Source organism: Natrix helvetica, assembly GCF_964273705.1.
Source record: "Natrix helvetica genome assembly, chromosome: 2".
In the NCBI taxonomy this organism is placed as follows: Eukaryota; Metazoa; Chordata; class Lepidosauria; order Squamata; family Natricidae; genus Natrix; species Natrix helvetica.
Genome location: NC_138552.1, coordinates 118,405,518 through 118,477,606, shown reverse-complemented (window position 1 = coordinate 118,477,606; position 72,089 = coordinate 118,405,518). Strand labels below are relative to the sequence as shown.

General features: G+C 42.5%; 1 protein-coding gene and 1 long non-coding RNA gene across 2 annotated transcripts; both read right to left on the bottom strand.

Annotated features, from left to right (window-relative positions):
- Positions 1–23,001: 23,001 nt before the first annotated feature.
- Positions 23,002–55,172, bottom strand: COPS8 (COP9 signalosome subunit 8). The gene is made up of 8 exons (XM_081945173.1): positions 54,922–55,172; positions 50,703–50,773; positions 39,380–39,428; positions 36,643–36,775; positions 32,681–32,788; positions 31,653–31,715; positions 26,441–26,482; positions 23,002–24,156 (listed from the first exon to the last, which is right to left on the bottom strand). Exons 1-8 carry the CDS (start codon positions 55,135–55,137, stop codon positions 24,077–24,079), a joined length of 762 nt encoding a protein of 253 aa, XP_081801299.1. The 5' UTR covers positions 55,138–55,172; the 3' UTR covers positions 23,002–24,076.
- LOC309388133 lies at positions 44,759–50,695 on the bottom strand. Its single transcript, XR_014174727.1, has 2 exons — positions 48,539–50,695; positions 44,759–48,429 (listed from the first exon to the last, which is right to left on the bottom strand). It is a non-coding gene; the product is annotated as an uncharacterized lncRNA (long non-coding RNA).
- Positions 55,173–72,089: the final 16,917 nt, after the last annotated feature.

The window sequence follows — 72,089 nt, the reverse complement described above, 5'->3', positions numbered from 1 at the left end:
CAACAAACAAAAGCCCGGCTGAGTTATTAATGGGTCGACGAATCAGAACAACGCTAGACAGGCTACATCCAGAGTATGCCTCATCAAAGCCTTTAGACTCACACTGTCACCTTAAGGGTTTTCCATTAAACGCCACAGTTTATGCCCGGAATTATGCCGGCCACCCACTTTGGGTCCAGGGAATAGTTAGGAAAATCACAGGCCCCTGCTCTTACCTAATAGAGGCACCATATCAATCAGCTACGAAATCGGCAAAGGGAGTCAAACATGGCAGGAGAACAACAGATCCCGGTCTACCTCCCCTGAGCAATCTCGCAATAGAGTAGAAAAACCTAGAGACTTACCTGATCTTCCCCGTGAGCTTCCAGCGGTGACAGAGTCTGATAGGGCAAGGCCCGAGTCCTTGGAAACCACGGCGACTAACTCCGGGGCAGAAGTCACTCTGCGGCGATCAGGGCGGGTCCGACGCCGCCCAGGGTATTTGAAAGACTACGCATGTGCGTTCTAAGTGTGAAGGAGTGTTATGTATCATAGGTTTTCCCTCTGGTCCGTTGCACTAGGGGGCGCTGTGCTAAACGCTGATTGGCTGACTGCTTGACAGCCGGCATATATAAAGGCTGTCAAAGCAGAGCTCAGCTGTTGCCTGTTAGCTGAAACGTGTGAAATGCGAAGTGCCACGTTGGCAACCTGTTAGCAATAAACTGTTAGCATTTGTTAAGTCCTGTCTCGCCTCCGTTTGTCCACCCATGTTCTCCCAGCTAGAACAAAATATATAAACAGCTTTGAGGAAGGGGGAAAGGAACAAGTATTAAGACATCATTCCACAGGTACCACATTGCTAAGTATAGGAGTTCCTCATGAGGATTAGGTCTGTATAAGAAAATCTTCTCATGGACATTCATTAGGGAGAGGAAAGTAGAAAAGAAGTGGTGCGTATTTTCAAAGTCAGCAGGCCTGATGCTACACTTTTTTCCAAAAGCTGTTGTTCTTCAAGGAAGAGTTCAGATGAAACAACATACAGATATGGCAGTGTAGAAAGAATAAGATGCTCTTGTTTCCTCCAATTATATTTCTGTTTCTGCAGCAAAGCAAGCAATGTTTATATACTTTTACAGTGGGAGACTGTGTTGCCCTCTCTCCCTAGACAGCTGTCTCAGAGTGCTCCACTCTGCCCAAAGACCCAAGGTAACTTTGCTCTCTGGTGGAAAAGTTAGGAAGAATCACCTTGAGCTACCCCTTTCACTTTGGATTGGCAAGAGAGTACATAGTTCTATATGATACAAACCTCTGCATAAATAAATTCAATTAAACTGAAATAAATATACACAAGATCAAAATATACAAATGAACAGGAATAGCAAAGTTCACCTAGATAGAAACATTTCATACTGCTATTTTTGGGAGGGAGAATTGCTCAGAGAAGCAGCCAGAATTCCTCAGCCTGGTTTAAGCCTGACATTTGCTGGAGGAGATTCAGGGAGCCCCTATAGCCTTTGTTGTCATTGTACAAAATAAAAACAACGAAATTGATTAGAAATTGGAAAGTGTCTGTGTGGGAAATTCTTCAGTTTGTTCTTAACCCTAAAAAAGGCAAGCACTTTTCTTTCCTGAAGTGATTCAGTCTTTCCAAATGGAAAGAGCACACTCATCATGGTTTTGGCATCAGAGCCCTCCAGCCCTGTCTTCAGATGAATTGAGCCCAAGTTTTTGCTTAACCACTTCAAGCAGCCACCATCCAGGGCTTCCAAGGTCAGGAGGAGGAGGAGGAGAACAACAAGGACTCCTATGGGTAGAAGACTAGCTGGCATGTGTAGAGAGAGGAAACGTGACTAGCAAATGCTACTAAGAAGAAACATTGATGAATTCTTTAGGCTAGAAAATGGGAGGCAAAATATGATATTTCACTGAGGTTTTCAGTCTTTTTTTAAAAAATAAAAAGACTCACTGATAGCTCAGAGAAGCATAAAAAAAAAAACTACTGAGTCCAACTCATTCCTTAATGCAAGAATTCAGCCTAAAGAATCCTGGATGGCTGTCTAGCGTCTATATAAACACATCCAGTAAAGGGGAGCTCATTGCTTTACTGGGTAATTGTTTCCACTGGTAAGTTGCTTTTGCCATTAAGAATTTCCCACTAATATTCAAAATCTGGCTTATTATCTAAATCCATTATGCTATGACCTGCACTCTGGACTAAAGCAGGTTTTAATCTTCATATTTGTAGCATTTTCCCCCAGATGTGTGAAGAGAATTCCTTTAACCACATTTTCCCAAGATTAAGCATGCCTGGCTCCTTCAGTCTGTTTTCATAACTTGGCTTCCAATCTTTTGATAATCTTGTTTATTCTTCTTTGAACCAGTTTCCGGAATCTTTCTTAAAGTGTGGTGAACAGACTTAGATGCAACACTTGTGGTCAGACAAATGTAGAATAAAGTGGAATTTCCCATATCAATAGGTCAGGCGGAGCTGCTAGCTGAAGAGGGGGGATCATGGTCAGATGGCTCTTGCCACCCCCATCAGCAGCATGGGTGCCTCGGTGGAAGCATGGATCACTCTGTCTCTCTCTCTCTCTCTCTCACACACACAGACACACACACAAACACAAGTTCGATTAGATTGCTCTCTTGCTCTCTCTCTGTCTCCTTCCAAGTGCTCTATGTGCATGCAGATGCCCCATTTGCATGCAAGCATGCAATGAGTGCTCATTAAGTAGTTAAGTGGAAAGTAGTTGGGGGGGGGATTAGACCATGGCAGGGTCCCTACAGGAGACCCCTTTTAAGGATTATGTATTAATAGAACAGCAACTGTTACCCCCAGGGACGTGCGGTCAGGGGAGGCAGGGGAGGCCTGCTGCATGAAAATTAAAAAAAGGGGGGAAAGGGAAAAGGGGCTGAGGAGCCTTCTGCACATGTGGTCGGTAATGGGAGCGCTCTGTGGTCCCCTTCATGTTGACTCAGGAGTCAGGAAGGAGGGGAATGGGACCACATGTGCAGGAGGCTCCGTGGTCCCCTTCATGTTGACTTAGGAAGGCGGGGAATGGGACGTGCGCAGGAGGGAGGCTGGAGGGATCGTGGAGGAGGGATCGTGGAGCGTGAGCCGCGGTCCCTGACTCCTGAGTCAACATGAAGGGGATCGTGGAGCATGCTCCGCGGTCCCCTTCATGTTGACTTAGGAAGGCGGGGAATGGGACGTGCGCAAGAGGGAGGCTGACGTGGTCCCATTCCCCTCCTTCCTGAGTCAACATGAAGGGGACCGCAGCTCACGCTGATGACGTCACCAGCCTCACCAGCCGTAAAGCTCACCGCACATCACTGGTTACCCCTGTTCCTAAACACTAAAGGTATTGAACATAAAAAAGAGAGGAGCTCTGATCAACTACCAGAGCCATCGTTTTGACAGTTTTGCTGTACTGTTGTCTAAGGACACCCCCATGAAATGCAAGCATGGGATAAACCGAGCTTGGCTTGTTTTAAGTGCCCACAAACTACTAGCAAAAGTGACATTTGATCACAAGGCAAGGAGGCATTGAGAAATGTTTCCCCTTTTGCATTTGAGCATCCAAGCAGGGACAGGAAAGGCAAAGAAAAAAAAAAGGAAAGCGGGTGTAATGATGTGTCTGCTTTATGTTATATCTCAAGTTCAATTGTTATGCCCAATTCTGTATGCATGTTAGGAAACAGTTAATATTTCTAGTCATGTGATCTGGGGCAGGAAGCTGTTGTAAAATGGTTGCTGCTGAGTAAAGACAAGCCTCTGGTTCAAGCTCCTTGCTGTCTGCCTTTATATTGTGTTAAATCATCAGAGGGGAAGAGAGCAAGGAAGGAAAAAAAGGAAAGGGGAAGAGAGCAAGGAAGGAAAAAGAAGGAAAGAGAGGAAGAAAGAAGAAAGAAAGGAGAATGAAGAGAGAAAGAAAAAGAAGAAAAGGGGAAAAGGAAGGAAGAAATGAAGGAGATTATAATGAGAGTGAGGGTCTGAGGTAAATCTTGCTGTCAGATCCCTATTGTGATACTACCATTTCTGGGTGGGGGTCTGGATCATTTATATACTTATTGCCTTCTTCCTATTTCCTACATATCCTGCAACCCCTTAGTTTTAACTCTAGCTCTGACACCTATCTGCCCTGTGCTTTGATTTACCTTGGGAAATGTGTAAAGGGGGAAGGCCATCTGGTTTTTTTCAGTTCTGAAGCCTCTAGAGAGAAGTGCCTGGAAAACTCCCTTGTCTCCTTCCCAGGATGACCGTCTTCACAACATCTTCGCACCTGTGGATTGGTTCATTGAACATCGGACTGAGTGGAGGGGTTTCTATCTCCTTTATCCTTATGGAATTGCCTAAGGGGATCTTAGATCCTGCTTTGCTTTTGTCTTGCAAGCACCTCCTTTCAATAAAATATTCCTTTTGAAATGCTGCTATCTCAAGAGTTCCTACTTTCTTGATTGAGATGAAGAGGCAGGACCTTACATAAAGCAGGATCTGCAAAAATGGTCAACCTAGAGAAGCAATTTCACTCTACCGAGGGACCCTGCAAATAATGTCTGAACAGAGTGGTGAGCAAGGGGAGGCAGAATGCTGAGGTGAGATCTCTACCATCACCCAGCCAGATGCTGGTTCCACCTTCCTCATTGAAGACATCAAAGCCATGCTGGAAGGCTCCAGAAAGCCCAGATGATCAGAGTGGGGAAGAAAGACAACTGGGAGGGCAGAACTAGAGTAGTCATCCTTACCCATGGCAGCCAACAACTGGGCTGGAAAAGCGAGCTGGAAGTCCTGTCAGACAATGAAGAACTGACTGAAGAACTAGCCGGGGATGATCGACTCAAAAGACATCACATGTGATATGTGATGGAAGTTTTCAGGAACCTCAGAGTCTGGGGGGAGCTGGAGCCTCACCAGAGGTGGGGGGGGAAGGCTGCAGCAGCAGCTAAGGGAGCCAATACCATCACCCCAGACCCAATGGCCATAGACCCAGCCAATGACACTGCAGGAGCAGCAGCGCCCTGCCAAACCTGCCCTGCACAGCATCGGCTCCTGCGAATGTGCCAAGGGCACCGCAACTTGAAAGGAAGACACCTCCCTGGGAGTAAAGTATGATGGTGACTTGCAACAACTGGGATTCGTCCTGGAGCATGTCCTTACATGCATGCAAGAGTATGGGTGGGATTTCTAAACCCAGGGTGCCTGAGTCCAAGTTGTCACCCTGGCCCTAAAAGGGACAGCAGCTTGATGGATGGTGATGATTTAATTGCTGCCAGCTGATGAAAGGTTGTAATCTGTAAACTGATGCAACGTGACTGATGCAATGAGGCTGTTTTGTTGCAACTATGGTGTCACTACATTATTTTGGTTTGTCTACTTGAGCCTCTATTATGAGTTATACTGTAGAGAAGTTTTTCTTATCTGATAATGATTTACTGCGCATGCCTCCTAACACGTTTCTTAATACGTCACACATTCTTGTACTTTCCTTCTGATCTTCATCTGCCTACCAAAGAAGGTGGGCAGCAATTGCTCTTGCCAAAATGTAAGATTTAGATAGATTTGTTTTATTTTATTTTTCATATTAAAGTTGTTTTTCATTAGAACATGTTATCGAGTTTTATTTCTTATCAAGAGATATGCTTCTCGGAAGGGCTGCGATCCACACCTCGTTAATTGAAGGTGGGAGGGAAACTTCCATTCCTTCACATATTGGTAGCAGACAGACGGTTCTCTTATTTAACAGCCTTCTTCTTTGTTAAGCTATCTCCAAGAGATAAAGCGTTTAGCCTAACAAGAAGAATGATTTATAGCTTCTGAGATATGCTTAAATCAACTTCCTAACCATGCCGAAGAAGAAAAAGAAAAAAGGCAAAGATGAAGCACGTTCTGAGGGGTCCCTCCCCTCCGACACAGAACTGGAAGATTTTCCAAGCTGACTTCCAAATCTCCGAATTTCTTCAACAGCCGGGCCAAAAGGAAAATCTGCTAAGGGAGAAACATCTCGTAAAGATAGAGCTGCTTTCGAAGCCGAAGGAAACAGACCGAGGTCAGTTATACTTCCTTCTGATTATGCATGCTCCCAAATATCTCCAAGAGATTATGAAATGCTCGGGGCTAAACCAAAGCGTTCCTTGCCAGAGCAAATTCACTCCCAAATATCTCTTAAAGATTATGAAACAATTGATGTTTGGCCAAAGCCCTCGCCGGCAGAAGAATTTCACTCCCAAGTAGAAAAAGAAACTTATGAATCTTCCCAGGCTTCTGAGAGAGAAATGGAAAGATATCGTAGTATAATAGATTTCTTCGGAGAGGAACTTTCTCAAGCCAGAAAAACCTATGATAGATTAGAGGCAAGTAGGAGGGGTTTCCCCATTTCCAAAATGTCTGAGGACGCCATCTTGCCTTCTTCTTCACAGCCTAAGACACACACGCTAAGAGAGATATGTACACGTCACAGAGGCCACATGATCTCCTTTGTTCTCCAGATTATGCCACGCAGGCAGGTTTGATACAGCTGAAAAGTGAAGCTGCACTGCCATCTCCTGGCGGAAATAATTTAATGCAGAGAGCAGACATGCATGTTACATTACAGCAGCAGTTAAAGGCACTACAGCAGTCTTGGTCCAATTTATCTGTAGCACGTCCAGATGTCCAAGCTGAAAAACAAATGCCTCCACAGGCTCAATCTTCAATGCCCCCTGGAGGTGTTGGAATTTTCCTAGATGGAACAAGGCAAAACTTAATGCAGCAAAGGCAAATGCCAGCCTCTCAAGCAAGCCAATTTAATTTTGCTGCTCAAGCTCCAACTGCATCTGTAACACAGAGACCACAGGTCACGTTACAGAACCCCCTGGTTCAACAACCAGCATATTTACCTGCACAGCAAGCTATTCAAATGCATATCCCTCAACAGGCACTTTCTGTCACTCCTTTAGCTGGTGAGTCAAAATTAAAGATGTCAGGACAGAATTATAAAGCCTGGACCAGTGAAGTTGCACTCTTGCTTCGCAGAAATGGGTACCATTGTATGGTGTTTAATCCTTCTGCCCAACCAGGACTCCTGCAATAAGAGACCTAGGGCTTGCACAACATTGTTGATGTCCATGGATACTGAATTGCAGGTTACTTTTCCACCTGATGCAACAGCCCAACAAATTTTGGCTACTTTGGAAGGTTGCTACAGGCCCATTTCAATTGAATCTTCATGTTTGCTCATGTCTGAGTTCCATGGTTTGAAGTTGAAACCTGGTGAACAAATTGGTGGACATATGACCAAACTGAAAGGAATGAGAAGTGACTTGAGAGAAAGAGGCCATGTTATTGATGATATCCAAATGATCAGCATCATCATTAACTCATTGAATTATGAATGGAAAGATGCCATTGCAAAGATTAACCACGTGCCTATTGCTCAACGCACTGTTAATCATGTATGCAGACATTTAATTGAGGAGGAAGCTATCAAATTAGCTACACCACATCTGCAACGACCCCCAGCGTCAAAAGCTCCACCTAGACGTCCCTTCCGAGGAAGAGGCTACGCTCCAAGGATGCCAAGATGCTACATCTACAACCGTATGGGACATGACACCCAGGATTGTCCCCAATGAGTTCCAGCTCCCATCACATACCAGCCCAGAGGAACAGACTCCAGAGGCAGAGGTGGAGGCGGAAGACAAGGTCATCGCGGTCCAAGGCGTGATCCACAAGATCCACTCGCAACATTGGCCATAACCAACGTTCCACAACCAGGTCCAGAATATGATAGACGTCTTTTGTGGACTTTAGATAGTGGAGCAGCCTTACATGTTATCTACAGAAAGGAACTTTTCACAAAGATGGGCGAGCCCAAGACTGAATATTGAGAACTGTACTAATTTTCAAACCACGCTTGTAAGGTCATGGGAAAAGGAACTGTTTACATTGAAGAGCTTGATACATTCATCCCTGATGTTTATTACATACCTTCAGCAACCAGTAATTTGCTTAGTCAAAGTCATTTGTCTAGAGAGTTAAAGTTCCAGGTTCACCACCTCGAAAAAGCAAGTTACATAGTTAAAGATGGAGATATTGTTGCTGAAACCATGCTGATTGGTGGTGTTTATTACTTAAAGCCAAAAGCACAGGCAAGTATGCAAACTCCAAAAAGGGACAGCATGGGCCCAGAGAGAGTTGCTTCAGAGAGAGAACCCGTTGCTACTCCAAAGGCTCCTAAAGCCAACAAACAGAGAAAACAGAAGCAGGTTGCTCAGAGCAAGCCTGAGTTACTCATGAAACTGTTAATGTTGAGAATTCACTAACTGGTAAACCTTTGCATTCCAGGTGTATCCACAAGTGGCATAGAAGATTGGGGCATGCCAGTTTCCGTTTTCTTAGGAAAATGCCGGGATTCGCAAAAGGTTTGGATCTAAAGGGATGTAAGGTGTTTTTGGATTGTGCAGTTTGCAGGAAAGCTAAATCCAAAGCAGCTGCCATTCCCAAACACGCTACACGCCTGTAAACATGCATTTTTGATTTGGTACACACTGACATAGTGGGTCCTTTCCCACCATCATTTGGTGGTAGAAAGTATTTTCTAACAATTGTAGATAACAGTGACGTGCGGTGAGGGTTATGGCTGGGGAGGCTGGTGACATCATCAGGAAGGCGGGGAATGGGACCACGTGTGCAGCACACATGGTCCCATTCTCCGCCTTCCTGAGTGAACATTAAGGGGACCGCGGAGTGCACTGATCCGCATAACATTGCTTCCTCCACCGGCGCCAGTCCCTTCCCCCCCCTCACCTTCAAGGTCTCCCACCAACCCAAAGCCCGATCCCCAGCTCCCTCGGGCAAGGCTTGAGTGGGGTGAATGGGAAAGCAACGAAAGGGGCTGCGCTTTCACCCCGCTCAAGCCTTGCCGCCTGCAGCCACCGCCCGCCTTCGCTGCCCCTTTCGTTGCTTTCCCGCCCACCCTCGCTGCCCCTTTTGTTGCTTTCCCGCCCGCCTCTAAGGCGCGCCAAAGCCTCCTTCGTTCCCCCAAGCGCGTGCCCTTTTTATTCCCGCAACACACACACCCCATTTCCGGAAAGCTTTCCCCATTGCCTGGGGGGTGAGGGGGGGCGGCTCCTCTCCCCCCACTCCCTCCGTCCCTGCCTCTCTCCTCAGCCCCAAAGCTCCGTCCACATGACTCACTTCCAAGGCGGCGGCTGGAGAGGCGCACAAGAAGGAAAAGTCCGCGGCGAAGCCCTTGTCGCCCCGAGCTCTTGTTTTCACTTCCGCCCCTTTTTCTTCGCTCCATCCCGCTCCGGCTCTGGAAGGGCCGGCGATGTTGGCTCCAGCCGAGATCGAGAGGGAGGAGAGGAGGGGGTAGCTGCAGGCTACCTTCCGGCCCTGGCGTGCGCGCCTCGCTCTTGTCAGAGCCTCGGCTGCCCGCAGCTTCAACTGAGAACCGCAACTCCGCCCACCTCGCCAAACCAATTTCGAAATCATTGTTTATTCCAAGTGTGCATGAAAAGCGTGCGCGATCGGTGGAAAAGAGCGCTAGGTAGCTGGAAAAGACAGTTGGGTAGATGCGTGTTTGTGTGCCTTTGTCCTCCGGCAGCGCCAACATTTCTGCCTCCGCCCTCCACAGCTCCCGGGCGCGCCCGGATGGAGGTAGCCAGAATGGATCAGGCTGCCTCGCTCACTCTTTCGTCCAGCCGGACTGCCTCGGCGCCATTCTGGCTACCTCCGTCCGGGTGCACCCGGGAGTTGCGGAGGACGGAGGCAGAAATGTCGGCACTGCCGGAGGACAAAGGCATGCAAACACGCATCTACCCAACTGACTTTTCCAGCTACCTAGCGCTCTTTTCCACCGATTGCGCACGCTTTTCGTGCGCATTTGGAATAAACAATGATTTCGAAATTGGTTTGGCGAGGCGGGCGGAGTTCGCAAACTCTGCTAAAGGTGGAAACGTCAGCCTGTTCAACTTGGTTTTAACGCCCTTCTTGAAAGTTCAGCCTGTTCAGCGTGGTTAAAGGGCACTTGAGTTAGGCAGGGCTTCCACCGAACCGCCTTCACTTTATTTCTTCGTTCAGCCTGCAATTCAGGTCTCGAGGGGGGGCAGAGGGGGGGCTCCATTGCGGTTCTCAGTCGAAGCTGCGGGCGGCCGAGGCTCCGACAAGAGTGAGGCGCGAACGCCAGGGCCGGAAGCTAGCCCACAGCTACCCCCTCCTCTCCTCCCTCTCACTCTCGGCTGGAGCCAACCTCGCCGGCCCTTCCAGAGCCGGAGCGGGAAGGAGCGAAGAAAAAGGGGCAGAAGTGCAAACAAGAGCTCGGGGCGACAAGGGCTTCGCCGTGGACTTTTCCTTCTTGCGCGCACAACGTGCGCGATCGTTGGAAAAGAGTGCTAGGTAGCTGGAAAAGACAGCTGGGTAGATGCGTGTTTGCGTCTCTTCGTCATCCGGAAGCGCCAACATTTCTGCCTCCGCAGCTCCCGGGCTCGGCCGGACGAATGTATATAATATTATAATATTATATATATATAGTATATAATATTATATACTATTATTTCATGAAGAGAGGTGAGGCCTGCCTCCCCTGCCTCCCCTGCCCGCACGTCCCTGGTAGATAATCATTCTAGATATGGATTTGTATATCCTATGAGAGAGAAATCTGAGACCTTTCAGATCTTTAAAGACTTTGCAGCTTTTGTTTCTACTCAATACCAAGTTCACATCGCCAGAATCCAGAGCGACCGTGGTGCCGAATTCATGTCTCAGTGTTTCCAGGACTGGATGCGTAAGAATGGAATTCTTCATCAGACATCCGCTCCATATACACCAGCTCATAACGGAGTCGTAGAAAGAAGACAAGGGGTTCTACAAACCATGATGCATTGTCTCCTAGAAGATGCCAATCTCGGTAGCATATACTGGGGTGATGCAATCAAATATGCAAATTACATTGTCAACCGTACTTGGAGCAGTGTAATAAATCAAACTCCTTTCTACATGATGTATGGCTACAAGCCTGATCTCAAGAACCTCCACATTTTTGGTTCATACGTAGCGTGAACATTCCCTTAGCTCAAAGAAGAAAAGGAGGTCCAGTAGCAAAGAGATTGAGATTTATGGGTATTGATGTTAATTCAAAATGGAGCAAATTTATTGATCCTAAACATGTAATTGTCATTTCACAATCTGCTAATTTTGAGGAAGATATTGACTGGTCCAGGATTCATTCCAATGATCCTGGAGTTTATTTTCCTAGAAATGATGTTGCAGATGCCACGCAGCCTGATGACAATTTACAGGCAGATATTCCTTCTACCAGTTCTTCACAACCTGATGTTCCATCTTCACAATCCCCAGATGCTGATGCTAGCGACGAACGTGAGGATGAGGACGAAGAAGAAGAATGGACTGTTGTTCCGAGATGTTCCAAGACGGTCACAAAAGGAATCCCTTCACAACGATATTCGTGGCAACTGGCAAAAACACCCTTGCCTTTGATTTGCAATGTTACTCTTCCTCCTGATACATTCACACAAATCAAGCAGTTTTCTGATTCAGAGCAAGACAAATGGTATGATGCAATGCAGGATGAAATGGACAGTTTAAAGAAACTCAATGTATTCACACCTGCAAAACCTCCAGCAAACAAGAAAGTCATTGGCACTCGATGGGTCCACAGAATCAAGAAGAAACTGAATGGTGAGTCTTTATACAAAGCCAGACTTGTAGCTCAGGGTTTCGCTCAACGTTATCCTGAGGACTACACAAACACTTACTCACCAACAGTCAGAACTGAGAGTGTAAAAATTGCTTTAACCACTGCAACTATTCTTGGTTTAGAAATTTTCCAGCTTGATGTGGACACAGCTTATCTACATGCAGACCTAGATGAAGAGATCTATGTGAGAAGCCCTCCAGGATTCTGACAGCAAGAAGGGGATACCTGGTTCCTGAACAAAAGTCTTTATGGTCTGAAACAGTCAGGTTTAATGTGGTACTTATGTCTTACTGACAAACTAAATTCAATGGGCTTTATTAAGTCTGAAACTGATGAATGCGTGTTCACAAAAAGATCTAACAATGCATATGAGATAATTCTTGTTTATGTTGATGATATTGTTTGCATTGGTCCAAATAAGAAAATGAGTGAGCTTTTTGCCAAAAGTTTGCAGAGATATTTCACATTGAAATCTTTAGGTCACATTAGCACTTATTTAGGTGTTCAGATAGAAAAAACACAGAAGGGGTTTAGTCTTTCACAAGAAGAGAAAATTGACCACATTTTGCATCATTGTAACATGAAAGATGCTAATACAACAAAGACACCCATGCAAACAGATTTTCACAACTTAACACATGAACCAAGTCCTGAGTTCGAGGACCAAACACTTTATCATTCAGTCATTGGGTCACTATTGTACATTAGTAGTTGGAACAGACCCAAATTTTTGAAATTGATGGGACCCACACAGGGCTTAAGCTCTTCCCCTCATCCCCAAATGAATGGAGGGTACAAGACAACTAAGTCAGTACTGGAACAATACCTCAGATGCTACATTAATTATCAACAATTGGACTGATCTCTTGCCATTTAATAATTCAGTGCATAGCTGCACTAGGTTTACTCCCTTTAATGTAGCCTTGGGTCAGGACTTTGTCGTAATCCCCGAGCTGCCCCCGGAAATCCCCCAATCCCCTCATTAGTAGAGTAGATACAACAACAACAAAATACGTGGCCAATAGCCCAAAGAAAGTGAGTACATCGACAAAAACCTAGCAAGAGGCTTCATCCAGCTACCAAAATCCCATGTGGCCACTCTCATTCTGTTCAAAGAGAAAAAAGACAGCATGACGAGTCTGTGCATGGACTTTTGGGGGGATAAATGGCATTTGTGTGGGAAACATTTATCCTCTCCCCCTAATGAAAGACATGCTGGTTTATCTAGCAAAAGGGAATATCTTCATTAAGCTAGACCTGAGCGAGACATACTACAGGATGAGGATCAAAAAGGGGGATGAATGGAAGACTGCTTTTAACTGCCCACTGGGCAGCTTCCAATTCAATGTAATGCCATTCGGGCTCCAAGGGCCCCCTGCGGTCTTCATGCAACTCATAAATGAAGTGCTGCATGAGCACCTCTACAAGGGGGTCCTAGTGTACTTAGATGACATTCTTATCTTAATCAAAACAATGGAGGAGTACATCAAACTGGTCCACTAGGTACTAAAGAAACTCCTGGTTGGAAATCTATATGCCAACTACCCAAATGTGAGTTCCATAAGACCCACCTCAGCTATTGAGTGTTGAGTGAGGAGTTAGAAATGGACCCAGGAAAAGTAAAAGCCATCCTGAATTGGCAGCTCCCTCACACCCGGAAGCAATTGCAGAGCTTTTGGGGGTTTGCAAACTTCTACTGACAGTTCATCCCCTCTTTCGCCAAAACAGCCCTGCCCATCACCAAACTGCTAAAAACAGAGAAAGGGGGAACCGCAACCCAGCCATCCACTAGAGTGGACACTGGAGTGGACTGTGGACTGCCAGGGAACATTTGAGAAACTCAAATGGCTATTTGCGGAGGAACCAGTCCTAAAGCACCCAAACCCCAAGGAGCCATACATCATTCAGGCAGTCATGCAGCCATAGGTGCAGTCCTCCAGAAAAACAAGGAGGCGAGCCTCTAACCATGTGCCTCCACCTCCAGAAAACTCACTGACAGTGAATGAAGATGGGTGGTGTAGGAGAAAGAGGCTTTTGTGGTCCATTGGACACTATTAATCTGGTGGCACATCCTAGAAGGGAGCCAAGTGCAGTTTGAAATATGGAGTGATCAGAAAAAGATGGAGACCCTTAGGATCCCTTGGAAACCCTCTCCCAAACAAGTTTGATTGGCACAGTATTTTAACTGATTCAACTTCACGCCGAAATACATCCCATAAGGGGAAAATTGCCTAGCAGATGCCTGGTCCTGAATGCCCCAGTACAAGAGTAAGTGTGAAGAGGTGTTCAGCACCATAATTTCCATCCCCCAGAAGGCAGCACAAGTCACTACAAGGAAACAGACTCACAGGCAATTGAGCGAGCATGCACGGCAATTTTAAAAAGATCTGGAAAATCCCCAGGATTGTTACAAGTGGCTGAACCATCATGACCCTAGGAGGAAATAGCAATGGACTTTATTGTGGAACTCTCAGAAAGTGGGGGGAAACACTGCATTTTGGACAGTGATTGATCTTTTTTCCAAACAGGCTTGCTTCATCACCTGATGTGGCCTCCTTTCAGCCCTAAACTGCCTAAGCTATTCTTGAAGCACATTTTCTGACTGCATGGAGTCCCAAAGAGAATAATATCTGACCAGGGGTCCACTTCATGGCCAAATTCTGGAGGGAGTTCGTAAAATCATTTGGGTCTTCCCAGGGGCTTAGTTCAGCTTTTCACCCAAGTACTAATGGGGTGGCAGAACATACAAACTCAATGATAGAGCAGTACTTGAGGTACTATGCAAACTATCAACAAACCAATTGGTTTTATCTGCTACCATTTGCTGAGGTGGCATACAACAACATTGCACATAGCAACATGGGCTTCAATCCTTTCAAGGTGACCACAGGGGTGAATTTGTACCAATGCCTGAGTTTCCTTAGAAGCCCCCTTGCTCAGTAAGCCTGACTGAATGGGTAGACTCCCTACAGGAGGCTTGGGGGAATGTGAAACTCGCCAAAGCCACCAAGATACGAAAAGAGTAGGTAGACAAAAGCCAATCCTCCTAGAAGCCATTTCACATAGGGAAGAAAGTTTACCTCTCCAGCAAATACCTGAAACTAAAGCTGCCATCTAGAAAATTGGGTCCTAAGTTTATAGGACCTCTTCCCATCATAAAAATCATTAACGGTGGAGCTGAAACTCCCATGCCTATTGGGAAAAATACAGCTGGTTTTCCACAGTAGTCTTTTGAAGCTGATAATAGGCTCAGAGCTAAGGCCAGTAGCTTGGGAAGCCCCAGGTCCCATCGCAGTGCAGGGGGAGACCCATTACAAAGTAAAAAGAATCCTGGATTCTAGACTGTACAATAGCAAAACATTTTAGCACAGAACTTTCATAAGTACTGATGACATATTATCAATATATAACAAATTTACTACAGTATCAGCCACTTTTATGCTTAGAACGTCTATTATTGGATAAGACAGACCAATGGATTCAGTATTGAAAAAATATTAAAGGAAATAAAGGAAATGTTATGAGTTTCATGAGATACCGTAAATGTAAGGAAATTATTAGTAAAAGCTAGAGAATGGAAATATTACATTTTAATTTACTTAATTAAAAAATATTTATTTGGCCACAACGCTCCTGAGTTTTTCAGGATTGCTGCAAACCCTGCAAATTCCAGGATTTCTTTTTTAAAAGTTTTTTTTATTAAACACACAATAAAACATTGGACAGTGTAATGTCTTTGCCATACATACTAAAATATAAATATCATAACCACCTTGTTTATTTACATTTGGTCTATTCAGTGTTCACAAATATAAAGACATCTTACTTCCATCCAAATTACTTTGATCTCGTCTTATACGTTTTCACTCTGTTATAGATACATACATAATTCTAATTTTCCATTCTATAGATCCTAGTCATTTCTTATTTTGGCTTCCTCTTTTCTGTTCCAACCATCGATAAAATTTATCCCAGATCTTGTAGTATTCTGTTTCATTTTTATTCTTCAATTCCCACGTCAGTCTATTTCAGCGCAAGTCATAATTTTTCTAATCATTTCCTCTTCTTGTAGAATTTCCCTGTTTTTCCAGTTTTGGGCAAAGACCATTCTTGCTGCCATTGTAATACATATTGTTAAGTAGATTACCCCCTTGTTATATTTGTTGTTTATAATTCCCAAAAGAAATAATTCTGGCTTAAATTCTATTTCCTCTTTGGTTAGTTCTATCAGCCACATTTGAATTTTTCGCCAATATTTTTTTTGCTTTTTTTACACGACCACCACACTTGGTAGTATGTGCCTGATTCGTGATTGCATTTCCAACAATTTGGTGATAAAATTCTAAACATTTTTGCTAATCTCGCTGGCAGAAGATCCTACCTTTAAACATTTAATATAAATTTTCTTTATACGGTATTGCCAATGTTATTTTTCTATTTCTTTCCCATAATTCTTGCCATTTTTCCAGTTGTATATTGTAACCAAACTTTATCACCCAGGCTATCACTGTTTCCTTAACCTGCTCTTCTTCCATCTTATAGTCCAATCAAAATTTATAAACCTTCTTTACCAATTTATCATTTGTCCCCAAAAATATCTTATCTATTGTCATCAACTCCCTATTAATGACTCACTTTTTCATATCTTTCAAGTAATGTGATTGGATATTTAAATAGGACCACCATTCCAATTCTACCCCTTGCTTTTTTCATTCTTGCCTCAATTTCAGTCTCCCTTCTTTGTTTATTATATCCTTATAGGTAACCTGTTTTCCCTGATTGATAAGGTGTGGGTGCACTAATGCTTCTAATGTGGATAACCAAATTGGAACCTTTCTATCGTTTTTTTTCCCTTACATTTATTCCATATCTCCAATAACTCCTGTCTTATAAAATGTCTTTGAAAATATTGATGTGCTACTTGTTTCCCGTACCACGAAAATGCGTGCCACCCTAGACGTAAATCGTGGCCCTCTTCTGGAGCGTTGGCTATTCCTGCCAGCTTGTTGTCATCTGCAAGGTTGATGAGTTCCCCATTTATTCCCTCATCCAAATCATTGATGAAGATGTTGAAGAGTACTGGGCCTAAAACAGAGCCTTGGGGTACTCTACTGCATACTTCCCTCCATGTAGATGCAGTTCCATTGAGGATTACACGTTGAGTGCGGTTGGTCAGCCAGTTACAAATCCATCTGGTGGTGATGCTGTCTAACCCACATTCTTCTACTTTATCTAGTAGTAGGTTATGGTCTACCTTATCAAAAGCCTTACTGAAGTCCAAGTAAACTATATCGATGGCTTTCCTCTGGTCCACTAATTTTGTCACATTATCAAAGAATGCAATAAGATTAGTCTGGCATGATTTGTTTTTGACAAATCCATGTTGGCTTTTGGCTATTACTTTGTTTGCTTCTAGGTGTTCGCAAATTCGTTGCTTGATTATTTTTTCCAGAATCTTTCCTGGTATTGAGGTCAGGCTGATAGGTCTGTAGTTTCCTGGATCTATTTTTTTCCCTTTTTTGAAGATGGGAACCACATCAGCTCTTTTCCAGTCCTCTGGTAGTTCCCCGGTGTTCCAAGATCTCTGAAAGATATAATTCAGTGGTTCTGAGATCTCGTCTGCTAGTTCCTTCAGAACCCTGGGGTGTAATCCATCCGGTCCTGGTGATTTGAACTCGTCTAGAGTAGACAGGTGCTCACTTACCATTTTCTTCCCTATTTCAATTTGTGTTCCTAATCTGATTTTTGTGGTGCTGCTTTTGATAGGTTGGACTGTTTTATCCCTTTGTGTAAAGACAGATGCAAAACATGATAGTTAAATAGCTCTGCTTTCTCCCTGTTGCTTGTCACCTTCTTGCCACTTTCTCCTAGCAATGGACCAATTGTTTCCTTAACCTTTTTCTTGTTTTTAACCTGTTGGAAGAAGCTTTTTTTGTTAATTTTTACTTTTGTGGCAAGCCTTTCTTCATTGTGAGCCTTAGCTTTCCTTACTTCATCTTTACAGGCTCGAGCTATTTGCTGATATTCTGCCTTAGTTATGTCCCTCTCCTTCCACTTTTTATACTTACCTTTTTTGTCTTTCAGTTTGTCAGATAGTTCTTTATGCAGCCATGCTGGTTTCTTTTGGGAGCTGTTATTTTTCTTCTTCATTAGTATTGTGCTAGACTGGGCTTTTGTAATCTCATTTTTCAAAATTTGCCAAGCTTCTTGAGTTGTTTTCCCCTTGAGGATTCTCATCCATGGAATTTTTCCCAAGCTCTCTCTAAGTTTATTGAAATTAGCTTTCTTAAAGTCCAAGACTCTAGTTTGACTTTGTTCTACTACTTGTGTTTGGATAATGTTGAATTCCAATATTGCATGGTCACTTGCCCCCAGGGTTCCTATGGTTTCAACATCTTCTATCATTTCCTCTCTGTTAGTGAGAATTAAGTCCAATATGGCTGATCCCCTTGTTCCCTTCTCTACTTTTTGGAAAACAAAGTTGTCTGCTAGGTTTGTTAAGAACCTGTTGGATCTTCCACTTGGTGCAGAGTTTGTTTCCCAGTTGATGTCAGGGTAGTTAAAATCTCCCATTACTATTGTGGTGTGCTTCCTACATACCTTAGTTAGCTGACTAGCAAAAAGTTCATCTACTTCCTCTGCTTGGTTGGGTGGCCTGTAGTATAGACCTATGGCAATGTCATTTCCCCCACAACCTTTAATATTGACCCATCTCGTAATATTCTAAGACATCTAATATTATTATCTAATCTTATGTTATTATTCATTTGTCTTTTTGTTAAAAAAACATTTTAGTCGGTGTATATAAACTCGTTTAGGAATTTTTAATGTTCAGCTATTATTTATGTGAATATCTTATAATCTGTATTTAAAAGAGATATAGTCCTATAGTTCTTAATTAGTGTCCTGTCCAAATTCTCTTTTGCAATATTTGCCTCCACCCATGATGGTGGTATCTTTGCTTCTCCCAACACTGCGTTATATTCTTCAAGTAGGGTTTGTTCTAGACTATCTTGCAATTCTTTTTATATTTCTATTGGTAAGCCGTCAGGGCCTGGTGTCTTAATAATTTTTTTGTTTTTGGATCGTATCGGTTAATTGACATCCTTATTTCTTCATTTAACATATTTTGGATTTCTTCTGGGATTTTTGGCAATTCCGCTTTCTCAAAACATTGTAGTATTTTCCCTTCTACCTGGCAATCGGTCTTTGTATAGTTTCTCATACAATTCCTGGGCTATATTTTTCTTCTCATTTTGATAACATATATTCCCCTCTTCATCTTGTAATTTGTTAATCCATCTCTTCTCTGTTTGTTTTTTCCATTTATATGCTAGTCATCTCCCCGGCTTGTTAGCATCCTCAAAAGTGTTTTGATTTATCTTTTTATCTGTTGTGCAAAATCCTTTTCCAATAGATTCAATTTGTGTCTAATTAAGCCCATTTGTTGTTTTACATTTCTCTCTTGTGGCTTATCTTGTAGTTCCTCCTCCAGTCTTTTGTATTCTTTTTCCAAAGAATTCCATATTTGCTTTTATTTTCTTTTGCCATATAACAACTCCCCTCATGTATGCCTTTGCCGTATCCCATGAATTTTGTAGAGATGTATCTTCTTTTTTTGTTTTCTTTAAAGAAGAGATGTACCGTATTTTTCAGAATATAAGACCTTTTTCCCAAAAAAAAGAGGGTGAAAGTCTGGGTGCATCTTATACTCTGAATGTAGCTGCCTGGGTCGCCTGGAAAAAAGGCAGATGAAGCGTGCACTGCGCAGGAGGCATAAGACAAGGTGGCTCGCCGCTCAGACTATCACTTCACCAAATAACCCAGTCGGGGAGTGGTCTGCTCCTGGGCTGGGAGACAGATCTGGCCAGAAGGAATGCATGTCCATTTTTGCAATCGGGGAGGAAAAAGAGCATTTCAGGCAGTGGGCGATCCCTGCAGCCTGGAACCGCCAAATGCCTGAAATGCTCTTTTTCTTTCCCAATTGCAAAAATGGGGCATGCATTCCCCCTGGCCAGATCCATCCCTCGGGCCAGGAGAAGAAGCCGACCACCCTCCAACTGGGTCGTCTGGAGAAGGGGGAGGCCAAGCTTTGAGCCACCTTGCCTTAGACCTCTCGCACAGCGCCTGCCCCTTCTCTGGCAGTTCCAGGTGGCCGTGATCGCTGCACTGCCACCCAAAAATGCTGTTACCGCAGTCTCTGCCACCTGAAATCACCTGAGAAGGGCCAGATGAAGGGGGGCTGCAGATATCATGGTAACAGCATTTTGGGTGGCTGTGCAGCAATCTCAGGAGCCAAAGCCTTTGAATCAAGCTTGATTGTCCCATTCCAGGCTTTTAACTTCCCAATATAGCATCTTGAGAAAAGCATTCATGGAGAGGAGATTGTTCCTCTTTGTCAACCCCACCCAGCATCATCGGGATCCTGGTTAGTGGAAGAAGCGTGGGATGGAAACTTTGGAATGCGGGAGCACCAGGTCAAAAGTCTCCCTGGAACCTGGCACCTGCTTTTGCCTCGAGACTAAGAAAGCGAGGTTGCCAAGAGGGCTGTGAACAAGTCCGGTTGTTCAAGGAGGCAGCCTTGCCAGGACATTTTCTTTGGGCTTCCTTTTTGCCTCTCAGGTGCTGCCGTGAGGAACCGTTAATCCAAGTGGAAGGGATCTCTTCCACTCTCGGCTGTTGCAAAACCCAATCCAATATGCAAACTGGAAATTGGTTCCTGAACTTCTGGTTTGTATGTTGGGTTGTTTTTTGCCCTCTGGAGGCTTCAGGGAAGCCTCCGGAGGGCAAAAAATGGCCGAAAATGAAAGCCGAAGTCAGCTGGCTAGTGCGTGCATGCGCACTGGAGCCAACAGGGCAACGCCTTACATGCCTGACAAATGACTCCACATTCCACCTGTGGCACGCATGCCATAGGTTCACCATCATGGCCCTAGGACGATGGCGAAACTTTTTGGCACCAATTGCTGAAAAGGAAGAGAGTGCGCGCACACTTGTCTGGGCCGCAACCTGGAAGAGGAGCTGCCCAGGGGGCATGCACATGCCAGAAAATGAACTTTCAGTTTCTGGTGCGCACATGTGCTCTGGCAAGCTAGTCTTCCTGTTTAAGGCACATATGCGCTTGCGAGTCAGCTAGCCGGTGCGTATGCTTACGCTGGGAAATGGAAGACCAGCTCTTCCTGGCCTTTGTGTGCACTGCCAGGCACACAAAGGCCAGCTGATAGTTGCAAGTGCATGCGCGCCAGACCCCGGAAGAGGAACGGGCAACGCCACACATGCCAAGCAACATCGCTCCATGTAACACTCTGGTTAATTGTTCTGTCAGGAAGTTTCTCCTTAATTTCAGGTTGCTTCTCAGTTGATTATTTTCCATCCATTGTTTCTTGTCTTGCCTTCTGGTGCTTTGCAAAATAAGTTGACCCTCTCCTCTTTGTGGTAGCCCCTCAAATACTAGAACACTGCTATCATGTCACCTCTAGTCCTTCTTTCTCTAGACTAGCCACACCCAATTCCTGCAACCATTCATGTTTTAGTTTCCAGGCCTTTAATCAACTACTTGATAGAGATTATAGGATGGTGATCTAGAGAGGGCAGAGCTTGTAAACTATTTTACTTCATTTTTCTTTCCTGGACTAATTACAGATTAACAGTTGGTAGGGACTTTGTAGGTCATCTAGTCCTCCCCCCCCCCCACCCAAGCAGGAGACCATACACCATTGAAAAATGGCAGTCCAAACTCTTCTTGAAAGAAAGAGGGCTGTGTTCACATAGACCTAGTTAGAAGAGTTGACAGCAGCAACTCTAGAGGAAGAAAAGGCTGTTGCTTCTTTTTCTGACACTGTCAACATTATTTCTCATACTCCTTTAAGGACCATGTTGGTTTTTCATCCATCATACCTAAACCAGCAGATTAGAATAAATATACCATTGCAATAATTTCAATTTCTTCCAGTTCCTCCATATAATTTAACTACTTCTACATGCACTTTTTTCTTATTTCCCCCCAGCATTTTTTAAGTTTCCTAAAAGTATTCCCAATTTTACTTTGTTTAAAGATGGATTCTTTCTACCACCTCTTCTTTGAATAACTGGGACATCCTAGTCAATTTCTTTTCTATATTGGCTACATTTAGAAAGGATGCCATTCTTCCATTCTTTTTCTTTCAACCCTCGTCCTCCCAAAATAAAACATATAGGCCTTTAGATTAGAAAACTGCTATTTTTCTAGTAGAATCACCTACAGGCACAGAAAATTAAAATTAGAAGGAACCTTAGGCATCTTCTCAAGCTCTTGCTCAGGATCCATTAGGCTATCTGACTGAACCTTTTTTGTTGTAGTTTCAATCCCCTGGTTATGGGGCAATATATAGTAGAATAAGTTCATTCCTTCTTCTATGTGAGAACACCTCCCGCCCCGCCCCCTCTGGTAGTTCTCTGAACTCATTTAATTTTTTCATTGTCTTTTCAAACTATGGAACTCACAGCTGAGTACCACACACAAAATGCAGTTGTTTCTTTGTAGTCCAGGTTTGGATCAAGTACAAACTTTTTGATTATCGGAGATACTTCATCAGTGTGTTGAATTCCAGGTAGCTCACAATATTTCTTAGAACTAGTAAGCAATTAGTAATTTTATCAGTGGAGGACTCCATTAGTTTGGCATGATTTGTTTATGAAAAACTGATACTGGCTCCTATTAATTTTAGCCTGCCTATGTTTGAGGATTTTGCCCATACAAACAGCAAGCTAGCAGGTTTGTAATTTTCTTGTTCTTCTTCCTTCCTATCTCTTTCTATTTCTATCTATCTATCCCTCTACCTACCAACCTACACACACTTTCTCTCTCCCTACCTACCTACTGTATTTCTCTACCTCTATTTCTCTCTCTCTCTATCCCTTTATCTACCTACCTAACTACTCTCTCTCCCTCCCTCCCTAACTACTGTATTTGCCTCTTTCTTTCTCCCCCTCTCTATCCCTCTATCTACCTACCTACTTTTTTTTTAATTTGCCTCTTCAAAACCTTGGTGCGTCTTATACTCTGAAAAATATGGTAAATATCTTTTTGTTCTCAAGGAACAAATGTTCTCTATTTTCTGTAACTTACTGCATCACTCCATACTTACACTGTAGTTAAACAAGTTTACATTTAACATGGTTAGGATCATACTGTTAAAATATCACCAAGTATTCTTAAATGAACATAGATTTCACACATGCAAACTTGTACACACAAACTCATAATTAGTCTGAGTGCTAAAGTAATGCTAAACCTATATATATATATATATCTTGAAGAAAAAATAACTTTAAAAATAGACCAGAATGATGTAAATATATTTTAATAATACCAAAACTAAGCTTCCCATCTATTCTGAGGTTTTCAAATAAATAGCAAAATCAATAGTTAACCCCTTTACTCTTAAAGTAACTGTGCAGAAACTAGGATCCTTTTGCACTCAAACACATCCAAAACAGTTAAGAACATACAGTAATAATGCACTTAATGCACTAAGTGTCACTACAAAGGACAGATACCAGCAATTTCTGAACAAATCATTAAATTATGTCTAATAACAAGGGAGAAAAAAAACCTCACAACTCTAGGAGCATGCCATATAAAAATGATAAAGCAAAATGTGCACTTTCTTCCCACATTAGCAAGACTCCAACACAGAAAAGTTCTACTGAAGTTCAATAATTATTTCATCTACTGGCTTCAGCAACCAGATGTTGTTTCTTGTGAACCTAAATATTCTGGTTTAAACAGAAGCAAGTTATCAGTTTGAGAAATCAGCTGATGCTTTTTAAAATCTCAAACCAGAATGCTAACAGGACTGTTATACAAGAACTATTAGCCATGCATATATTCTACCAAATACATATTTTGGTATCTCCCAGATTTAATGTGTGCTTATATTCAAGAACAGATCTTTTAAGGTATATTAAAATAATAGCCTTCAAAATCTGCCATACGATATTCCAATGTGTAACAAGCCAAAGCAGAAACTCATAGTAAATGTATAGCAATATATAATCAAACGAAGACACTGCAATGTTTTTTGATAATTTTAAGACCATTGCTTGACTGCATTTTGGTCTTCCTTGTCCTTTTCAATGTTTGGTTTTCAGCTGAGCCATAGTAGTGGTTAACCTTTCCTCCAATTTATGATAGGATTACAAATGGGAAACAGCTACTTCTTCCACAATGAGTTATTTAAGTGTACATACTCAGCCAATTAAATATGGGAATTAAATTGAAAGGCTTGCTCCAATAAAATCAATATGGTAAAATGTAAAATTATGTTACACTGTAGCACATACACTGCAACACTGAACACAAACAAAATGCAAATGAATCTCAAAGTACATAGCATGTCATGAATGAGTGATCAGAGTTTTCAATTTTCAAGGAAAGCTACATAGTCAGTTAATCTGGCCAATTGCTGTTCGTTAGGAATTGGTGGAACTGGAGCAGGTTCTACAAAGAAAGCAGAAAACATGATGAGAACAGAAACTACATTATTATTTTGATCCTACAAAGATGACAAGCTATACTTCTGGAGGTTGCAGGTGTATCCTTTGCCTCCTTCTGCTGTTTCTGAATGATCTGGATAGATCAAAATTTCATTCATGGCCACAGTAAATGGGTAATTAACAAATCCTTCAATGCCCTTACCCACATTATCATTAGAAAGTCTACAAATACTAAGAATGTAATGCTCACTCTTAGATATTTTATAACGTTTAATACAAGATCTTGAACATCATCAAGATACTAATATACCAATATAGGAATGTAAGCGGTATTGAAAAGAAAAACAGCTATTGGCTATGTGCTTTGTAGCACAAGGGAAACAATTATTTCAACTTCAGAAGCTTCCACTTCTGCATAAAGGAACAAATGAGTAGGCTTCAAATTCCTACATATAATATTGTGCCATGTTAATTTATTTAAATAGACACAAATACAATGCTAGAACATTTTTAGACAGCAAGGTTTTAAAATATTAATAGATTTACTGCAGTGGTGGGATTCAATTTTTTTTACTACCGGTTCTGTGGGTGTGGCTTGGTGAGGGGGGCATATGACTGAGTGGGCGTGGCCAACTCAACATCACTCACAGCAAGGTGGGGCGGCACCTTGCTGTGAGTGACATTGAGTTGGCCACGCCCAGTCACATGACTGATCCTACAGAGACAGGGCAATTTCCTACATACCTTCCCCATCCCCCGCTGCCCTTGAGCTGACAAAATAAAAGCCCATCTAGAGATCGCGGCTGCCTGCCAAGCCTGCCTGCCAAATGCTGGCAAAAAAGAGGTAGGGGGGAAAAAAGAGAAGGGCCGATGGAAATTCCCCGTTTTCCGCCTCCATTGGGCTGTCTGTGCCGTGCTGGATCGGGATGGGGAAGCAAAAAGCCTACTCGGCTACTCATCAGCACGATGGCTGCCTTTGCAACAGGGTTGGACAGCAGGCAGCATTGAAGTACCATAAAGGGACAGGCTGCAGGAGCTGCCTTTTGAGCAGCTCCGCTGCAAAGGGAGGAAGAAAAGTTATTCCAAGTTGTCTCCTTGAGATATGTGTGTGTTTGCTCTGTATGTATGCCCGAGAAGATTTGTCCGAATGTTTCTGCCTCCCTTCACAGCAGAGGAAGGCAGCTCCTGCAGCCTGTCCCTTTATGGTTCCCCCCCACACACACACACATTGAAGTACCTTAAAGAGACAGACTGCGGGGGCTGCATTCCGAGCAGCTCTGCTGGGCCTGGATGCGGCGGGTTTCCGGGCAGTTCCAAAATTAAATGAGGAAAGATGCATACCTCAGGAGGGAGACCCGCTGAGGGACCTGGCTGTTTGCCCGATGGGCCGCCTTGGGACAACATGACAAGGCTTGGCTTTCTTTTGGGCCCGGCTCTCAGTTGCCATCTGCTCACCCTCCCCTTCATCTCGGGTTTCACATACAGGATGACTTGCTGCTTCTGAGTGTTGGGCGAGCGACCCTTGGGGTCGAGCACCATGCTGGGGCGCTGTGTGCCTAGACCAAGTGCTTTCTTTTGGGCCTCCCTCCTGGAGCTGGGCCTGAAACACAGCTGAGCCTCGCTGTGTCGTCCCCCCCCGTCCCCCCTGCAGTCCTTTGGCTGAGCACGGCAGGCCTCTCCCCCACCGTCACCCTTATCTTCTCAGGCCAGTTGAAGAGTGGCCGCATGGGAGGCAGCTGGGCGAGTGAGCGAAGGAAGGCTCGTGGTGGAGGCAAGCGTGGAAACCAGTCCAGAAAGCAGCTGCGGTTATACCGCTGGCGTGACTCTAGGCATCGCCCAAGGCAGGCAAGGCGCAAAAAGGAGTTAATAGGAGGGGGGTGCAGTCAGTGATGTGATTTGCCGGTTCTCCGAACTGTGCATGGTCATTACTATTGGTTCGGAAGAACCGGTCCGAACCAGCTGAATCCCACCTCTGATTTATTTATAAAATGTATACAGCCACCTATTCTATGCACAAAATAATTCTAGGTGGTTTACAGCAGGCAATAAACAGTATTCACAAACCATATTTAAATATAGAATCATATTTGCCCTACAGTGCCCCAACATCTCATCAACTATATGAGTTGCTGGACTGATTTGATTCTTAGCCTTGTGCTTGGGGAAAAAGCCAGGTCTCGATGACCTACTGTAAGTTTAAGATGATACAAGCCTCTGGACTTCCAAATAGGGGCAGGCTGTTCCAAAAGACTGGGGCAACTACAGAGACAAACCTGATATATGCATACCTGATAGTGGATGAAACCTATTAAATGTAGGCTCCTGAGGACCTGAAATACATAACAGCAAAACCCATCTATCAAACAAACACATTGTTAGAGATTTTGGAAATGTATAATATAGAACTCCCCCCCCCCCCCAACTCAAGGCTCCTCTAGTTTAGAAGAGAACATAAAAAGTAACACAATCTCATAGATAATAAAGAAAAGAGAAAAAGAAATAGCAAATATAAGCATGATTACAAAATTACCTTTTACCCTATGATTATAAAAACTCACTTTTTTCTATTATCCAGTATTTTTGTAAACATCAAAAGTCATGTAGTTTTTTTTTCTGTCTCATGCAAATCTATAAGGAATTTCCACTCATAAATACATTTTCTGTCAATCCCAAATGTTTTCAATTATACATTAGTCTTTAAAATCTAAATTAGTGTATTAATTTATATCCAATTTTTATTGCTTGTTTCCATGTCCATCATTCATAATAGAAAGTTTATTCATGCTGTTCACAATTCCAGCAAAGATTCTAAATACTCCTATATATTCTAAACAATTTACTGCATTTTTCGAAGATGCATAAGATGCATTTTCCCCCCTCTAAAAGTCAGTGAAAATTTTGGTGCATCTTATATATCGAATGTTGCATTAGCTGGGGGTTTGCCATACCTGGCGGGGGGAGGGGAAGGGAGTTGGTGTAGCAGCAACAAGCAGCTGATTGGTGGTATTCTGGGAGGCCAATCCAACCGCCAATTGGCTGCAAAGGCTCCAATGTTCCCTGGCTGAGGCAGCAATGCAGAGGCGGGATTCAGCCAGTTCAACCAAACCACTTGTGTGCAGTTCAGAGAATCGGCTGATTCCACCACTAGCTGGCCTGGCCGTGCTCTATGCCTACCTGCCCTGCTCGTTGAACAGTTTGCCGAGGATGCCCTGCCTTTCAGTGCTGGAGAGGGTTGGCAAGGGAAGCAGCTGGGTTGCCGCCTTTCATTGGGATGAGCGTCCATTTCCCCCCAAGCTGGATATGTCATGGCTTCCTGCCCCACACTTACCACAGCCATCGATGCAATTTGGGAGTGGCAGACTATGTTTTATTAACACAGGCAGGCATGCTAAAGCCTGCCTATTTATCTTTGTAAAGATAACATCGTTAGAAATTTTTTTTCAAGAGCAAAATAACCACCAATATCCTAAAATTCTCGGCTTGCTATTGTTAGTTTAGGGCGGGGGAGGAAGGGTACCCAACTCCCGGGCTGACTGGCTTCTTCCCAGCACCTCTTTCTCTGCTTTGGTGTCGGCCATCAAAGACAAGGCTTTTGTGGGCAGAAGAGCTGTGGTGCAATGGAGAAATGGGCAAAGGAGCAGCTAGCTTGAGGGAAGGAGGCTGCTTTCTCTTTTCCCTACTCCTGTGTCACTGAACCCTGGTGAAACTAGCTGAGGCACCACCTCCCATAATGTCGGGGACTGTCAAATATTACTGGTGAAGTCAGCACAAGCACTGGGCTTTTGAATGCTTGGCTCTGGACCTGGTCCCCCAAGCCTGGCCTCCTGCCATGGCGATGTAAGCCCCCCAATAAAGGGCAACTCATCAAGCAGGCTGTGGAGGTTCCACTCCTTCCCAAAGAAGTAGAGGGAACTCCAGCCAGAGAGGCTCCTCCAGTCCCCGCAGGAGAGAGCTGCAGAGACGACGACCCAATGATAAGCACAGCCATCTGCCCTTTTACTATCAAAACCAGAATAGTAGTGCCAGAAACTAAGGGGAAGTAGAAGCCATGATAGACATGGGCTGCTCCTGATGCCCAATCTGCTTCAAGCAGGGTGATGGGATACTAATTGGCAGGGCCCCTGCCATCTTAGTCACTGAGTTCGTCAGACTCGAGATGGACCATCATAGAGAATTCATCCATTTTATCATAGCTCCAAAAATGACTGAATCAATTATACTAGGCCTCTAATGGATAGACAAATGGGGCCCAACCATCACATGGGAGGACAGCTATAGAAAAATAAACATTGGCATTGGGCCACTGCCACCCATAAAGCCAGACCGCTACCAGAAGGCAATGAACCCCAATAGCACCAGTGAACCCAAAGCTCTAGTCCCCGCTACCGACAGACCACCTGGTAGCCTGCAAATGCCAAAAGAATACTGAGACCTGTCAGGGTATTTTAACGAAGAAGAATGCAACTTCCTCCCCCCTCACCGCACAGCAGATTGAGTGATTGAATTCATGCCAGGAGCTAAACTACCCAAACCAAAAATGTACTCCATGACTCCTAAAGAAATGGAGCAGTTGAGAGAATACATTGATGCTGCTGTGGCCCAGCAGCGGCTGGCTGAGCTGTTGGTGGACTCTGACAGCTCAGACTATTATGGGACTGCTCTGGAGGATGAGGAAGACTCTGGAGGGTGTTTGGAGTCAGTGCAGGAACTAGAGAGGCCTGTTGGCCACCAGGTAGCATCTGAGTCAGGGAGCAGTGAGGAGGAACAAAGGGAGGTTGTCCCTGATGTGCGTGTACGTAGAGCTGAGAAGAGAAAAAAACAGCTGTGGAGACAACGTCATAGGAAGTAAGGACAGCTGGCTAAGGGTGTGGCCCCTCCCAAAGAGTTTATAGGTGGAGCGACAAGAGGGGAATCTTTGCAGGAAACAACAGTCCATTTTACTAGCCGTTGAGAAAGCATTCTGTAAGTTTAATCTTGGTTCTTGAAGATAGCTTTCTAGGCTCCTAGCCAAGGGGTGGCTTTATCTACCCTTGTGTTATTCTCATTAGAAAACACAATCTTCTGATGGGGGGGGGGGGGCGACCTGTCAGGCCTGGAAGCCATCTTTTGCATTGGGTCTTGAGGCCTGCCACATTTCATGCTGTGGCAAATTGGGAGTGTAAGATACATAGTTAAAATAACATTCCTTTCTCAGAGAATCAAGGACATCTTGCCCTGCACCTGGAGTGGTGTGACTGGGAGGCTTCTCCAGTTGGGACGGTGCCTGATTGGACTATGTGATGGAAATGTGGGTGCTGAGTCATTGAGTCATTTGATCCTCATGACTGATACACTTGATCCTCATGGGAAAAAAAATCAGATTTTTTTTCAGGTTTTTAATTAAAACCATTGTAAATAATTATCAATCATTATCAAATAATATTAGTCTTTAGTTTCTTGCAAAGTCAAATCTTGTCTTTCTTTAAATATTAATATTATAGCAAGAGTCTTCCCAAGTATGTGGCATCTTTCCTCCTTGTAAAAGAGAATTCATTATACTTTGAAGCGTTATAAGTGTTCAATCCTCAAAACACACTAATAGAGACTCAATAACCCAACTAGTGAGGCACCTTTCCTTATTTACTTTTTTTAGTAGCTTCTGAAATTTTTCTTGTTATAAGCCCATTAATAATTCATTCTTCTGTAATGCTCAGTCATTTTGCTTTCTGAAATATATCTTTATTTTCTCCACTGAAATGTCATGTTCTCTATACAAATTATAATATTGGCAAAATATTTGTGTATAGCCACATTATCCATGAATACAGTATTTCCTCCTTGTGATTTTAGCTTCATTTTCTTTCTCTTAATATTTTATAAGCCATTCACTTCCCTTGGTTTATTTCCAAATTCAAATTTTCTTTCTTTCATATAGCTCCGTTTTATTTCCATTTTGAAGAGCAGGTGTGTTGCAGTGCTTAGAATGCAGTACTGAAGGCTACTTCTGCTGACTGACTGCAATTTGGCAGTTCAATTCTCAGTAGGCTTAAAGTTGACTCAGCCTTCCATCCTTCCGAGGTTGGTAAAATGAATACCCAGATTGTTGGGAGCAATATGGTGTCTCTATACACCACTTAGAGAGGGTGGTAAAGCATTGTGGAGCGGTATATAAGTCTAAACGCTATTGCTATTTCTTTTATTGCTAACATGGATACTTGTTGCTATAAGATCTTAATTTGTTCAGAAATACATATAGCCTGTGGACTTTTAAAAATCTTTTTTTTTTATCTCATCCAAAATATTTTGTATTTTCTCTGAAAGTCTTTGGTAAGATCTAATATCTCTACCATAGAAATTTTAGTAGCCAAATATCTTGAAAACCAAATCATGTCTATTCTTGAAAAGGATCTGTGTCATTCTGAAAAACAAGTGTACTTCCTTGAATTGTCATTCTTCTATCTTCTTATATCAACCAACCCTAAATTGTCCATCAAACTAAATAAGACTTGTGGTAATTCACCTTGAGTAATTGTAATATTTTTCTCAGAAGTCTTATCCAATTGGGGATGAGACTATTCCACTCCAATCCCCCATCAAACACCAAATTTCATAAGTAAAATCAACTAGTCTCTCATTAACCTGCTTGTAAAAAGTCACTTAACTCCTCTCCAAAAACCATGAGATAAAAGAAAAGTGAGTATTGGGCTGTTAACTAAGTACAGAAATAATAAACTAGAAATAATAAACTTATGAATTATGAAAATGTGTAAGTTGGATCTACTGTATGTTCAAGTCTATCCTGGTAGCAGTACTTTTAAATTTATTTATAAACTCTCTGGATGTGCAATGAAGTAGTGAAGGTAATACAATAAAAATACTAAGATTTTACTCCTAATAAAATAAAAAAAGGTTTTGCTAGAAGCAAATGCAATTCAAGATAAGAAAATGCAGAATGATTGTTGTAGCAGACATAGCCCAGAGTCATCTCAGATAATCTGAAGAACAATTTTCAGCAAAGAAGTAAACCACATTACAAGCCTTTATTATCAATATAGAATATAAATTTAAACTAGAAAAATGACTTAATTTGACAACTTAAATGGTACTCAAAATTGTAACCACATTTAACTGTAACTACATTTCACTCAATTCAGGCATGTCAGTTAAGGTCACTGAAAAATATGCTCAACTGAGTCTTTATTGCCAAGAACCAGACAGAGAAAGCAAGCTGAGGCACTTCCTGTTTATTTCTATTTAAGCTTTACATTCTAAAATATCTATTTAATTAAAACATCCTGCACCCATTCAAATAGATCATTAGTTCATTTATTTGACATGACTCCTTAGGAGTATCCCACTATTTTAAACATTTGAAAGAAATGTTGGCATGTAAATACTAATTACATTTTCAACTGTGTGCAGCAAAGGCAGGCAAGCAATGTTAAGTTACCCTGAAGTGTCACCTCCCGTCCCTTTCCCTCCCCCTTCCACAAATCCTCATGGAACTAGAGCTCCACCTACCTGGCTTTTTAGGCATAATCATTCGAGTTGACAAATCTGCTTGCCATCCCTGATCAAGAACTCCTAAAATTGCAATATAGTTCATTAGGTATAATTAGTTTCATACACATGCTTCAATATGGAAAACATTGGATGGGATTCATTTCCTGATTTCTTTTATTTCTTGTTTTTTATTCCTTGCTATATTTCCATTTCCTATAAAGTGAACTATTGTTAGTTTTCCTTTTATTCAGTCAGTTATCTTTTAATATAATATAATAAGTGAACTAAGCACAAATTTTAGAAAACATACTTTTGCTTTTAAAATTATTTCATACTGGGCCCAGAAACCAGTTTTATAGTCTTTATCAAAGGAATGAAACAATCTAATGAAAAATTTCTACATTGCCACATAAATGGATAATCTTCAAAAAAATAAGCAAAGTAAAATGGTAAGCAATTCTAAAAATGTGCATAGGTTTAGAAAAGCTGTGATTCATTTTTGTTTACAAAATATAGTTGTAAGAACTGAAAGTCTTAACACAATTCTAATAAAATCCTTTAGTGACTGCTTCAGATACTGTTCACTTTTGCATCAGTGATAAAAAAGTAACTCTGAACAATCTTCCCATATATGACCTTCCCAGATCTGTAAAGCAAAGGAAAGCTGAAAATCAGCTTCACTTAGTGACTGTTTCACTTAACAACCTTAACTTAACTGGTCTCAACTGTGGTTGCTAAACAAGATTGTATTGATCAAAAACTTAATACTCAATTTCAAAGTTACATAACAGATGATGAATACAAATATTAAGGTAAAGGCATGACTATTATTTTGACAATGGATTTTTCAACCTAGGCTGCAAGATAATTAAAGAAACTGTGGAGGAAAGTTATGATAACATAAAATCAGCTTCCACCACTACCAAATCATATAGAGCAGCATTTAGAGAACTGGGCGTCTGAGCTACCAGATGTCTAAATATATTCATACAAGCTCAAAGTTGAGTATATGCAACATTTATTTGCAACTCAGGTATTTTCAGTACCTTTTACGGCTTCTTCTACAGGAAGTCCAACAAAGGCTGCAAAGTCATCTGCACTTATAGAAGGATATGCCCGAGAGACTAGTCCAAATGCTCGTCGCCTCGTTGCATCTATTAGAGAGGTAATTAATGCAAAGCTAGTTTACCAAGGATAGGAAACACTTTGTATTCTTAAATAAGTTTCTCTTGAGACAAATCGGAAATGTGCACATTTATATGGGAGATGACTGGTTAGATGTAAAGTTTGATTCCTTTATATACAAAGTATCCTATCAAAATACATTAAATTGCATTTTACTTCAACATTTGCTTTTGATGAACTATAATCAAAAACTTAAAACATTAAATACTGAATTCCAATTTATAAAGAATGTCAATCTTAATCAAATCTCACATTATTTGTTAAGTCATGTATTATCTCAAATTAAGTAGCAGTGGCAGCAATCACAGCTGAAAATGACAACATTTCTCCTGCGAACTGGTATTAGGGTTTTGGAAATGGAAGAGCCTGTCAAGATATAATTATCAATGAAGGTGAAAATCTGTTAAGCATGGCTCCAAAATGAATAGACTAATGATATCATGGTATTCATGGCAGACAAGTTTCTGTTGGCTTGTTGAAAACTGATAAAGTATAGCTCAAATTTAAATTCTCTAACAAATATTCAATATAATGCTGCATGCATTTCCTTTGGCAAAGTACAAGTTGAAATTTCTGCACAAACCTCAGCTTGCATTAACCAAGATATTGTTATTTCTGAGCAGAAATTCTCCTTAAAGGTAGTTGTTCTTGGCAGAGTAGAAAACATGAATAAAAAGTAATTCAGAAACAATATTTGTTCTTGATGCAACTTTGGGTATACCTTTTCCATATTTTATTCCTCACTCCTTAATCTGACAATAACCATCTTCCTGGGAAACCTTCCAACTCAAAGCTACCAATGTAATAACTTTGCAGGAAAACCTATTATTACTATTTTTTAAAATTAAACTTATATGCTGCCCATCTCACCAAAGGCAACTCTATTACAATATAACATATTTTTCAGAGTATAAGACGCACCTTTTCCCTCAAAAAAGAGGCTGAAAATCTGAGTGCATCTTATACACTGAATACAGCATTTTTTGCCTCCTGAAACCCCGCCACCTTTGCAAAAATGGCCGTGCATAGCTTGTAGAAAGCTTTCAGAGAGCTCCTGGGGGGATGGGGAGGGCAGAAATGAGCAAAAAACAGGTTGATTTTTGTTCAATTTTGCCCCCCCCCCCCAGCTCCCAGGAGCACTCTATAGCCGTGATGGTGAACCTATGGCACGCGTGCCACAAGTGGCACACGGAGCCATTTCTTAGGGCACGCAAAGTGTTGCCCTGTCAGCTCCAGTGCACATGCACGCGCTGGCCAATTGATTTTGGCTTTTATTTTTGGCCATTTTTCGCCCTCAGGAGGCTTTCCTGAAGCCTCCGGAGGGCAAAAAACAACCCAACACGCAAACCGGAAGTTTGGGAATGGACTTACGGTTTGCACATTGGGTCGTTTTTCTTCGGAGGCTTCAGGACGGAGTCTAGAACTAGAAAGGATAATAAATATAAACCCAACGAGAGGAGACAGGCGTAAAAGATTTTATTGAAATGCCTTCCTCCCTCTCTCCCCCCGCCCCCCTATCAATACAGGGCTCGGTGCTCTTTCTTCACAGCCCATAGCTGCAGGTGCCTGCAAAGCCAGGCAGGAAAGGAGGAGAAAAGAGTGAGGGAACTCTCCAAGGATGAGCAAATAAAAAGACAAGCTGAAACATCTGCAGCTGCTGTGGCTGCGAAACAGGACTCCTCCGTCTCTTTGTTCCCTGGCATACTTGGCCGAGGTTCCCCAATCCGTCTCTCTCTCTCTGTCCCCCCCCCCCCCCAATGGCTCAGCATGAACTGGGAGGAACCTCGCAGTGGAAAAGGAGGAGGAAGGAAAGGGGGGGGAGAAAAAGAGGGAGAGGGAGAAAGAGAAAAAGAGAGAAAAAAAGAAATGCAACAGAGAAGATACTGGGCCCCGATGGGCTTGCTTTTAAGGAAAGGGTTTGGGGGGTTGGACTTGATAGTTCAATGGTTCCAAGGGTTAAATTAAATGGCAGAGAGAGTTGGGGAGGGGGAGGTAGGGAACATCAATTCTCTCGGAAAATGAGAAGCAGATTTCAAGAAAATGTTTCATCCTACTGCAGGGCTGTGGGTTGCAGTGTTTGCACGTAGAAGGCAAGAAAGCGTCCGGCTTCGCTGGGTGATCTGGTACTTTTTCTCCTTTATGTTTTTCCTGGCTTTGCGGAGGGGGTCCTTAGGTTGTCGTATGTCCCCCACTCCAATCGCCTGCCCAACAAAGAGAAGTTCCGAAAGTGCCAGCAAAAGGGGCGAGGAGAGTAAAGAAAGATCCTAAGTTAGAAGATCCCAAACTAAGTTAGAAAGGCTGGGTCTCAAACCGAACTGGCTTAACTGGGATGGGGGGAATAGGGGGTAGAGCTTCACCAAGGACCCTCCTCTCCTTTCCCCTCCTGGGATCACCCCCTTTACCCCCAAAAAGCAGAGGGAGTCAGTATTTAGAGGGAGGGTCTCCCAACTTCCCCCCTTTGTGTGTCACTCTTTTTCTCTCTCTGTCCCTCTCTCTCTTTCTCCCCTATTTCTCTCCCCCCTTCCCTTCCTCCTTCTTTTCCTCTGCACAGTTCTTCATGCTGAGCCATTGGGGGAGGGCAGAGGGAGAGAAGGATTGAGGGCAGCAAAGAGACGGGGCGTCCCATTTTGAGAAGCCTCACTTTGCAAAGGATCCGAGAGGAGGAAAAGCCTCCCTTCGCAAAATATTACTGTTTTGAGAAGCCTCTCTTTGCAAAAAATCGCTGAGAGGAGGAAAAGCCTCTCTTCGCAAAAGATTGCTGTTTTGAGAAGCCTCTGTTCGCAAAGATTGCTGAGTGGAGGAAAAGCCTCCCCTCGCAAAATATCAGTTTTGAGAAGCCTCTGTTCGCAAAGATTGCTGAGTGGAGGAAAAGTCTCCCTTCACAAAAGATCGCTGAGAGGAGGAAAAGGGAGGTTTCCCCATCCCACTCAGTGCAATGGGAGGCTTTTTGATGGGAGGCTTTTCCCCCCTCTCAGAGCTGTTTTGGGATGTGAGGTCAAAAGGGGGGGTTGTTGCGTCCATCCACAGGGTGAGCGCGTGGGGGGGGTCGTGTGTGCATGTGCAGGGGGGCGCATGGGAGGAGCATTGTATTATGGGTGTGGGCACATGAGTGCGTGCAACAGCGTGCATGCACGCAATTTCACCACCCAAGGAAAAAAAGGTTAGCCATCACTGCTCTATAGGCTTCCTATTGCCCTTTTTTTTAAAACCAAAAACGGGTTGTTTTCTCTGCCCCCCCCCCCCCCCCTGAACACTCTACAAGCCTCTTAAGGGCTATTCATGTCCTTTTTTGAAAAAAAAGTGAGCCCGTTTTCACGAGTGCAAAAACTTTTTTTTAAATTTGCCTCTTCAAAACCTTGGTGCATCTTATACTCTGAATTTTAATTTAATTTAATTAGCGCTTCTAGACCGCCCCCTCTCCCAAAAGGGACTCGGGGCGGTGTACAGTCCATATCAAAAACATCATACATAATAACAATTAAAAATTATTAAATGGATAAATACATAAATAAATATGTAAAATACAGTACATCTACCCTGAAGCATATACTGAAACCATAACCAACAGTAGCTATTCACAGATTACCCCTTCTTAAACTGTACATGCAACTCTTCTTTCTTCACTCCACCCTACACCTTTTCTCTCCTTTCTATAACCCATTTCCTACTTCAACTAGCCTATTTTTATTAGCTGGTATGGCCAATTCCTGAAGGCAAAGCCCTTAAAAGATAATAGGGAAGGAAGCATGGGACCACCCAAGCCATTGTTTTTATTTCCTTTCATGGTTAATAATATGCACAATTTTAACTAAGAAATGTTTACCTTTAAGTGCTTCCATAATTGGCTGAATAGATTCAGACCACTGATATGCATCAATTGTTGTATATATTCCAGGGAAATCTCTTTGCCAGATTCGCTGACCTACAGCCCAAATGGCACCAAGTTCAAGATTTGCCTGCAAAGAAAGAATTGAGAATAAAGCTGTGGCTGTTTGACAAAACAAAACAAATATGCTTTTAGCTATACAGAATATTTTGGCACCTCTTCTCTAGGCCTGCTGCCTTATCTATGAAGCACCCAATACTTCAGCAGTCAATCAATACTTCAGCACTCAAACCATAATTTGAGAAAGGTGTGTAAGGTATATTAATTTAGAGAAAAAATTAGAGAAGAAAAGATAAGAAACCTGATATATTTCAGTGTTCTGAACTACAATTCTCATCAGTATTGGCATGCCCAACTTATACATAATAAATATTATATTGCATTATTTTTCACATACCTAATATAGTCCTTAGCATCTTATAGTAATAATGTAATAAAGTTGAGAAAGCAATGTTTAATAACTAACATGGAAGTTCAGGATTCACAACTGAGGCAATCATAGATTAAGTTCTACTAACCACAACCGGCACAACCTGTTGAATGGAGATATCAACTAATCTTGTTTTTTAAATTAAGAATCACCTCCATTATGTCATTCATAACATCCATTGCCACATTCTGCAGGTATTCCCTCTTTGTCCACATCAAGATAATTGCAGGACATCCTAAGATTATACTGCAGCTGACTAAATCTAAAAAAATTGGTAACTAAAAATAAGTAAAGAGAAAAGAAAGAGTAAAATATATTAAAAACTAACTTGAGCTGCTGAAGAGGGCTAAACCTGCTGCTGTCTTTGCTCCCACCTTTTTTTAAAAAAGCCCTTTACTTTTATTTGGCAGCAGAGCTAATTTTTCTCATTAGCTGATGTTTGGGCTACAGAGAATTTTATTTTGTACTTGGGCTAGTGAAATATCAAGGAAAAGCACATAATGTTGTGCTACTGCAATTATTATTCATTGGTATGACCCATGACAAGAATAGATCCTGACATACATGCTAATATATGAAGGGCTTTGTTTTAACTGTCCTTTGTTTTAAAGTACTTTGATCTGATCTGGAAGCAAACTAAGAACCAGTCAATGCAAAAGAGGAGGTACATGGTTACATGTTATCAAAGTATATCCATCACTGCCTTGCCACTACATTCTGGACCAACTGAAACATCTGGGTGGTCTTCAAGGACAGCTCCACAAAAGCATGTGGCACAGTAGTTAAGCCATGAGATGACCAGAGCATGAGTGACTAAAGACCTCCCATCTAGGAAACAGAACAAATGGGGTGCCTGTGCAAAGCCTTCTTGGCCATAGCTGACACTTCCTGGACTGTGAGTCTAGGAAGACTCAGGTTGCACAAACCCTTGAGTCAGTAAATGCAAATCCATCAAAGGTCAGAGATGGAATATTCCCAGATCTTAGCATGCCAAACATCCAGTCACTTGGTGTTAGTGTTCCAAGTAACACCACCAAGGAAATTAGACTCTGAGCCTTGAAGTTCCTCAAAGTTCCATTTTATTAGAGATGTCATATTGGCACATCCAAAAGAAAGTCAAAGATCCATCTTCTGCACCCACAAGTCCATCACATGGTCCAATCAATTCACTGTCCCAACTAGAGACAACCCCCAGTCACTCCCATCCAAGTGCAGGCCAAATGCCCTTGACTCCAGAGAAAGGAACATTGTTATGGTTAATCCTCCACTGACTCCTTGTAATCCCCCTCCTGTTTTCCCAGACACTAAATGTGACAGCCCAGAAGCTCCAAAGAAAAAAGATGGCTTCCAGGGCTGACACTTGGTCTTTGTAGTATTGAGTTAGTGACAGTTGCTTCCCATTCAAACTCACATCGCCTCCAGGCCCTTGGCCCATCCAGTCAAAATATATAGTTATCATCCGTATGCTGAACCTTAAATCAGCAGATGATCTTACCCAGTGGTTTCATGTAGATGTTGAAAAGGAAGGGAGAGAATAGAATCCTGCAGCACCCCATAAAGGAGGCTTTGGGGAGCAATAACTTTCCCCCAGCAACATCGATTAGAACCAGCTCTGAGGAAAAGAAGGCAACCACTGTAAAACTGTGCTCCGATCCACAGAATTGTCTTAAGACAATACCTTGATTGACAGTATCAAAAGACAGAGATTAAGGAACACAAAGATGGATGCACCACCTCCACCCCAATTCTATCACAAGTGCTACCAAAACTGTCTCAGCACTAGCCTGAAAACAGACTGGAATATATCTAGAATAGTGTTTCTCAACCTTGGCAATTCTAAGATTTCAACTTCCAGAACTGAATGCTCACTGGGAAAATTCTGGGAGTTGGAAGTTCTCGCATCTTAAATTTGTTAAGATTGAAAAACACTAATCCAGATAATTCGCTTCTTCCATGATTCTTCTCAGCTGCAGACCCACCACCTTCTCAACAACCTTCCCCTCCATTTTTAGAAAGCATAGCTCAGTATTCAGACTACTAACACAGCTGAACTTAGACCTATAATTCAAAAACACATTATAAATATTTGAATAAAAATGCAAAAACAATAACGTTCCCAAATATTAAGATCAGCAGGAGCAAAACTTTGTATTCAGCACACATTTTTAAATAATAAAAATGTAGTGGGGAAACATGGTTCTGATAATACTGTTTTTTTGTTCTGTAGCACTGAAAAATACTTACAGATTTAATAGCAGTGGGAATTCTCTTCCAGAGATAACGGGCATTATTCCTAATGAAAATAAACCAGTGATAAATGAAATCTATTTAATAATGTTTATTTACCATAAGTTTCCAGCTACATCCTTCTGAGCACATTAATATGCACTGTACATACATTTCAAAGGCAAAAGAATATAGATTTCATACTGTACCTATCATACAGAACATGGGAAGGGATTTTGGAAGTCTTTCAATTCAATCCTCTGCCAAATGCTAGAATCTTCAGACCATCCCAGACAAAACACAGTTCAATTTAGAAAATCTCCAGCAATGAAGCACCCTTTTAACAGGCAAGATGTTCTACAACCATAATTTATAACTTCTGTTTTTCTATCAATCCTAAAGTTTCAGCTACATATTTCCCTAATATAACACAAAAGTTTAGGCATTTATCTTGTGCATTACATTCTTATCATGAATTGGTTTTATGTGCATGTTCAAAATATATTGTACTTATATGTGGCATTGTAATACTGTCATCTAAAAACTCCAAAACAACAACAAAAAAGCTTCCCCAATAGTTGCCAAGAATGACTAATTTGAGTTACTCAATCATTTACTTTTAAATTTGTGGTAATATGTTGCTCAAATAAAGGGAAAGATACTAGGATATACTCACCTTACAGAAATACATTCCAATCTATGAAGTAATTTGCTTATTTTAATTGTGATGCTTCTGACATGAATAAACATAACAAGTAATTTGCTTTTCGACAACGTAGACCACAACCTACTTCTTGGTAAGCTAGAAAAAAGTGGGGTAGATAGTGTCACTACCAGATAGATTCATAACTGGTTGACAAATCGTACCCAACCAGTAGTCCTTTTTTTTCTTAATAAATTTTATTTTGTTTGTACAAACTTCACATCTTTGCAACACATTACATTTTTTTACCTATCTGTTGTGTCTCTTTTATCTATACCAATAAATCTTTTATAACTATGACTTCATATATTTGTGCATTTACATTATTTCATACATTTTTTTCATTCTATATATAATATTCTTTTAAAAAAAAAAGAATTTTATTGGTTTTTACAAATATTTATAGGGAGGGGTAGATAGGTACAAAAAATTTTGACAGCTACATCGTGCGAAAGGTAGAAATCCCCCCAAATCTCACAGCTTTTACAGAAAAAAATAAAGATCAAAAATTAAGAGATAAACTTTGGCAGCTTTTTGTTTTACATTGTATCAACAATATATTCAATCATCTTATATGTCACTTCCAACAATTACATTAGAGCAACAATTGCAATAAAGTTTCAAACTTATTTTTGTGACATGAGTCTCTTCAATATTGCTTCCTCCCCCGTCTTCTGGACTATCTTGACCTCCTCCCTCAACCCAGTTGTGTCTTCCTCCAACACACCTATTCTCTGTTTATTTTGTGTTGCTTGTTGTTGTGTTTCTCTGAGCTGTTCATTTAAGTCTGCCAGTTGTTTTTTCAATTCGTCTTGTACCTTCATAATAGTTTGAAACATCTGGGCAACAGATAAGTCCTTTGAACTCTCTTCAGTTGTTTTAGGTTGTAGAAATGAGGCCATTTGTGTCTGCTTTGTAATCGGGCTAGACGTAGAAGATGTCGGAGCCAAAGATGCCTTACCAGGCGGTGGCTTTTTAGGTCCCATATTAAGTTCAGAGATAGCTGTAAGTCTTATACAAAAGAAATGGTGTTTGTGGAATACACAGCTGGGAGGGATCGTGGAGACAAACAAGCCCAGAACTGAAAATTAGTCCTCCTGTACAGCTACAAGCCAGGGGATAGGAATCAAGAACTCCAAATCCAAGGGGACCACATAAGAAGAGAGGCTCCAGGAGATCTCCGGGGTGTAGAGTAATACAAAGCCAGAAATTCTTTCAAAGGGGAAACTTCATTCGTGAAAGCAAAGAAGAAGTTGGCCATATTGGCTCCGCCTTCACAGGGGACCAGGGAGCAATATGTCCAAAGTTTCCATAAGGTAGTTTAAGAAAAGAACTCAGCAGTCATCTCTTGCAATTGTAGCAAAATCATTCTCCCATTGCAAGTGGAAGTGAAAGTTAGCTTTTAACTCTCTCTCTCCTCCGAGTGAGAGAGATATTTCGAGTGCCGCCTTTTCCGAGGGGGGTGGAAAATCCCCCCCTCCAGTCTTAACACTTCAAAGGATTGAATCCACAGTTTAGAGAAGCTGCTGTTCATCAATTAAATAAATTTAGAGGAGATTGAGGGAAACTTCTCACCTCACCGCACTTCAGCTGTAGTGTCTAATTCATTCTTTCCTTCCGGAATCCGATCGGCGAAGGCACACAGCAACAGCGCTCAGCGCCGCCATGTACCCCCCAGCTCCTGAGGTGAAGCTGGAAACACCCCTGTGGCTGCCGCTGATCCAGGGGGTCCCAGCAAGCCGCCCTACGGCAGGGAGCCTCTCCAAGGCCCCCTGTGCTCCTAAAAGGAGCCCACCGAAGAGATGAGCAGCGGACGCACACGTCCGTCGCCTTCGGCGACCGGAAGTCATCTCCATTCTATATATAATATTCTATATGTTCTATGTATAGCAGTTTTTACATTTATGTCATTTTGTAAAGTATATATTAAATCTTTTATAACTATGACTTTACATATTTGTGCATTTAAATTATTTCATACATTTTTTCCATTCTATATGCAATATTCTATATATTCTATGTGTAACAGTTTTTACTACATTTACATCATTTTGCGTAATATTTATTTGCTATAGTCTTTCTCATATTTCAATCTTTTTATCCTTTTCTGGTTTTGTAGTTGTCTATTGTTTTGTTGATCCTTCTTCCTTTCTTTTTTGCTTTCCTGCTCCCCCCCCCTTTCCTCTAGCCTATTGTATAATAAATCCGATACGGAGTAGTATTCAGATTCGTCTTTCTCTTTTAGTTCTTTCGTGAGACTATCCATCTCTCCATATTCCAATATTTTTTTAATTACATTTTCTTCTGTTGGTATATAATCATTATTCCAGTTTTGTGCGAATATAATTCTCGCTTCCGTAACGATGTGTAAAATTAAGTATCTAATATTTTTTTCATAATTTCCTTTTATAATCACTAACAAAAATAATTCGGGTTTTAGTGCAATTTCATGTGTAGTAATCTCCTCTAGCCAATCTTTTATTTTTTTCAAATACTTTTTGGTCCATGTTGTTTGTTGCATTTCCAGCAGATAGGTGAACAATCCAGGAACATTTTTGCAATTCTCGTTGGTGGAAGGTGCCATTTGTAGAACATCTTGTACATGTTCTCTCTATAAGCCGTTGCCATTGTCAATTTGTAGTTTATTTCCCATTTTTTCCCATTCCGCCAATTCTATACTATACCCAAAGTTTATCATCCATGTTATAATCGTTTCTTTCAGAGTTTCTTCTTCCATTTTAAATTTTAATAAGTAGTGATATATTTTTTAAATCAATTTTTCTTCGGTTCCCTGTAAAATTTTATCCACCTCTTGTGGCTCCTTATAGAATCCATCCCTTTCCCTGTCTTTTTTATACCTTGCCTGCATTTGTAAATAAGGCCATCAGCCAATATATATTCTTTAAGTTCTTGCCTTGTTTTTAGTCTTTCTTGGTTGTCTAATATGTCTTTATATCTTATTATCTTGTTTATGTCCAATACGTTTGGGTATATCAGAGCTTCCATGGTGGTTAGCCAGGTTGGAATTGTATTGCAATGTTTTGATTTTTAACCATGTTTGTAGTAGAGCTTTTCTAATTAAATGTTTTTGGAAATAGCTATGAATCTTGTCTTTCCCATCCCAGATAAAGGCGTACCAACCCAATTCCAAACTATAACCTTCTATTGTTAAAAATCTTCTGTTTTTTGAAATTGATCCAGTCCTTTATCCAGGTGAGAGCAGCTACTTAGCAATAAAGCTCCCAATCGGGAAGTACGAATCCTCCTCTTTCTCTACTGTCTTGTAACAATTTTAATTTAATTCATGTTTTTTCCCCTGACCAAATAAACTGTGCAATTAATTTATTTAAATCTATGAAAAAAAATTCCCTAAGCTAATTGGCACCACTTGAAATAAAAATAATTTTTTTTGGTAATATATTCATTTTAATGATGGCAATTTTTCCCATTAAGGATATTTATAGTTGCCTCCAATTTTCCAGATCTTTCTTAATTTTTTGAATCATTTTAACATAATTATCTCATTTAATTGTTGAGCACTTCCCTGTCAGCCAAATTCCTGGATACTTTACCTTTTTTGCTATTTGCATTCCCATGTTTTCCTCTAATTCTTGCTCTTGTTTTTTAGTAAAGTTCTTTGTAATGATCTTTGTTTTGTTATTAACTTTAAGTCCCGCTACTTTACCGAATTCCTCTATTTTTTGGATTAATTTAATTCCTGATTTTAATGGATCCTCTAATATGAATACCATATCGTCCGCAAATGCCTGTGATTTATATTCCTCTTTTTAAATTATTAATCCCTTTATTTCTTGATTGTTTCTAATTTCTGTTAGTAGAACTTCCAGTGATAGTATAAATAATAAAGGTGATAATGGACAACCCTGTCTCACTCCTTTCCATATCTCAACTTCCTCTGTAGTGTCACTATTTATTATTATTTTTGCTGTCTGGGCCAAATAAATTGATTCTATCATTTTTATAATTTTTTCTCCAAATCTCATCATTTTTAACTGTGTGATTATGAAATGCCAATTCAAGTTATCAAAGGTCTTCTGGGCATCTAAAAAGACCAGTGCAACTTGTTTTCCCGGATTCTCTTCATAATATTCTAGTGTATTTATAATTATCCTCATATTGTTTTTAATTGACATTTTGGTAAGAAGCCATTTTGATCAGTGTGGATAATTTCATTTAATATTTTTTAAATTCGCTCTGCCATTATTGATGTAAAGATTTTATAATCTGCGTTTAGTAAAGAAATTGGTCTGTAATTTTTTATTTGTTGGTGGTCCGAATTCTCTTTGGGTATCAATGTTATATATGCTTTCCTCAATGATTTTGGTAACTTTGCTTCTATAAGTGCTTCATTAAAGAAGTCTAAAATCACTGTTTCTGTCTGCTCTTGCACGGCTTTATAAAATTCTACAGGTATACTGTCTGGGCCTGGTGTTTTATTATTTTTTTGTCTCTTCAATGCTTCCTTTAATTCTATCCCTGTGATATTTATTTTTTGTTTAGCATTTCTTTTCTCTCTTCTTCAATTCCATATAGATTCCTTGTATTCAAGTATTGTTCGATACTGTCTTGTAATATATTTTCTTTGTTGTACAAATTCTGGAAAAAATTCTGTACTATTTTTTTTTCCTCTTTCCGGTATTGTATGTTTCCCCTTTCATCTTGTAAGTGATGTATTATTCTTTTTTCTTTTTCTTTTTTAAACTTGTGTGCTAACCATCTTCCTGGTTTATTCGCATTTTCAAAATAGTTTTGTTTTGCAAATTTGATTTTTTTGGGCCATCTCTTCTTGTGAACACAAATTTAATTTGTGTTTTATTAAGTTCTTTTTTCTCCTTTATTTTTGATTCTTGTGGGGTTTTTTGCAGGTCCATTTCCAATTCTTTAAGTTTTCTCTAATGATTCTTGTTTTTGTCTCTTTTCCTTGTTTTTCCTTGCCAAATACGCTATTGTCAACCCTCTTGTAAAAGCTTTTGTAGTATCCCATAAATTTTGTAAGGATGTTTCTTCTTTCTTATTTACTTCGTAGAAAAGTTTCAATTCTCTTTCTATCATTTTTATATATTCTTTATCTTTCACTATTCTTTGATTCATTGACCATTTCTTTTTCTTTTTTGGTCCTTTCCAGGTTATTTTTATTGGGTTGTGATCCGCCCAAGTGTTTGTCATTATTTCAATCTGTTCTGTATCTCTTTTCAATTCTTGGGTTGACCAAATCATATCTATCGTTGACCATGATTTGTGGGGGTTTGAATAATATGTAAATTGTTTGTTTCCTATATTCCTTTCTCTCCATACATCTTTTAGGCTCAATTCCTGCACCATTTCAAAAAAGGTAGATGGTAGCATTCCTTTTTTTCTTATTTCGTTTGTTATTCTTGTAGTCATCGTTGATATGTGTTATAGCATTGAAGTCGCCAATTAGACGTATATTCTCATATTCTATTTCTGTTATTTTTTGGTGGAACTTCTTGTAAAATTCTTTTTGGTTTTTATTTGGGGCCTATATTGCTGTGAGAAGAATTTTTCTTTGTTCTGTTTCTATTTCTATCATTAAAATCCTCTCCTCTTCATCTGCATTTTTTTTTTTTTTTGCATTTATCCATTCTTTGACGTATATTGCAATTCCTCTTTTTTTTTGTGCTAATGTTATAAATAGTATTCCTAACTTTGGATATTCTAGAAGTTTGTTATATTGGTTTTTAATATGTCCATATTCATTTTTTGTAATCTAGCCAAAGTTTGCCTTCTCTTTTCCGGTGAGTTTAATCCATTTATATTTAGTGAGAGTAACTTAATTTCTTGTTCCATTGTGTTATTTGTGTGCCGCCCTTAGTTTCTTTGCGTTTCGTCTCTATTCCTATTTTACTACCTTCTTGTTCTATTTGTTCTCTTTCCTGTCTTCTTCTTTGTTCTCTTTCTTCCTCCCTGTTTTCAACTGACTGTTCTTCTTGACTTCTACTCTCTGGTTTCTCTTTACTTTCTTGTTCTTCCTCAGCGGTGAAATGATGTTCAAAGAACTCATGTGCTTTCTCGACTGTGTCTATTTTATATCTTTTATCCTGCCAGGTAATCATCACTTCCTCTGGTGTGAGCCATCTGAACATTACATTGTACCTTATTAGTTGTTGTGTAAGGAACTGATACTGCCTTCTCTGGTCTCTCACTATTTTCGGGATTTGTCTCAGGATTTGTATCTCTCTTCCTTTATATGTTATTTGTCCTTCTCTCACTTTCTTATATACTTCATCTCTTACCAATTTTCTAGCAAAGCGTATGTGGATTTCTGTCTCTCCTGGCATAATTTGTGTGGATTCGATACACCTCATCTATGTCCCTTCTCGTTTCTTGTTTGTTCTTTTGTAATTGTTTTAATTATTTAATTAGTTTGGGTTAAATATACAGACTGTATGTTTGCGTTGTTCTGTCTGGTGTTTTATGTCATGTTTTGTTGTTTTTATATATGAACGGTCTGTACACCACCCCGAGTCCCTGCGGGGAGAGGGGGCGGTCTATAAATTTAATAAAACCTAAACCTAAACCTAATATGTTCACAACAACCTGTGATTGTTTCTCCTAAATCCTCCTCCTTTTCTTCTACTATATTTTGAAAGCGCGAAGAAGTCAGCTTTTTCAAGTTCCAGAAACACTATTTTTCCCCCTAATTGTCTGATTAGTGTAGTCAGCTTCTCATCTACCATCTCTATTCTCTTCTCCATTTTTTCTACCTTTGTTTCTACTTTTTGAATTTTTTGTTCATTTTTTATTTCACTTTGTATTTTCCCTATTCTATCATCTATTCTTCTAATCTCACTCTTCATTTCTCCCATTTCTAGTTTAATTTCTTCATGATTTCTCCTAGTTTCTTCGTGATTTTTTGTAATAGTTTCTTGTGTTTTTGTAATTGTTTCTTGTGTTTTCAGCATTGTTTCTTGTATCATTGCTAATGCATCTTGCATAAACTGAAGGTTCGTTGTTGAGTTCGCTTTCTCTATACCCAGTGCGCTCTCAATTGTGCGCTGATTTGAGGGTAAAGATGTTGCTGATGTTGGATTGGATACTGCCTTTCTATTCATTTTTTATTTTAATTTCCTTACAATTTTCCCCACAATAACATATACTTCTCTCTGCCCACTTCTTGTTTCCACTCTCTTATACCAGCCCCTTCAAACTTTGAACTTTCCCTCTTCCATGCACATTTCAATTCAATATCATTCAATCCTACAATCTAACAACTTAATTTCTATATATTCGGGTTAGTATGCAAGTCAATCCACACAATATTCATGCAATATTGAATATATTTAACCCAACACTTTGATTCAGTATGCAACCTTATATCATCTCTTTAATTTCAAACTAACATCCCCCACTTCAACACTATATTACTATTTTTTTTACTATTCTCTATGTATACAATATGTTTAGGATAATAAATCCTTAATTTAAATTCTTATATAGTATTTTGTCATCTATTTATAACATTGATACTTTCAAAGTATCACTAATAGTTCATAACAATATTTTATCTCACCACAGTACAGTTTATATTTATAGTTCTTCTTTCAATGTTGTCCTTCTATTTTTAAAATCCGATTTCAGAGATCACAAAAAACAAAAAAACAAAAAATTTTTCCAGATTTCATCAGCATTATATAGTTATTTCTTATTTCTTTCTCCACTAGATGGCGGTGTTACTCTTCTTTCATATAGGGTTTTTCTTTTCCTTCAAAAAATCCGATATTTACTTTTCTATATTTCACTTTCTCTCGAGTATTCCAAAATAGTTCTCTCCTCTTCTTCACAATTGTTACTGTTTTGTCTGGCTCCAATTTCTGTTTATTGTCCAAATCTCTCCTTATTTAGTTCTGTTCTCAAGTCACTCCAAACCTTCTATTGCTATAGGAAATTGCTTGATTTCCCTCTTGTAGCTGCCGATATTAAGCTGTATCCAGCTCATTTCAAAGCTTTGAAATTCTAGCTCAATGAGTCTTTAATAGAATTTATACCATTTTAGTTGTTTTAAATATTTTCACCAATGCTGCTGTGTTGCTATTTTCTCTCCCTCCTGTGCAGTAGTCAACACCCAAAATCGGCCATGGATGCCAATTTCTTCTCTGGTGATTTCAAGGGGTTTTCCCTTGTCCGATAGGGAAGTTGCTTGCTTCCTCCTTCGGCGCCCGGGCTTCCCCTCTCTCCTGTTGATCCCTCCAGGTTCAACTCGTCCTTTTTCAGGATCATCACAACAGAAACTCGAGCAAAGCTATTAGAGTTGCCATTTCTTCGCCCTCATGGAAGTGACGTCACCACAAGGAAGCCCAATGAGTAGTCCTTAATGGGTCTATGTCTATATGGAGGGAAATAAGCAGTGGGGTACCATAAGGTTCCGTTTTAGACCGACTACTCTTTAATATCTTCACAAATAACTTAGATGAGGGAATAGAAGGGGAACTTACCAAATTTGCAGATGATACTAAGTTGGCAAGAATAGCTAACACCCTAGAATGGGTGTCGGCAATCCGCGGCTCCGGAGCAGCACATGGCTCTTTCAGCCTTCTGATGCAGCTCCCAATACTGCTGCTGTTGCCGCCTCCATGGCCTGCCTGCTACAGCGCCTTGCACAGCACATTGAAATTTAGTGTACTTCACAATGGGGGAGACGGGTCCCCTCTGCCTCCTCCAGGGGGCCATTATGATGTGCCCCAATCACCCCTGGCAACAGCAGCTTTGTCGTTGGCTTGCTCTTCCCTCCCGGATATCAGCTGCTTTTCCTGCAGAGCCTGCAGGCCACAGGTGTTATGATGCCTTGCCTCCCCTCTGGCAAGCTGGTCTTCGGCTCTCTGCCGACCAGAAGATCGTTGGCACACTGCTCGTAGGCTGGTCAGCCTGTGACGTCAGATTCCCACCACCCAGCACCAGTTCAGGCGTTCCTTCTGCCCCCCCCCTCCAGGTATGGCAAAGCCATGCAGGGCTTGACAGCATTGTGGGTCAGGCCAGTGTGGGGGCGGAGAGCAAGTTGCGCATGTCCAGCACCAACAAAGGCCAGAAGTAGATGCCCAGCATTTCCAGCTGTAGTCTGCCTGGCAGAGGAGAGGAGAGAGACCGGAAAAAGGGGAGAGATAGGAGAAGGGACAATGGAGAGAGAGGGGGGGAAAAGAGAGGAGAGAGAAGGGTAAAAAAAGAGAGAGGACAGAGAGAGAGAGAGAGAGAGAGAGAGAGAGAAGGAAATAGAGAGACAGAGAGGGAGAGAGGGAGAAAAAGAGGGGTGAACAACACACCTGAGGCCAGGTATGGGAAGAGATGGCTGGGAGAGGGGTGAAGTGTGGCCGGGCGGGGAAATAATTTAATCGCTGGTTCTCTACCCTAATGATTGGCTGGGTAAGCGTGGCTACGGGGGATCATGTGACTGGGTGGGAGTGAGTGACACTGAGTTAGCTACGCCCACCCAGTCACACCAGTTGTTAAATTATTGGCTCCCAGTATTTTCTTTTCTATGGGAAACAGGTCCAAATGGCTCTTTGAGTGTTTAAGGTTGCAGAGCCCTGTACTAGAAGATAGACTTGAACACTGGACCCTATCTAACAAAATGAAATTCAATGTAGAGAAAAGTAAAGTTTTACACTTAGGCACCCCCCCCCCCCCAAAAAAAAAGTACAGACATAGATTGTGTGAAACCAGACTTAATAGCAGTAAGTGTGAGAGGGATCTTGGAGTCTTAGGGAACAACTAGCTAAATATGAGCCAGCAGTGTGCAGGGCAGCCAAAAAAGCCAATGCAATCCTAAACTGCATTAACAGAGGGATACAATCAAGATCAAGTGAGGTACTAATACCACTCTATAAAGTCTTAGTAAGACCACACCTAGAATACTGCATCCAGTTTTGGTCACCACACTATAAAAAGATGTTGAGACTCTAAAAAAAGTGCAGAGAAGAACAACCAGGATGATTAGAGAACTGGAGACTAAAACATGAAGAACGGTTACAGGAACTGGGCATGACTAGTCTAGTGAAGAAAAGGAGTAGGGAGACATGATAGCAGTGTTTCAATATTTGAGGGGCTACCACAGAGAGGAAGGGGTCAAGCTATTTTCCAAGGCACCTGAAGGCCATACAAGGAATAATGGATGGAAACTGACCAAGGAGAGATTCAACCTAGAAATAAGGAGAAATTTTCTGACAATGAGATCAACCAATGGAACAGCTTGCCTTTGGAAGCTGTGGGAGCTTCATCACTAGAGGCTTTCAGGAAGAGATTGGATTGCCATCTGTCAGAAATGGTGCAGGGTCTCCTGCTTGGGTGGAGGGTTGGACTAGATGACCTATAAAGTCTCTTCCAATTCTGTTAATCTAATCTAAACCTAAAAGCAGTATGAGCAAATTCAAAATCCTACTTGTATTAACTAGCAAAGGTTGGCTTAGTAAAAATCAATTAAAGTACAGCATACTTCAGCTATAGCTACATCACATGCCTTTGCCTTTACAACTTGATTTGGAATGCTAAGTATCTTTTTGCCAATTAATGTAAATTTATCTAATTCTAAAAATGTTATCTGAATTGTGTCAATATGCTTATACGTGTCTAATAGGCCCAGACCTATTGTTTAAATGTATTACTTACATATCATTATGCAGAAGATACAAAGCCAGGAGTTGAGCATAAACAGGTGATGTTGTTATTCCTCCAGGGGCCTTAAAAAAACAAAATTAGATTGTTTCCTGTACAAAGCAGTGCATAGCTGAGATCAAAGAACACTGGTGGTAAAAGCCAATTCCTTCCCTCTGAAAAGAAGATTTGGGCAGTCAGGTGCTTTCCACAAAGTGCACAATACAGCCCATTCTCACCTCTGTGCAGTGAGAAAACACATTTCAATATCTTAAATCTCTGGTCAAAATACATCACTAAATAAGTTTTTATTTCATTCAGATATGACATTACTTCACCCTACTCTCAAACTCAGTTTGGAGGACAATCAATTTGCTTTAGGACCTATCCATGCCTTTTACAAGCATTTATTATTGTCTAATTATTCTAATCAACAAAGCTTGATAAAGAAAATTAAAAGAACAATGAGGGAATGTTGAAATATACAGACTTCAATCTGGCAAAGAAGAATAAGGCATGTACATTTATGAGAAAGTGATTAATCACCACATTATTTGCCTCAACTAATGAAAGGCAAAGATTTCAAGGAGCTAATAAAATACAGGAAGTCCTTGAGTTACAACCACAATTGAGACCAAAATTTATGTTGCTAAGTGAAATATTTGTTAAGTGAGTTTGCCACATTTTATGACTTTTCTTGCCACACTTAAATGAATAATTGCAATTAGTAGTAACATGATTGTTAAGTGAATCTGGATTTCCCATTTACTTGTAAAAAGGTTGAAAAAGCTGATCACATGATCTCAGGACACAGCAGCCATCATATATATCAGGGGTGTCCAAACTTGGGAACTTTAAAACTTGTGGACTTCAACTCCCAGAATTCCCCAGCCTGGGGAATTCTGGGAGTTGAAGTCCACAAGTCTTAAAGTTCCCAAGTTTGGACACCCCTGATATATATGAACCAGTTGCCAAGCATCTGAATTTTGATGTGACCATAAAGATGCTGCAACAGTCATAAGTGTAAAAAATGTCATAAATTACTTTTTATAGCCATTGTAACTTTGAAGGATCACTAAATGAACTGTTGTAAGTCGAGGACTACCTGTACTCTTAAAATTACTGAGGCAATAAGAGATAGATTACAATTATCACCATTGGAAAATTACAATACAAATAGTACTGTTTAGAATCCCTATTTCATACAAAATTCCAACAGAATTAAGATGACCTGTTTTGACCAGGCCTACCGTGTTTCCCCGAAAATAAGCCACGCCCTGCTAATAAACCCAATCGGGTTTTTCAGAGCATGCGCCAAAATAAGCCCCTCCCCCCAAAATAAGCCCCCCCAAACCGGAGTGGGAAGAGGGGGGGCATGCCCCACGCACCCCACAGCCCTTGCTGTACCTACGGGTACAGTTTGCCGGGCAAAAAGAGGGCCCACCGCAAAAAGAGCGGTAGGCTAGCAATACGCTTCAAAAAAACCCTGTTCTGTCCCGATCCCGCGGCAGCAATGCACTTCAAAAAAACCCTGTTCCCTCCCTTGCAAAGAGCCCAGCGCAAAAGGAGCAGCAGGCGAAGCAAAGTGCTTCGCGCCCCATTCCATCCCATGAAAAAAAGAGTCCGCTGCAAAAAGAGTCCAGCAATGCGATCCCCCCCTCCCCCACCTGATCCCTCTCGCACCCCATTCCCTCCCGAGCAAAAAGAACAACTCCCACCAAGCCCCAATGATAACAGCTGCCTGGCTGCTTCCCTTCCCCAACCTGCCTTTAGGGAGGGGGTAGCAGTGGGGGGGGGGAAGCGACGCGTATCTTAGTGCTACCAGAGATTGACAGCTCCGCTGCGTTCCTTGCTGTTTCGTCCAGGGAAGCCCCATGTAAAAAAAAAAAAAACCCATGAATTCAACTAGCGAGGTTTTTTTTAACAAGGGGCTTCAATGGGCGAAAGAACGCAGCGGAGCTGTCAATCTCCGGTAGCTCTAGGACACGCGCCTGGCGGCTCCCCCCCCCTACATTCGTAAACATTGCTACAAATGAGACTCCAAACAAATGATAGAATGGGGGGGGGACGAAGGCAGAGGACAGAGAATGAAACAGAAAAGGAAGAGAAGGGGGGAGGGAGGGAAGGGATATCCTAGAGATACCAGAGACTGACACCTCCTTCGGGTTCCTCGCCCTTTCGCCCATTGAAGCCCCTTGTAATAAAAAAAAACTTCCGTAGTTGAACTCATGGGTTTTTTTTTTTACAAGGGACTTCACTGGACGAATGGGCGAGGAACGCAGCGAGGTAAGAGGCGCGCTTCGCTTCTCCGCCCCCCCACCCCACCCTAAAGGGGTGGCAGGGAAGGGAACCAGGCAGGCTGCCTTTACCATTGGGGCAAGGTGGGCGGTGTTGGGCCTCGAGGCGCACCTCTTACCTTTCCAGGTCCGTCGCAGTCCTCGCCATTGTGTCCAGGGAAGCCCTGGTTTAAAAAAAAAAAAAAACCTCTTGCGAGTTCAAGAAGTTTGATTGAACTCGGGAGAAGGTTTTTTTTTTTTTTAACCAGCCGCTTCCCTGAGCACAATGGCGAGGAACGTGACGGAGCTGGAAAGGTAAAAGGCGCGCTTCGCTTCTCCTCCCCCCACCTGCCACCCCTCGCTCAAGGGGCAGCAGGGAAGGGAACTAGGCAGGCTGCCTTTACCATTGGGGCAAGGTGGGCGGTGTTGGGCCACGAGGCGCGCCTCTTACCTTTCCAGGTCCGTCGCAGTCCTCGCCATTGTGTCCAGGGAAGCCCTGGTTAAAAAAAAAAAAAACCTCTTGCGAGTTCAAGAAGTTTGATTGAACTCGGGAGAAGGTTTTTTTTTTTAACCAGCCGCTTCCCTGAGCACAATGGTGAGGAACGCGACGGAGCTGGAAAGGTAAAAGGCGCGCTTCACTTCTCGCCTGCCCCAGAAAATAATAAGCCCTCCCCTATAATAAACCCAAGGCCATATTTCGTGGGGCAAAAGAAAATAAGCCCCTGTCTTATTTTCGGGGAAACACGGTAGTATTTAAACCAAAGTGTGTAGAGCTATTTTGGTTGTAGTAACTATGTAGTTACTATTTGTATTATTTATAATAACTAAATTTGTCCTTTTTAATGCAGTTCATACAGGTAGACCACATTTTATAATGACAATTGGGACCAAGATTACCAGGTGTAATATATGACATCATGTAACCACATCACTTAGTGAAGGCAATTCTGGTTGCTATTATAACTCTAGTGCTGTGTGGGTTATTTAGCAGGAAGAGGCAGAAGGGGGGAGGGGGCATGTGTGCACATGCAGGTATGGGACCAGGAGTTGGTGGTGGGAAATGTGAACCATCCAGCCAGATGGAAGTGCAGGTAGACCAGCAGGAATCCTGAACAAGCAGGACAGTGGTATGGATGGCACATGCCATGGAAATAAGGTTCCTGGGACCCATACTCTGTAGCAGGTCTTCTTGGGAGAAAAAGTGGCAGAAGTGATTTACAGACTTGTAACTTTCCCTGGAGGTTTCCCCAATGACTTTACTTATGGGAAGGTGGCAAAGAAATTCGCAAAGGCAATATGATCGCAGGGATGCTGTGACAGCCACGACTTTGGAGCCTAAGTCCCTTGTTTAATTTTAAACAAATGGTTATAACACGAGGATTACCTGCACATATGTATTATTAAGTCCACTGTGTTTAATGACGGAGGGAAGAAACAGGCTGCATTTAACTGGCATATCTAATTTCTGTAACTAATGTTAATGTAGATATTATGTAAGATGTACCACCACCTGATTTTCAACAACTGTGGGCAGCTCACAACAACCGAGAAAGAAATTGGAACATCAATAGAACATAAAGATAATATGAAAAGGATTGTATGGTTCCTGAGTCTGCAATGCTTCTGAAAAATATATTGCTCTCCTTAAATTTAGCAGATTTCCAAGACTCTCTAAGTGTGAAATCACCACTACACAATTATAGAACTTTTCTCATTGACATTTTCAATGTCCCAGAGCGTTTTCCGTTTGCTCTATTGCAGCCAAGACGTCAGACCAGACTTGCCTACTCTCCAGCCAGCATTCGCTACGTCCTAGAGTGTTTGAAGTGGTTGATTCAAGAGGGCTGGCGGGAAGAGCACGTGCCTGGTACCACGCGTGCCAGCCCACCTCGCGCGGCCCAGAGTTCCTGCACCCTCGCGCCGCGTTTCCATGGTCGCCCCACCCCCACTCCCATTACCTCCAGCTCCTGAGTCTCACACTGCTCCAGTAGCTTTCGATAACTGAACGCGCCGCTCGTCGCCGTCATCACCGCCACTGGCATCTTGGCGCCTCGCGCCCTCTTCGAAACAACTCTTGCCAGACACTGCCCAAACAAGCGGGGAAATGGAAACTTCCTGGAGGCGGGCAAGCACTCGCCCATCCTATTTCCACTTCCGGCCCCGAAAATAAACATCAGGGGCGTCTTCGCCGGATTGTGCGCTTGGTGGGCGTGTCGAACCTGCGTTTGTGAAAACAAATAGATATATGCAGAGATGGAAGTTAGAGTGATACATTGACTAAACTTCCGGTTTCAGTGGATTCTTCCCCACCCCTTTTGATTAGGAAAATGGGAAAACGTCTTGAAGCATTTCATCAAATTTCCGCGCACAGCTATCATTACGGTGATTATGCATTTGTTTCTCTTGCAAAATATTAACATAAAAAGCTATTCCTAGATATATGCACGAGAAAGTCCGTGTTCTTCTATTCAAGTTTTCAAAACGGAAATCTTTCCAAATTGCCTCGGGAAGTATGTGGCTAACCGAAGTTGCAGTCCTGATATTGGCTGTTGCTAATAATGATGAAGACAAAATACAATTGCAATATAAAATAGCGCAGAATGGTGTCGCAAAAAATAAAGCCGTTATCAGTATTTTAAAATATTATATTATTCAGTTATATGAGTAATAGAACATGTGCCTTCCTAGGCGATGACTGCACCGGTGCCTAATTTTCTTCAACTCGAGGTAGCCCAACTCATCTCACAGGGTTGTGGGAAAACAGGAGTACTAGGTATGCTAACTGCTTTGAGTTCTATATTAAAAAGATGGGATAAAATAATTCGATATATAGTATCAAGATCTAAAAATTGAAATGAACAAATTGTGGCATAAACTGACCATGCTGATCCCAGTGCTTATTGGCACACTGAGTACCATACCCTCTTGTGAGTTTGAGCCTGTTGAACTTAACAATGTGGACAAGGTCCTCTCAGCTGCTAATTTGACCACTTGGGTATTAGGTCTATGCCCTTCCTAGCTTATTAAAATTGCACAGGAGAGAGATGCAGGACTCAATCTGGGTGATATTTAACTCCTTGAAAAGAGAAGTGATCCCATCAGCTCTTAAAGAGGCAGTGATGTACCTCCTCCTCAAAAGACCAATGTTTAACCCAACCAAGCTGGACAGTTTTCACCCAGTTTCCAATCTTCTGTTCTTAGGGAAGATTGTGAAGATGGCAGCTGCAGAGGACTTTGGATGGATTATCTAGACCAGTGATGGCGAACCTATGGCACGCGTGCCACAGGTGGCATGCAGAGCCATTTGTCAGGGCATGTGAGGCGCTGCCCTGTCAGCTGGCCAGCGCGCATGCGCACACTGCCAGCTGAGTTCACCTTTTTAAAAGCCATTTTTCGCCCGCCCCAGGCTCCAGAGGCTTTATAGGAGCCTGGGGAGGGTGAAAAGAGCCTCCCCCGCACCCCCGGAGGCCCTCCGGAGGCTTCAGGGACCGTCCGGAGGCTTCCCTGACGCCTTCAGAGCGCTTAAAATGCCCCTCCGAGCAAACCGGAAGTGACTTCCGGTTTGCTCAGAGGGTGCTTTTAAGCATTCCAAAGGCTTCAGGGACCGTCCGGAGGCTTCCCTGACACCTTCGGAGCACTCAAAACGACCCTCCGAGCAAACCGGAAGTCACTTCTGGTTTGCTCGGAGGGTGGTTTTAAGCGTTCCAAAGGCTTCAGAGAAGCCTCTGGACAGTCCCTGAAGTCTCCGGAGGGCCTCCGGGGGAGCGGGCAAGGCTTTTTTCGCCCTCCCCAGGCTCCTATAAAGCCTCTGGAGCCTTGGGAGGGCGAAAAAAGCATGTAAAAATGGGCGGGTCACGCGTTGTGCGCGCATGTGCACCGGAGGGTCGCGCATTACATTATGGGTGTGGCACACCCACACACGACCCCCCTGCGCTCCCCCCACTTGTGGCACACGAGCCAAAAAAGGTTCGCCATCGCTGATCTAGACTATTCACTTGAGGTTCAGGCCTGGATTTGAGACTGAAATGGCATTGTTCTCACTCATGGATAACCTCTAGTAGGAGCAGGATAGAGGTAGTGCATCCATCCTAGCTCTTCTTGATCTGTCCGTGGCATTCTATATCATTGCTCATGGTATTCTTCTGGGCCAGCTCTGGGAGATGGGGGTGAGTGGCACTGTATTGTGCTGGTTCTCCTCCTTCTATTGGGCCCAGTTGCAGTCAGTGTTGATAGAAGAAAAGAGATCTAACCTATGGCCCCTACTTTGTGGAATGCTTCAGAGTTTAATTTTCTCTCCTCTCCTATTTAAGATCTACATGATGCCACTGGGTGAGGGGTTTCTTTGGTTTGGGGTGAGATATCATCAGTATGCAGATGATACCCAGCTTTACCTCTCTGAACCAAGCCCCTTCAGAGATGCTGTGGACATCTTATTCCAGTATCTGGAGGATGTTCAGGTTTGGATGGGGCAAAACGGGCTCTGACCCAATCCTGGCAAAACAGAGTGGCTATGGATATTTGGACCTTCCGGAGACAAATTTCTTCCACCTTTAGTTTTGGATGGGGTGGCATTACCCCAGATAGACCAGACCGGCTGCACAATCTTTGGGTCTTTCTAGATTCAAAGCTCGTGTTTGAAAAGCAAGTAGCAACCATGGTTAGGAGAGCCTATGCACATCTTCAGGCACCCATTCCTGGACCAGGAGACCCTGCTCACTGTCACCCATGCCCTTGTTATCTCCCTCTTAGATTACTATAACATGGTCTACATAGGGCTGAACTTGAAAAGTATTCATGGTGTAAAATGCAGCTGGCATGAATAATAAATAAATAATTTTAAATATTCATCCATAAATAAATATTCATGGTGCAAAATGTGGCTGCATGGATAATAAATAAATAATAATAAATTAACACCACTACTGTGTGAGCTGCACTAGCTGTTGGTGTGTTTCTGGGTGAAATTCAAGTTCTGGTTGTCACCTTTAAAGTCTTGCATGGTTTGGGATCAGATTATCTGAAGGGCCATCTTTTTCCAAGAGTTTCTATCCATCCAGTCTAATCCAACATGTTGGGCATGCTGCAGAGCTAAACAATATTGATAGGCGGGAATTAGAAAATGCCCTTTTTCTGCTATAGCCCTGCTTTGTGGTATATTTTTTCCTTGGAGATTAGAATGGCTCCAACCCTGATAGCTTTTTGCAAAGCTTTAAAACTTGGCTATGTTCCCAGACATGGAACTTGGAATGTGTGCACAGCCCTGTTACTTGGCTTTACTATTAGTTGATTAATCCTCATGGTTACTGTTTACTTATTTATTTTGTGGGTGTTTTATTATTTTAATGTTTTTTAAATTGTTTTATAATTTTAGAATTGTAAATAATCCAGAGTCACTTGGCTGAGTTGGGTGGCTATAGAAATTCAACGAATTAATGAATAAATGAATGGCCAACAAATTCTGCACAGCACTTAGTAGAAAATCTGTAATTGACAAAATTTCCATCTGTCAATTGCAAAAGACCATTTTGCTTAGATCTGCACTGATACGTTACAACATTCCAGGTTCTTGGAAAGAACCTGAGGAGTATAAAAGCCAGCACCAACTAAATAACTGGCAGTTGTGATTTTACATTTGTTTGTATAAAATAATAGCTCAGAAAAAAATGACAAAGAATTCTGTCTTTCATCTATGCAGCAAAGTTGATGGACTAGTTACCAAGGAAAATAGGTGGGCATGGAAAATTGCAAATACACCAGACAGTTGAAGAAGAAGAAAGGGCACTGGAAGAATTTCAGAAGGACAGTAAAGAGGATGCACTGAAGTTAGTATATCAGGAAGGCTTACGAAGAACTGGAGAGACCAAATCAGCCTACAAGAAAAACCAAATGAAGAATAAAAAAACAGACATACCAAGGCAAGGTATTAAGTATATTTAAAAAATTAGCAGGGAAAGTAGATAACAATAATAGCAATAGCACTTAGACTTATATCCTGCTTCACAATGCTTTTACAGCCATCTCTAAGCAGTTTTCATAGCTAGCATATTGCCCCCAACAATCTGGGTCCTCATTTTACCGACTTGGGAAGGATGGAAGACTGAGTAAACCTTGAGCCCATCAGGATTGAACTTCTGGCAATGGGCAGAGCTAGCCTGCAATATTGCCTTCTAACCATTGCGCCACCAGGTCTCTTTCCAAGACTTGGCAATGGTTAAGTGCAAGAAAATTGAAGAAAAAGACAAAGGAGCTAATTCTGGCTGCACAAGACCAAGCCTTAAGAACAAATGCATACAATGCAAGAATTGAGAAGATAGCAATAGGCAGCAAATGCCATCTAGGCAAAGAAGGTGAAGAAATAGTTGCTTGTAAGAAGGTGGCATACTCTGATTACAAACAATGGCAAGACAAAGTAGCAACAATGGTACATTGAAAGATCTATAAGAACTACCATTTGCCTGCAAGCAAGAACTAGGGGGATCACCAAATAGACAATATGATAGAAGTTGCTTTGTGCAAGATCAGTGGTACAATAGAAGACACAGTTGCTGGCTAATAGACTGGGGAGGCTAATATCAAAGAAATGAAGATTCACTATCACCACTACTGTTTGTCAATGTATTGACTCTTCTATCAACAATCCTGAACAAGGCAGGCCATGACTTGCAAGCATTAGAAACATCTGCCAGGTTCTTCTGCCTCCTTTACATGGATAATTTGTAACTGTTTTGAAAAGCACCATCTGAAACAGAATTGCTCCTCAACACTGTCAGTATATACTGCCAAGATACTGCAATAGACTTTGGACTTCACAAATATGTCACCCTTATCATCCTTACCATCAACAGGAGAAAAATAGTGAAAACTGAAGGAATCAAAATGAAGAAAATTACTGCAGATACTTGGGTATCCTTCAGACTGGCAACATTAAGCACACTGAAGTTAAGAGAAAGGTTAGAAATGAATACATTAGGAGAATGAACAAGATCTTAAAGTCCAAACTAGTGATGGAAATATCATTAAGGCAAATAGCAACTGGTCAATTCCAGTCATTAGATACACAGCTGGAATAGTTGACTAGTCTTAAGTAATAGAAAGTAAAGATGCTAATGTGCTCTGGGACTTCAGAATTTAAGCAAACAAGTATCGTATTTTTCGGAGTATAAGACGGACCTTTTTCCCTCAAAAAAGAGGGTGAAAATCTGGGTGCGTCTTATACACTGAATACAGCACTTTTGGTCTACCGAAACCCTGACCCCTTTGCAAAAATGGCCATGCAGAGGGTTTGGGAGGCTTGCAAAGTGCTCCTGAGAGCTGGGAGGGCAAAAACGAGCAAAAAACAGCCCATTTTTTGCCAAAATGGGCCCATTTTTGTAAAAAAAAGGGGGGGGCATGCATAGCCTTTAAGAGGCTTGTAGAGTGCTCCTGGGGGCTGGGGGGGGGGGCAAAACTGAACAAGAAATGGTCCATTTTTCACTCATTTCTATCCTCCCCCAGCCCCCAGGAGCACTCTGCAAGGCTCCTAAAGGCTATGCATGGCCATTTTGGTGAAGGGACAGGGTTTCGAGAGGCAAAAAAATGCTATATTCAGTGTATAAGATGCACTCAGATTTTCAGCCTCTTTTGAGGGAAAAAGGTGCGTCTTACACTCCGAAAAATACGGTAAGGATAACATTATATTCTAAATCACATGAAATCCCTTTACAACTATTTTGGAGGAAGCCTACTAATCACAAAAAGGTAAAATGGTTAGGTTGAATTGGGGGGAAATGTATACAGTAAAAAAATGGTCAGATTTTTGCAAATAAACTATATTCCATTTCTGTCATTTGTATTTTGAAATGCCTTTTCATTCTTATTGTGCAAGAAGATGACAGAAAACAAGACAAATACTTTTGGGGAAAACACATTATTGTTATATCCCAAGTCAGTACAAATGTACTAAAACAGATAAGTATTTTGAAATTATATTCCAGATTGGCTAAGAGGTTTTTGGTATTTGAATACATATTTACTTTTAAAGACTATATACAATATTATAAATAAAAATAAACATAAAATTAGGAAGTTCTACAGCAGTGGTTCCCAAACTTTTTCAGTTCACCGCCCCCTTGGTGCTGCAAACTGGTCCCCAGTACCCCCCACCCAATTTAAAAACTTTTTAGTTAATGTTAATTCAACAAAATTGTTGAACATGATCCAGTGATACCAGGTTTTCAAAGTCTGATAGTCATTTATCAAGAATCTTAGTAACTAGTAACTTAGTAAATTCAGTAAAATTTGGTAACAACTACACTGTTCTTAGTAGATGATAATTCCTGTGTAGATATTGAAAGAAGTAATCTCAGTAAGGTATTATCACAAAGCACAAAATTGCAACAGAAATTGCAAACTTACACAAAAAGATGTTCTTGTAAGAAACCCAAAATGGATAATAAACACTTTTGTCTTTTATCTAAAGTTTTTCATCTTTAGATCAATGACCTTAATTATTCTTTCTCTCCCTCATAAACATACACATATACCAGTGGTGGATTTCAAAATTTTTAGAACCTATTCTGTAGGTGTGGCCTATTCTGTGGGCATGGCTTGGCAGTCATGTGACTGGGTGGGAGTGGCCAACTTGTAAAATGTGGTGAAACTCTTAACAATGCTCTTGCTTAGCAACCAAAATGTTGGGCTCAATTGTGATCATTAGTTCTCTTTCTTTTTCTTTCTTTCTTTCTTTCTTTCTTTCTTTCTTTCTTTCTTTCTTTCTTCCTTCCTTCCTTCCTTCCTTCCTTCCTTCCTTCCTTCCTTCCTTCCTTCCTTCTTTTTTATATCTCTTTCCCTCTTTCTTCTTTCTTCCTTCTTTCTTTTTTATATCTCTTTCCCTCTTTCTTTCCTTTCTTTTCCTTCCTTCCATTCTTTCTTTCTTGTGTCTCTCTCTCTCTCTTTTCTTCCTTTCTCTTCATTTGTTCCTTCTTTCTTGTCTCTGTCTCCCCCACTTACTTTCTCTTTCCTTTCTCTTTTTCTTTCTTTCTCTTTCTCCCTTTGTCTTTCTTTTTTTCTCTCCCTCTCCCTCTTCCTTTTATTCTCTCTTACACACACACACACACTCTCTCTCTCTCCCCCCCCACACTCTCTCTCTCTCACACACACATACCTTCCAGTTGGTGAAAATGTCTGTTTTGCCAGCTGGGAAGCTGGCAAAGAAGCCTTGTTTTCCCTGCAGCTCTTGGAGGAAGGAGGAAGGGAAGTGAGCCCCGGGCCTCATCTCTGCCTCCTTCCTCGAGAGCTAACTTCGGGGACAGCCAGCCTCTCCCGTCACTGCACCCTTCACTCGCCTTTCACACAGAGGATCTGCCAGTAGGGTGCCTGCCATTTCATCTCCCGAGAGAAGCTCAGGAGAGACGCGCAAATGGCTGCAACTCAAGGCTCCTGAAGAGGATGCTGGACATCAGGGGGGGCAGTGGCACCCGCTGCTGCTGCTACTGCTCCCAGTAATGCAGGCTTCTTGGAGAGCATTAAGTTGCAGGCGCACCGATTCCAGCAGCTGCGTTTTTCCTTGAAATTTGCTGCCCCGGCAACCCGAAGGGGACATTCTCCCAGCGGCATCTCAGGCGCTCCCACCCTTAGCCGCGAGGGAGTGAGGATGGCTGGGCGCAGTTTGGCATCTCCCGGCTCCCCTCAGATCATCGAGGGGCCTCGTGCCTGCTTGCTCAGATGGCCTGCATGCTTCCAGTGGAAATGGGAAGTGCGGGGATCTTAATGTAGTAGGGCGGAGGAGGCTGGAGCGGGAGGTTAAATAAACAAATTTGGCTTTGCTTCCTTGTGCAGCAAGAGAAAAAGGTGCCTGATACGCCGCTGGGAGAATGTCCCCTTCAGGTTGTCCCCTTAGCATTCCCCTGCCGGCCCCTTGCCTCTTAGTGCCCCCCTGCCACCCCTCTTACCTCTTAGCACCCCCCTAAGTCATCCCACCTTCCCCCAAAGGGTGGTACCGCCCACTTTGGGAACCACTATTCTACAGTATCCATAATGTTAATCACCCTCATTGAAGCTATGTAATATGATCTTCTTAGCGATGAATTCTCTTATCTTTGAGACAGGATGATAAAACTGCCTTTCTTCTCTCATCAGTGTGAGAGGCGTTTTTAAAAATGGATGTTATAATGTTCTCATGATGTAAATCAATATCTACTTTATTCAGCCTATGAAAACAGATGTTACAATAATACTTGAAGATAGCTCCTAGTCTCCCACAGCCTTTTCTTCTTGAGGCTAAAAATGTTCTTTTGTTTCTTTCAGAAGTTTTTTTTTCTTGGTTGCTCTCTTCTTATATGTTCTAGTTTGTCAGTGTCCTTGTTAAACTATGGTGCCAAGAACTCACTTCTGACCAATGCAAAATAGAGATGAGTTTCTCTTGAATTTGAAACTGTAATTTTGTTGATATAGCATGCAGTAGAATTGTTTTTGCTCTTTCTTCTTAGCTGCATCCCATTTTGAAACTCATCTTGTTGAAATTCATTACTCTACCCCCGGGATTGTGAACCTATGGCACGCTTGCCACAGGTGGCACGCGGATCCATGTCAGGCGTTGCCCTGTCAGCTGGCCAGCACATATGTGCATGCTGGCCAGCTGATTTCAGCCTTTTTTAAAGCCATTTTTTGCCCTCCCCAGGCTCCAGAGGCTTTATAGGAGCCTGGGGAGGACAAAAAGAGCCTCTCCACCCACCCACCCCAAGGCCCTCCGGAGGCTTCAGGAGCTTCCCTGAAGCCTCCAAAGTGCAAAAAAACGGCCCTAAGGGCAAACCGGAAGTTCGGGAACGGATTTCCGGTTTGCTCGTAGGGTCGGTTTAAGCCCTCCAGAGGCTTCGGGGACCTTCAGGAGGCTTCCCTGATGCCTCCGGAGGACTAAAAAGGACCCTACGAGCAAACTGGAAGTCACTACCAGTTTGGCAGTAGGGTGGTTTAAGCCCTCCAGAGGCTTCAGAGACCTTCAGAGGCTTCCCTGAAGCCTCTGGAGGGCTTAAACCCGCCTTCCTTTTTAGTCCTCAGGAGGCTTTAGGGAAGCCTCCTGAAGGTCCCTGAAGCCTCCGGAGGGCCTCCGTGGGGGTGGGGGAGGCTGTTTCTCCCTCCCCAGGCTCCTATAAAGCCTCTGGAAGTCACTTCCAGTTTGCCCGTAGGTTTGGTTTAAGCCATACATGGCATTATGGGTGTGGCACCCCACACACAGAACCCCCTGCGCTCCGCCCCTTATGGCACGCAAGCTACGTTCCCTCTAAGGTGCGCGGCTGCGCGCCCGCGCAGGTAGCAATAAAGCACCACGCAGCAGTTTTCAACTGCCGCGCAGTGATTTCTATTGCTACAGGCTCTGGACGCTGGGGAGGTCCTTTGCAGGCAGCTAGAATGGGCTGCCCGCAAAGGACTTCCCCGGACTTGCTTTGAGGAGCACGGGGCGACTGAGGGTAGTTGTGACGCCCCAAAGCCCCCGCCGCCACCGGAATAACTGCTGCCACCTCCTCCTCATCTAACAGCACTGCCGGATTTGGCGCCCGGTGCTGCAACTAACTTGAAGCCAGCAAAGCTCTAGCCGGCATCCCCGCGCATGGCAGCGCCGCCTCCCCTCCGCTCGGAGCACCTGAGCTCAGCGCTGGGTTCCCCTGCTCCCTCTCCTCCGCTGTGCTTTTGAGGAGCCATGAGGCTGCAGGAGCCAGTAGGAAGGCGGGGGGGAGCAGGGGAAAAAAAGCCTCTTGGCTCCTCAAAAGCACGGAGGAGGGGGAGGGGGCAGAGGTAACCCAGCGCTGAGGTCAGGAGCAAATCTGGTGGTGCTGTTGGAGGAGGAAGAGGTAGCAGCAGTTATTCTGGTGGCAACTCGTTGGCATCTTCAGCAGCAGCCCTGCCCACAATGAAGAAAGCAAAGATGGAGCAGATCCACGCAGATGACGTCGCTGCAACATGACTGGAGGAGGAATTCTGGGAGTTGAAGTCCACAAGTCTTAAAACTGTCAGGTTTGAAGACCTCTGCGTTTTTTTCTAGGGGTGGAAGGGTCTTGTAACTTGACAGCTTTAAGACTTCCATGCTTCAAATGCCAGAGTTCCTGAGCCAACAGGACTGGAGGAAGAATTCTGGGAATTGAAGTCCACAAGTCTTAAAAGCTGTCAAGTTTGAACAGCCCTGGATTTTTTTCCCCTAAAGGATTAGGGGCGCAAGGGTCTTGTAACTTGACAGCTTTAAGACTTGCGTGCTTCAAATGCCAGAGTTTCTGAGCCAACATTTTGGTTGCTAAGCAGGAGCGTTGTTAAGTGATACTGATATTATTTGAATTAAGCGGGTACCTTGAAGAAACATAACTTTGAGTTTCAAATAATATTGATTTCGTTGTTGTCTTAGGTGACATCTATGAAAAAAATCAGGTGCTCAGGCATGAAAATGTGCCGCTCAAACACTATACTCTTCTGCTCACATTGAAATAAAATTAGAGGGAACATTGCACACAAGCCAAAAAAGGTTCACCCTCTTTGCTCTACCTTGTCAAGATCCTTTAAGCTAGGGGTGTTAAACTTGCATTGTCACATGAAATATCGGGACATTTTTCCCCTTTGCTAAACCGGCCAGGGCCAGCACTTGATGCATCTGGCCTGTGGGTCACGAGTCTGACACCCCCACTTTAAACTTATTAGTGTTCTCTAAGGCATTTGTTATCCCTCCACTGACCCATCCCCCACATATAATCACTCAAGAAAATCAAGATTTGCTGGCATCTGTAATGACTTTGTTGCAGTTTAAGATGCAAGGTGATTGCATGGCCACTTCCTCTTTTTTCATAAGAGTCATGTTCCAGAGTTTGTTTCTTCTTGGGTACAGATTGTAGTCTGATGTGCTGATAGCAAGGCATCTCTAACTGTCTGAGCATGAGGGAATCTTTTTTCCTTAGATTTGGAATCCTGATGGATCTGGAATATAGTAGAGTGGGACCACCAAGACCTTTAATCTTTCCACATTGTATGCTTTTTTTGAGTATGGCATCTCCTTAGCAATGCTCAGCAGAGGAATAATTTTCCTTTGATGAAGATGACTCATCATTCTGTGGGCCTCCTATCAAAAAGATAGACATGATACTTAAATCTTTGGTGAAATCAGGGGTGGGTTTCAAAATTTTTTACTATCTATTCTGTGGGCATAGCCTATTCTGTGGGAGTTGCTTGGCCGTCATGTGACTGGGTGGGAGCGGCTTGGGCATGTGACTGGAGGGGCATGACTAGGTGGATGTGGTCATGTGATTGGGTGTGCATGGCCAATTCGATGTCACTCACATGGAGGGGCACATCAATACAATAGCAGAGTTAGAAGGGACTTTGGAGGTCTTCTAGTCCAACCCCCTGCCTAGGCAGGAAACCCTATACTGTTTCAGACATTGCCTGGCTTCTCCTTGCCCCTCCCCTCCCAGCCAGTCCTCACCTCATCTTGCATGTCATGGTGGTAGAGGAAGCATTTTCAAAGTCATCTTCCCCTTGATACTAGTCAATAAGATGAGATTTTGCTGTCAGAAGACCGCCTGATGTACATTTCCAAGCATTGTTTATCACCATTCTCTTGGTAAAACTGAGTGGAGAGATTTATAAAGAATAAAAGAGTTGGAAGGGACCTTGGAGGTTTTCTGTTGAAGCACAAGATGCGACCCTATACTATAAGGACAAATTTCTTCTTAAAAACCTCCAGTGATGGTATACCCACAATTTCTGAAAACATCCAATTTCTCTAATTGTTCTGTCAAGAAATTTCTCATTTCTAGGTTGGATCTGTTTGATAAGTTTCCATCTCACAGATCCGTCTCACAGTTACTTCCAGTTGAGCCAGGTACCACCTCTTCTATACTTTTTTCTTGCCTGTGTAAAATCTTTACTCTCCATTAAATTGCATTTTTTGTGAGAAATGATGTTCTACAGTGGTATTCAATTTACTACAATGATTTTTGCAAACTGCATTAAACCTTGAAGAATACACCTCTGCTTATACTAATAAATATTATTCTTTTTCAACATTAAAGCGTACAGTCAATCAAATATTTCCAATCCTACAATTGAAAACACATTAGAAAGGCATTTAGTGCCTTTAGTGGATGTTTTACCATTCTTTCTCTTCTCCTTTAATTACATCTTTCTGCTTTATTTTTTCTTGGGCCTTATTGCAATAGTTCAAAATTCTTTTTTTTTTAAGTTTTATTGGTTTTTTCAAATATTTTGGGGAAAAGGGTACATAAGTGTGGAGAAAAATTTTGACAGCTACATCATAAGGAAGGTGGTACTTCCCCGGGATCTTACATCTCTCTCTTATTTTATATATATCAGAATATCATTATTAGATACATATTAGCAGTTCAGACTTACTTCAAATTCTTTAACATCTTCAATCATACTTTATATCACTTCTAACCATTTCATTATATTAACAATTGCGATGTGTTTTTAATTCATTTCTGTGACCTAAGTCTCATTGCTGCCTCCTCCCCCCTGTCTGTTGGCTGAGCCATGGCTCCTCCCCCCTTCAAGTCTTGTGCACTGTCTCTTGTTTCGTCTAGGAGGTTCTAGTATTAATTCTCACTCTACCACCCTCCCAGAAAATCAACAAGCCTTCTGGAACTAGCCACCTGAACCAGATGTTTTTTTCATACAGTTTTTTAGTTAGAAAGAAGAATTTCTTCCTCTTATCTCTTATTCTTTTTGGTATCTGTTTCAGAATGGTTATTTCTTTGTCCTTATATCTTAAAGGTTCCCCCCTTTGAACTCCTAGAATCTCATCTCTTGTAGTCTTTCTAAAAAATTTAACATGAACTTCCCTTGGAACATTGTGTGTTCTAGCATATGCTGAGTTGATTCTATATATCAGATCAATATCCCACCCTAGCTGTTGTTTATCTCTTTTAATATAATCTGCTAGCATTGTTATTATAGTCTCCCTTAAGTCTTCACCCTCCATTTCAGGTATATTTTGAAATCTAAGAAAAAGAGACATCCTTTCAAATTCCATTTTTTTCCATATAATTCTCAATCCCAGCATTTTTTTTTTTGTAAAGCCTTCATCTCTTCTCCCACCCCCACAGCACCCTCCTCCAGAGCGTCTATTTTCTGGCTATTTTGTAAAGTCTGTTGTTGATTCTCTCTGAGTTGTTCCTTTAAGTCCCCCAACTGCTTTTTTATTTTGTCCTGTCCCTTTAAGAGTGTCTGGAACATTTGATGAAACATTTCTTGAGACTGCTGTTTCCCCCTCGGAGGCTTTTGGTTGTAAAAAGGAAGATAGATGTGTTTGTTGGGGAACAGGACTTGAGACAGAAGAAGATGGAGTCGAGGCTAGTTTAGGACGGAGGGCCTTTTTCGCAAGCATTGTGAAGTTCAGAGAAAGTTATAAGTCTAGACAGAAAAGATGGCATCTAGGAGCGTGCCGTCAGGCGAGGTCTACAGGCAGGCAAAGTCCAGTGTGGGATATCAGTCTTCAATACAGCTCCCCTCTAGTTGTAATCAATTTTTCCCAATCCAAGGAAGATTGTACAAAGAGATTCCTCTAGGGTTCACCAGGGTTTTGTAGTTCCAACCCAGAAGATTTTTCAAAAACTACAGTTAATTTGTAACGGCAGTAAAAATGGGGGAAGAAACGCCATTTTGGCTCAGCCCTCTTAGGGGATCGGAGAGCAACCATTCAGAAAGTTTCCATTCATAGTTTATTAGGTCAGCTCACTTTCTTTCTTTCGCAATTGTTCAAAGGAGTCATTACCCCATTGCTTGAAAGAAGTGAATATCAAAGGGGTTTTTTTCCCAATTCTCTCTCTCTCCTCCGAGAGTGTGATTGTATAAAGCCGCTTTTCCGAGAGTGGGGGGAGAAAACCCCCCTCTCCAATCTTAACACTTTGCCAAGATCAAAGAGTCTTAAGAAAACTGCTAATCCTTATTTACTTAGTTGTTCAAGAAAGCAAGAAAAAGACCCCGGGGGAATTCCCCCCTCACCGCATTTCTACTGTTGCCTTCACATGGAGCGTTTTCTTCCAATCTCCTCAGGACGAAGGCGCGCGTGGCAAGCGCACCCCCCAAAAGCCTCCCGGTGCCTAGGGCAAAGCTGGCAGCCCCCCTGTGGCCGCCGCCACTCCAGGGGGCTCCAGCAAGCCGCCCCCTCGGCAGGATGCCCCTACAAGGCACCCTGTGGCCCCCCCCTGAGTCGGGGGAGCCCACCAGGATGGCAAGTGACGGACAGCATGTCCGTCATCCACAGAAACCGGAAGTGGAAAATCGCAATAGTTCAAAATTCTTATAGATCCTTCACAAAGAACCAGTTCTAATTTAACTGGAATACAAAACAATCTTTCCGATCTGGAATTTCCTGATTCACGCACACATCCTCAGCTCCTCAACACTTCTCAATATTTTCCTTTCCTTTCTGTTATGTACAGGAATGTGCTTCTCTTTTATTGCTCATTTTCAAATTAACAGGCCAGCCGGTTTGGGTGAGAGAAGTGGCTTCTCCTTCCACATGCCCAAGCCTGATAGAGGATAACTGCCCCTTCCTCTTTCTCTCCCCCACTCTCTTGTTCCACTGCAGCGTCTGGAAAAATGTGTGGGCGGGGATAGGCACACCCGCAAACTTTTGGGGAAAACACACATACTCACACTGCCATCTCGGAGGTCCGCTGGTGGGTGCCTTAAAGAAAACAGACCAGGAATTGCTCTCCAGATGGATCTTCCTTTCTTAAGCAATTTAAGAGCATTGCCACTGTCTTGCAGGCTTCCCTCCCTGCTTTTTCTTTTCTTTTTCCTGGCAATCTATTGTGGGCGGCCAAACAGAACTCCAAGAGGGATGGGGGCCCCACTTCAACCAATTTTTAAAAAAATCGGGTGCAGCCCAGAGACCATGCAGCCGCCCGCTCCCCCGCCCCAAAACATGCCTTCTGGGGTGGGGATCAAAGGAAGACGATCGAGGGAATCCCCTCTGCTTCTCCCACCTGTTTCTCTGCTTCATCCGCTGCTCCATCTGTGTGGACCTTTTCAGGGTGCTGGGCTTCTTGGACTCCTTTCCTCCTTGCCCCCCAACATCTGCTCTGATGGCAATTATGGCTAAAAGGCTTTGGAAGCTGCTGCTGCCCCTCCCACTCCCTTTTGCAGAAACTTCTTGCTGCAGAATTGGGATCGCTCCATCTTTCTTGGCTTCAGCTTCTCTTTTTGGATTATCTTCTTCTGCCCCCACTTTCTCTTCCCTGCACAGTCTCAGTTGCTGCTTGGAAGGGGGGACATTTCTGGTTTTGCAGGGCTGAGAGGAAAAGGAGACTGATGAACAGGCCCTCCAAGACTGCTCACCTATGGCATTTTTGCAACCAAATTCTCCCCCCTCCCAAACAGAGAACCCCCCCCCCCAAATACTGCAGGGCAGAACAAGCTGAGCCCATAACTAGGAAATGTGTGTGGGGAAAGGCTGCAGCAGCTCCACTGTGAATGGAGAGAGGAGGGAAAGTTTGTATTCTCTCCGCTGCAGCACTTAGTGTTGAATGCTGTGGCAGAGAGAAGCTGAACCTTTCCCCCCTCCATTCACAGTGGAGCTGCTGCTTCCTTTATGGTCCCCCCTGGCCCCCTTCCTCCTGTGGGTTGAAGTACCTGAAAGGGACAGGCAGGCTGTCATGACAGCTCCCTTCCAAGGAGGCTCCAAGTCCCTTCCCTTCTTTCTTTCGGCAGCGGGAAAAGAGAAAGTGCTCCGGTCCAGCTGCGGACAGGCTGATGGAGCAACCACCTGCTTGGAGCAACCGCATGGCTCACCTGTGCTGGCTGTCACCCTGGCAATGGGTGGGCAGTTGCGGACGCTCCACCAGCCAGAGCACAGCCGGGGCCACACGGACTGCTCTAGGAGCCCCGAAGCCTCGGCTTGAATGCAGATGCCCGGGCTGGAGGAGCACCCACAACTGACCTACCATCTCCATGGAGACCCAGGGATACTGCTGGCAGGTGGGCCGTGTTTGGCTGGGTGGGGCAGTTGCGAGACTTCATCCCAGAGCAGGCCACCATAGCCACCCACCGAGAGGAGCACTTGCCTCCAAAGGCTGTGGGGAGTGGCAGGCGCTCCTAGGAAGCATTGTCACCACTGGATCTCCACCAGCCTCCGACCATGCGCCATGGTGCGCTTTAGCTACTGGATGAAGTCGGGCAACTTCTGCAAGGCAGACACCACCCCCCAATTTCCAGCGCCTTCTACCCAGAGTTGCCAATCCTTCTGCCGGCCCTAAGGAAGCTTCTGCTGCTGGCTTTACAGGTGCTGCAGAGGCACACAACTTTCCATCGGCTTTTCTCTCGACGATGGGATCTGGAGCCCTTAGGATGCTGCCATGGCTGGATTCTCTCTCTGGCTGCAAAGCACTGCAACCAACCAGGCAACATTCCGAGGAAGGCGAGGGCACATTGGACGAAGAGCACTTTCTCCTACTCTTCTCTGGTGACCTTGCAAAGAAACAAGGACTCTCTCCCAGATGTTCCCGGCCTATAAAGGCAGCAGCAGAAGCTTCTTCTTGGGCTGGCAGAAGGATTGGCAACTCTAGGCAGACAAGCTTTTCTTGGGATCTCTTGTGGGTTGTAGTAGCTCCATATGGTGGGGTCTGGGGTCCTAGCAATCTTGGAGAAGGAGGTGCATGATTGCAGAGGACAAAGGCGCTCCCCTTCACTCTTGGCGATAGGGGCTGCTACTTTATTGCGCACATCCTTTCTTTCTCCGGCCCCTCACTTGTCCTGGTGGCACAGCCCCCTGCCCCCGCCACCAAGCCAGAGCCACACGGGCTGCTCTAGGAGCCCTGAAGCCTTTGCCCTCAGCTATCACTCACTTCCTTTCTTTCTCTGCCTGCCCCAATGAGCGAAGGAGGCTCCGAGCACTAAACCGCCTGCCTGCATTCAAACCAGGCCGCCTCCTCTCTCTCCACATGGGCTCTCTGAAGGGGGAAGAAAGGTCTCTCCCAAGACCCGCTGTCAGGGTTCCAAATACCATGCAGTAATAAATCAAAGTCCCAGGCAGAATCATCCTTAAAGTTCCAATTTAATAATGCAGGTATGTTGGCACATCTGTGGAATTCCAAATCTGATTTACATCCTGGAATTCCACCCATAAATCAATCACATGGCCCAATCT

Bases quoted from the DNA above. Each gene is read 5' to 3' on its own strand.
- COPS8 (XM_081945173.1), bottom strand. From the start codon at position 55,137: ATGTTTATTTTCGGGGCCGGAAGTGGAAATAGGATGGGCGAGTGCTTG. The intron at 39,429-50,702 runs GTAAGTAATACA...TATTTTCATTAG, and splicing joins TATCTTCTGCATAATGATAT to GAATAATGCCCGTTATCTCT. The intron at 31,716-32,680 runs GTACTGAAAATA...TTGCAATTTTAG, and splicing joins TGTAGAAGAAGCCGTAAAAG to GAGTTCTTGATCAGGGATGG.